The sequence below is a fragment of the Tachyglossus aculeatus genome, chromosome 1 (genome assembly GCF_015852505.1).
Source record: "Tachyglossus aculeatus isolate mTacAcu1 chromosome 1, mTacAcu1.pri, whole genome shotgun sequence".
NCBI classification, from domain to species: domain Eukaryota; kingdom Metazoa; phylum Chordata; class Mammalia; order Monotremata; family Tachyglossidae; genus Tachyglossus; species Tachyglossus aculeatus.
Genome location: NC_052066.1, coordinates 30,295,415 through 30,367,312, shown reverse-complemented (window position 1 = coordinate 30,367,312; position 71,898 = coordinate 30,295,415). Strand labels below are relative to the sequence as shown.

The following is a 71,898-nucleotide window of genomic DNA, read 5'->3' as shown; positions in this document are numbered from 1 at the left end:
CGTATTTATTGAGCGCTTACTGTGTGCAGGGCACTGTACTAAGCGCTTGGGAATTACAAGTCGGCAACATATAGAGACGGTCCCTACCCAACAGCAGGCTCACAGTCTAGAAGAAGGAGACAGAGAACAAAACAGAACATATTAACAAAATAAAATAGAATAAATATGTACAAATAAAATAGAGTAATAAATACGTACAAACATATATACATTCATTCATTCATTCATTCATTCAATCGTATTTATTGAGCTCTTATTGTGTGCAGAGCACTGTACTAAGCCCTTGGGAAGTACAAGTTGGCAGCATAGAGAGAGGGTCCCTACCCAACAGTGGGCTCACAGTCTAGAAGGGGGAGACAGAGAACAAAACATATTAACAAAATAAAATAAATAGAATAAATATGTCCAAAATAAATAGAGTAATAAATACATACAAACATAAATACATATACATATATACAGGTGATGATATACAGTCTAGAAGACAGAGAACAAAGCAAAACATATTAACAAAATAAAATAAATAGAATAAATATGTCCAAATAAAATAGAGTAATAAATACGTACAAACATATATACATATACATATATACAGGTGATGATATACATATATACATATATTGTCCCCAATCACCCCTCAGTGCCAAGGCCTCCCGGCTGGGCCTGGGATGACTCAGGTCTGGCCACCACCCCTAGCCAGTCCCGGCCCACCATGCGTGACCTTGGGAAACGCCTGGAGTCCGTTCTTCTGGTCTACCCCTTTCACTTTCACAGCTGTAAAACCTTGGGCCCTAACCCCGCTGCCACACAGTTCTCTTAAAAAGTCTATAGAAAAGACTACAGAAAAATCATTTGCTTTTCTCCCTCCCTCCTTTCTTTCTTCCACCCAAATCTAACAGCTGCTCCAAGCCACCTCCGACTCAGGAGTGCCTCTGTCCTATTCCACAAAGCGCCCAAACTAGTGACTTGAAGCTGTTGAAGTTACTTTCCTTTGGCTGCCTGTAGTGATGGCATTTATTAAGTGCTTACTATGTGCAAAGCACTGTTCTAAGTGCTGGGGAGATTACAGGGTGATCAGGTTGTCCCACGGGGGGCTCACAGTCTTCATCCCCATTTTACAGATGAGGGAACCGAGGCCCAGAGAAGTTAAATGACTTGCCCAAAGTCACATAGCTGACAATTAGCAGAGCAGAGATTTGAACCCATGACCTCTGACTCCAAAGCCCGTGCTCTTTCCACTAAGCCTCGCTGCTTCTCTTTCTTTTGGTCTTTCCCTCTGTCTCTCTTCCTCTACTCCTCTCTCTCTCCCCGCCCTTTTCCTCTCTGCTTGTATCTTCCTCTTTCTACACATTAATCAAACGAGATTATCATCACCACTATCATCATCATCCTTCTCCCCTGGATGGTATTTATTACACATTTACAACATGCCAAGTTACTTTCCTTTGGCTGCTTGTATCTTCCTCTTTCTACACATTAATCAAGCAAGATCATTATCACTATCATCATCGTCAGCCTTCTCCCCTGGATGGTATTTATTACACATTTACAACATGCCAAGGACTGTATTAAGCACTGCCACCAACTCTGACTCAGTTCCTGTTCCACCCTTTAAAAAGGAGGGATAAAAGGGGAGGAGGGGGCATTTTTCTTTGCCCCCAGTGCCGTTTTTGCAACATCCCCTTTTTCCCTCCCTCTCTTTCTCCTCCTTTGAAGCCCATTTTTCATTTCATTTAATCGTATTTATTAAGCACTTACTGTGTGCAGAGCACTGAACTAAGCGCTTGGAAACTCCAATTCAGGAACAAATAGAGACAATCCCTACCCAACAACGGGCTCACCACCTAGAATGGGGTAGACAGACATCAAAACAAGTAAACAGGCATCAGTAGCATCGATATAGATGAATAGAATTATAGACATATATACATCATTAATAATAATAAATAGAATTATAAATATGTACATGGATACACAGTGCTATGGGGTGGGGAAGGGGGTAGAGCAGAGGGAGGGAGTCAGGCGATGGGGGGGGAGGAAGAGCAGAGGAAAAGGGGGGCTCAGTCTGGGAAGGAGGAGGAGGTGAGCCTCCAGTGCCGTTTTTGCTCCATTCCTTCTTTTCCTCCCCCTCTTTCTCCTCCATCCATCCTTACCGGTCACTCCAGTAACTAGTCATGGTCATCCACCTCCTCCCTCCCAGCTCCGCTAGGCCCCACCTCCAACTTTCTGAACTACTTTGATCCCTTTCTCACATTCCTTCTCTTTCTCTGTTCCCAAATTGATCTTCAGGGACTTCAATATCCACGTGCATGTCCCTGACAAACTTTCCGCCGTTCTCTTCCTCTCATTCCTCAACCCTGCAGACCTCCTGCTCCACCCCACCTCACCCACTCACCAACCCGGACAAACAAATGATCACCGCACAACCTCCAACCTCTCCAACTCTGAAATCCTACTCTCCGACCACCGCCTCCTCTCCTGCCTTCTCACCCACCCCCTCTCCTCCACCCCCTGAAAATCTTCCCTGTTCCCCCCCAGAGACCTCCAATCTCTCCACCTTCTCCAGTTTTCAAGAGTCACCATGCTCCTTTTGGTCTCCCTATTCAACCTCCCGTCTCAACACGCAAATCCACATCGTCGACACCTCTCTCTCCACTGATCTCCCTTGCTTCCCCTTCCATACTTTGATCTCAAACCACCAACCTGCAGCCTTGGATTGCCTTCAAAGTATGCCTCCTCCATTCTTGTGTACTAGACGTGGAGCACGGCTGGCCGAAACCCCGACAGCAGGCTGACCTCGACCATCTCCAACTCACGCTCACCGGCTAGAACTCTGCCCTCCCATCTGGCTGGCAACAACATTTCTCCACCCTTGACTCATTCATTCATTCAATCATATTTATTAAGCGCTTACTATGTGCAGAGCATTGTACAATGTGTTTGGGAAGACTCTGATGCCCACTGTCTGTGCCAACTGTTTCTGACTTTTAACTCCTTCCATAAACCTCCCCGTCTCCTCCATCTCTTACTCCTTAATGAACTTGCTATCTATTTCATTGAGAAAATGGAAATCATCAACGTAAACAGTCCTTCTAGACTGTGAGCCCCTTGTTGAGTAGGGACCGTCTCTATATGTTGCCAACTTGTACTTCCCAAGCGCTTAGTACAGTGCTCTGCACACAGTAAGTGCTCAATAAATACGATTGGATGAATGAATGAATGAGTAAACTCCCTAAAATAACAGAATAATAATAATAATTGTGATATTTATGAAGTGCTCACTCTGTGCCAAGCACTCTACTAAGCTCTGGGGTAACTACAGGATGGTCATGTCCCACGTGGGGCTTATAGTCTAAGTCGGAGGGAGAACAGTTATTGAATCCCCATTTTAGAGATGAGTGAACAGAGGAACAGAGAAGTTAAGTGCCTCGCCCAAGGTCACACAGCAGGTAAAAACTTACCAGCACCTCTCTAGACCCATCATCGTCCTGCCCCCTCAACAACTCTCCCCATCCTTTCCAACAGTATGTCTAGAAGAAATCTCCTGTTACTCCTCCAAATCTAACCCCTCCATCTGCACCTTACAGAGCTCTCCCTCATCGCCATTTTCAACAGTTCCCTTTTTAGGGTTACTTTCCCATGGCTTTCAAACACGCCTACGTAACCCCACTCTAAAAAAATCCTCCCTTGACCCCACGGCTCCTACGATTCCCTTCCGTACTACTTGAACGAATTGTCTACGGCCACTGCCCCCACTTCCTCGCCTCCAATTCTCTGCTTGACGTCCTGAAATCTGCTTTCTGCTCCACTCAGACTACCCTCTCAGGTCACCAATAGATTCCTTCTTGCCAAATCCTTTACTCGGACCTAATTCTCCTAGACCCCTCTGCTGCCTTTGACATTATAGACCACCTTCTTCGTGGCTCAGTGGAAAGAGCCCGGGCTTTGGAGTCAGAGGTCTTGGGTTCAAATCCAATTGTCAGCTGTGTGACTTTGGGCAAGTCACTTCACTTCACTGTGCCTCAATTACCTCATCTGTAAAATGAGGACTAAGACTGTGGGCCCCCTGTGGGACAAGTTGATCACCTTGTAACCTCCCCAAGTGCTTAGAAAAGTGCTTTGCACATAGTAAGTGCTTAATAAATGCCATCATTATTAAATGCATAGTCTGACACAGACACTAACTTCTCCCAGTTCTCCTCCTAGCTCTCTGGCCACATCTTCTGTGTCTCTTTCATCAGCTCCTCCTCTGCCTCTCACCCCCTAACTGTGATGGTCACTTAAAGCTCAGCTTTGGGTCCCCTTCTATTCTCCATCTACACCCACTCCCTTGGAGAACTCATTCACTCTCGGAGCTTCACCTGCCATCTCTCTGCAGATGATTCTCACATCAATCTCTCCAGGCCTGACCTCTTTCTCCCTCTCCAGTCTCACATTTCCCCCTGGCTTTAGGGCATCTCTACTTGGATTCTTCTCAACGCTTCAAACTTAACATGCCCAAAGCAGAACCCCTCATTTTCCCACCCAAATCGTCTCCTCCCCTCAACTTCCCCAACACTGTAGACAATACTACCATACTAGCTGTCTCACAAGTCTTGGTATTATCCTTGACTCACGGTTCTCATTCAATCTGCCACTGATTCTTGTTGGTTCTATCTTCGCAGCATCTCCAGAATCTTCCCCCTCCTCTCCACCCAAACTGCTAGCACTCTGATTCAAGCTCTTGTTATATCCTTTCTCAGCGTGGCTCAGTGGAAAGAGCACGGCCAATGGAGTCAGAGGTCATGGGTTCAAATTCCTGCTCCGCCAATTGTCAGCAGTGTGACTTTGGGCAAGTCACTTCACTTCTCTGGGCCTCAGTGCCCTCATCTGTACAATGGGGATTAGGACTGTGAGCCCACGTGGGACAACCTGATCACCTTGTAACCTCCCCAGCACTTAGAACAGTGCTTTGCACATAGTAAGCGCTTAATAAATGCCATTATTATTATTACTACTGCATCAGCCTCCTCACTGATCTTCCTGCCTCCAGCCTCGCCCTCTCCAATCTATACATCATTTCGCTGTCCAGATACTTTTTCTAAAATGCCATTCTGCACGTGTCTTCTCACTCTTCAAAATCCTCTAATGGTGGCCCATCCCTCTCTTCTTCAAAGAGAAACTCTTGACCATTAACTTTAACGCATTCAGTCAGTTCCCCAAGCTTACCTAACCTCATTTGGCTCCTACTACAATGCAGCCCCCACACCTGTCTCAAACACCAACATATGTACTGTTCCCCAATCTCGTCTGTCTCTCCACCAACCTCTTACATACACCTTCCCTCCTGCCTGAAACTCTCTCCCTCTTCATATCCAAGACTCCCACTCTCCTTATCTTCAAAGCCTTCCTCAAATCATATTGTCTCCAGAAAATCTTTTCTGACTCACCTCTCTTCTCCCCACCATATGCTCTCTCCTTTCTGCATCATCTAGGCTCTTGGGACTGAATGCTCTAAGCATTTTGATACTCTCCCCACCCTGAGCCCCTCTGTGCTCATGTACAAGTCCAATAATAATTCATTCATTCATTCAATCGTATTTATTGAGCGCTCACTGTGTGCAGAGCACTGTACTAAGCGCTTGGGAAGTACAAGTTGGCAACATACAGAGACGGTCCCTACCCAACAGTGGGCTCAATAATTTTGGTATTAGTTAAGCGCTTACTCTGTGCCAGGCACTGTTTTAAGTACTGGGGTAGATACAAGGTAATCGGGTTGGACACAGTCCATGTTCCACCTATTTTATCCCCATTTTACAGATCATGGAACTGAGATATGGAGAAGTGAAGTGACTTGCCTAAGGTCACACAACAGACAGGTGGCGGAGCCGGGACTGGAATCCATGACTTTCCGACTCCCAGGGTCCGTGCTCTATCCATTAAACCATGCTGCTTCTCTGCTCCTTCTGTGATGAATTTTAAGGTCTATCTTCCCCACTAGATTGTAAGAATACTGAAGGCAGGGATCTTGTCTATAAATTATGTTGTATCATAGTCTCCCAAGACCTTAGTACAGTGCTCTGCACATAGAAGGAACAGCATGGCTAAGTGGAAAGAGCACAGGCTTGGGAGTCAGAGGGTGTGGGTTCTACCAGTTGGTTGCTGTGTGACCTTGGGCAAGTCACTTCACTTCTCTGTGCCTCAGTTCCCTCATCCGTAAAATGGGGATTAAGACTGTGAGCCCCAAGTGGGACAACCTGATGACCTTGTATCTACCCCAATGCTTAGAACAGCGCTTGGCACATAGAAAGCGCTTAACAAATATCATCATCATCATCATCAATAATTGATCAGAGAAGTGATTTGCCCAAGGTTCCACAGTGGGCAATTGGCAGCTCCAGGACTAATAGTAATAATAATAATGATGACATTCATTAAGCGCTTACTATCATCATCATCATCAATCGTATTTATTGAGCGCTTACTGTGTGCAGAGCACTGTACTAAGAGCTAGGGAAGTACAAGTTGGCAAGATATAGAGACAGTCCCTACCCAACAGTGGGCTCACAGTCTAAAAGGGGGAGACAGAGAACAAAACCAAACATACTAACACAATAAAATAAATAGAATAGATATGTACAAGTAAAATAAATAAATAAATAGAGTAATAAATATGTACAAACATATATACATATATACAGGTGCTGTGGGGAAGGGAAGGAGGTAAGATGGGGGGGATGGAGAGGGGGATGAGGGGGAGAGGAAAGTAAGCACTGGGGAGGTTACAAGATGATCAGGTCGTTCCACGGGGGGCTCACAGTCTTCATCCCCATTTTCCAGATGAGGTAACTGAGGCCCAAAGAAGTGAAGTGACCCGCCCAAAGCCACACAGCTGACAACTGGCAGAGCCGGCATTTGAACCCATGACCTCTGACTTTAACCGCTGATGCGGTAATCCAGATGGGCAGGATAAGTGTTAAGATAAATTCTTAGATTAATGTAATAGCAGTTTGGATGGAGAGGAAAGGGAAGATTTTAGCGATGTCGGGGAGGTGAAACAGGCGTGATTTAGTGGCAGATTGAATCTGTGGATGGAATGGAAGTGTTGAGTTGAGTCCTCCTACCATTTCTCCGTTTGGAGTCTTCCCTGATAGACTTGGTCCTCCATGTGGGACAAGAGGGAAGGGGGCTGGGAGCTTGCACCCGCTACTCACCCTCCTCACTCCGTCTCTGGAGACCGGCTCCCGGCAGGCACTGGGGTTGGGAGCCGGCACTTGCTCTTTTCCTTCTTAGCTCCCCATCCGAGGAATGGCTCCCGGGAGGCAGTGGGGCTGGAAGCTGCTCATTCTCCTTGCCCGTTTTCTGGAGGAGAGCTCCGAGGGAGGCTGTTGGAGGGGCAGCAGAGGCCCCGCTCATGACTCCAGGCCTGGTCAGCCCAACCTGAGGCCCCGTGGGCCGGAGGCTCTTAAGGAGAGTTGGGTCTGCCACTCTCCCAACCACAAAGAACTCAGGAGCCTGGAAGGCATGAGGCCTGGGTGTACAGAAGCAGCGTGGCTCAGTGGAAAGAGCATGGGCTTTGGAGTCAGACGTCATGGGTTCAAATCCCAGCTCTGCCAATTAATAATAATAGTAATAATTGCATTTATTAAGCGCTTACTATGGGCAAAGTGCTGTTCTAAGCGCTGGGGAGGTTACAAGGTGATCAGGTTGTCCCACGGGGGGCTCACAATCTTCATCCCCATTTTACAGATGAGGTAACTGAGGCACAGAGAAGTACCTCACCTCCCTTCTCTCCTTCTCCAGCCCAGCCCACACCCTCCACTCCTCTGCCGCTAATCTCCTCACCGTGCCTCATTCTCATTTGTCCCACCGTCGACCCCCAGCCCACGTCCTCCCCCGGGCCCGGAATGCCCTCCCTCTGCCCAGCTAGCTCTCTTCCTCCCTTCAAGGCCGTACTGAGAGCTCACCTCCTCCAGGAGGCCTTCCCAGACTGAGCCCCTTCCTTCCTCTCCCCCTCGTCCCCCTCTCCATTCCCCCCATCTTACCTCCTTCCCTTCCCCACAGCACCTGTATATATGTATATACGTTTGTACATATTTATTACTCTATTTATTTATTTATTTATTTTACTTGTATCTATCTATTCTATTTATTTTATTTTGTTAGTATGTTTGGTTTTGTTCTCTGTCTCCCCCTTCTAGACTGTGAGCCCACTGTTGGGTAGGGACTGACTCTATATGTTGCCAGCTTGTACTTCCCAAGCGCTTAGTACAGTGCTCTGCACACAGTAGGCGCTCAATAAATACGATTGATTGATTGATTGATTAAGTGACTTGCCCAAAGTCACACAGCTGACAGTTGGTGGAGTCGGGATTTGAACCTATGACCTCTGACTCCAAAGCCCGGGCTCTTTGCACTGAGCCACGCACTGGGGTGCAGTAAATGCTCAATGAATAGGATAGATTGATTGAGGAGGAGGAAGAGGAATAATAGCATTAATTAAGCCCTTATTGTGTGCAGAGCATTGTATTAAGAACACCAGGAAAAAGAACACCGGTGAGAATTAGACACGGATCCTGTCCTTAGTATCTATTGATCTCCCACTGGACGCAGTGCACTGTAGTAACCACTTAGGCCGTTCAAAACTTAGACATAACACCGACCCCGTGGCTCAGTGGAAAGAACCCGGACTTTGGAGTCAGTAGTCATGGGTTCAAATCCCGGCTCCACCAATTGTCAGCCGTGTGACTTTGGGCGAGTCACTTAACTTCTCTGGGCCTCAGTTACCTCATCTGTAAAATGGGGATGAAGACTGTGAGCCCCCCATGGGACAACTGATCACCTTGTAACCTCCCCAGCGCTTAGAACAGTGCTTTGTACATAGTAAGCACTTAATAAATGCCACCATTATTTTATTAGGGGAAACTGGCATAAAATATAGCGCAGCCCAAAAAAATCTCTGAATAGACAGCTGAATCAGTAGATATACAGAAGTTTCCCTTCATCCTTGACCTGTTCCTGACCCAATCACTGCTCCTCCTCACCATCACTGAAACCTGACTCTCCCCAGATGACTTGGTCTCCCCTGCTGCTCTGTCCAGAGGGAGATTCATCTTCACCCACTCCCCAAGACTCACTGGGAAACGGGGAGGAGTTGGGTTCCCAATGCCACTTTCACACCATTCCACCTCCCCCCACATCTCTCTCTCTCTCTTTCCCTTCCTTTGAAGCCTATATCATCCACCTCTACCACTCAGCCCGTACACTTCACTCCTGTGATGCTAACCTTCTCACTGCTTCATTTATTCAATGGTATTTATTGAGCACTTACTGTGTGCAGAGCACTGTACTAAGGGCTTGTTTCCCCCTCTCACCACCAACCGCTCACCCATGTCTTGCTTCTGGACTGGAATTCCCTCCCTCCCTCCTCAGATCCAACAGACAATTACTATTCCCCTACTTCAAAGCCTTACTGAACGCCCATCTCCTCCAAGAGGCTTTCCCTGACTAAGCCTTCCTGTCCTCTTCTCCAACTCCCTTCTGTGTCACCCCAGACTGAGCCCCCTCCTTCCTCTCCCCCTCCTCCCTCTCTCCATCCCCCCCTTACCTCCTTCCCCTCCCCACAGCACCTGTATATATGTATATATGTTTGTACATATTTATATTTATTTTATTTGTACATATTTATTCTATTTATTTTATTTTGTTAACATGTTTTGTTTTGTTGTCTGTCTCCCCCTTCTAGACTGTGAGCCCACTGTTGGGTAGGGACCGTCTCTGTATGTTGCCAACTTGGACTTCCCAAGCGCTTAGTACGCACACAGTAAGCGCTCAATAAATACGATTGAATGAATGAATGAACCCTGACTCGCTCCCTTTATTCATACCCCCATCCCCGCCCCATCCCCCTTCCCAGCCCCACAGCACTTCTGTCCATATCTGTAATTTATTTATTTATATTAATGTCTGTCTCCCCCTCTAGACTGTAAGCTCGTTGTGGGCAGGGAAAGTGTCTGTTTATGGCTATAGCATACTCTCCTAAGCTCATAGTACAGTGCTCTGTACCTAGTGAGCGCTCAATAAATATGATGGAGTGAATGAATGAATAAATACCACCCATTCCAGGTACTCGTCACGGTCATCTCCCACCCCCTAGGCCCCAGTTCCAACTTTTTGAACCATTTTGATCCCTTTCTCACATTCCTTCTCTCTTTCTCTACCTCTGTATCTATCCCTGGAGACTTCAATATCCACCAAGATGTTTCCGACGACTCTTCTGCCTCCCGCTTTCTATCGCTCCTCAACTCCAGCCCCGCTCACCCACTCACCATCTTGGACACACACTCTATCTCATCGCCTCTTGTCACCGTACAATCTCTACCCCCACCAACTCTGAAATCCCTTTATCTGACCATCTTCTCACCTGCCTTCTCTGCTGCTCACACATAATAATAATAATAATAGCATTTATTAAGTGCTTACTATGTGCAAAGCACTGTTCTAAGCCCTGGGGAGGTTACAAGGTGATCAGGTTGTCCCACGGGGGGCTCACAGTCTTCATCCCCATTTGACAGGTGAGGGAACTGAGGCCCAGAGAAGTGAAGTGACTTGCCCAAAGTCACACAGCTGATAGCTGGCGGAGCCGGGGTTTGAACCCATGACGTCTGACTCCAAAGCCCTTGCTCTTTCCACTGAGCCATGCTGCTTCTCATCACATCCTCCCCACAAATCTCTTCTGTTCCCCCCCAGAAACCTCCGCTCTTTGGACCCCATCCAATTTTCTCAAGTCACCGGGCCACATTTAGAGAAGCAGCGTGGCTCAGTGGAAACAGCCCGAGCCTGGGAGTTGGAGGTCATGGCTTCTAATCCTGGCTCCGCCACATGTCTGCTGTGTGATCTTGGGCAAGTCACTTAACTTCTCTGTGCCTCAGTTCCCTCATCTGTAAAATGGGGATTAAGACTGTGAGCCCCACGTGGAACAATCTGATCACCTCCTCCCAGTGCTTAGAACAGTGCTTCACAAATAGTAAGTGCTTAACAAATGCCGGCATTATTATTATTACCCAAACTACTTTCCCATGATGACCAAAATCATCATCATCATCATCATCAATCGTATTTATTGAGCGCTTACTATGTGCAGAGCACTGTACTAAGCGCTTGGGAAGTACAAATTGGCAACATATAGAGACAGTCCCTACCCAACAGTGGGCTCACAGTCTAAAAGGGGGAGACAGAGAACAAAACCAAACATACTAACAAAATAAAATAAATAGACTAGGTATGTACAAATAAAATAAATAAATAAATAAATAGAGTAATAAATATGTACAAACATATATACAAATGACGCCCTCAACACCACCCTCTCTACTGAACTCATTGCATTTGTTCCTCTATCCCTTCATCAATCTCATTCCGCTACAGTCCTGGATCACCTCCACAGTCCATCTCCTTCGTTCATTCATTCATTCAATCGTATTTATTGAGCACTTACTGTGTGCAGAGCACTGTACTAAGAGCTTGGGAAGTACAAGTTGGCAACACATCGCTCCTGTGCCCGAGCCACAGGGCACTGATGGCGGAAATCTAGACATCAGGCCCCCTTCGTCCACCTCAAGTTCATCCTTGCGTGCTTTAACTCTGCCCTCTCTTCCGACTGGTCAATTATTTCTCCATCCTTATTGACACACATGCCCATTGCCCTCTCCAGCTCCTCAAACCCCTAGTCCCCGCACCTCTCTCACCCCTAATGACCTGGCTGCCTACTTTACTGATTATCTGATATCTGCCCCAAGTGCTTAGTACAGTGCCTGGCACCTAATCAGCAGTTAACAGGAATAATGATAATTGTTGTCATCAGTAGAAGCAGCATGGCTCAGTGGAAAGAACCCTGGCTTTGGAGTCAGAGGTCATGGGTTCAAATCCCGGCTCGGCCAATTGTCAGCTGTGTGACTTTCGGCAAGTCACTTCACTTCTCTGGGCCTCAGTTACTTCATCTGTAAAATGGGAATGAAGACTGTGAGCCCCGCATAGGACAACCTGATATCCCCTTGTAACCTCCCCAGTGCTTAGAACAGTGCTTTGTACATAGTAAGCGCTTAATAAATGCCATCATTACTATTATTCATTCATTCATTCATTCAATCGTATTTATTGAGTGCTTACTGTGTGCAGAGCACTGGACTAAGAGCTTGGGAAGTACAAGTTGGCAACATATAGAGACGGTCCCTACCCAACAGTGGGCTCACAGTCTAGAAGGGGGAGACAGACAACAAAACAAAACATATTAACAAAATAAAATAAATAGAATATGCACAAGTAAAATAAATAAATAAATAGAATAATAAATGCATACAAATATATATACAGGTGCTGTGGGGAAGGGAAGGGGGTAAGGCGGGGGGGATGGAGAGGGGGAGGAGGGGGAGAGCAAGGAGGGGGCTCAGTCTGGGAAGGCCTCCTGGAGGAGGTGAGCTCTCAGTAGGGCCTTGAAGGGAGGAAGAGAGCTAGCTTGGTGGATGTGCGGGGGGAGGCATTCCAGGCCAGGGGGATGACGTGGGCCGGGGGCCGATGGCAGGACGGGCGAGAATGAGGCCTAATGGTGAGGAGATTAGCGGCAGAGGAGCGGAGGGTGCAGGTTACTGAGAAAATTGAAACTACCAGGTGTTATCTCCCTAAAGTCTCCCCTGCTCACCTTCAGCCTCTCCCTCCTCCTGCCCCTTCTTCAATTCTCTCATCCTTCCCAGCAGTACCTCAAGAGGAGATCTCTTGATTTCTCTCAAAATCCAACCCCCTCCACCTGTGCATCCCACCCCATCCCTTCTCACCTTCTCGCCCCCCCCCCCCCCACCGACCCTTCTTCCCTCCTTATCCAGCATCTTAAACTGTTTGCTCTGTGATGGCTTGTTCCCCACAGCTTTCAAACATGCCCGTGTCACCCCTATCCTAAAGTAACCCTCCCTGGACCCCACGGCTCCCTCCGGTTATCACCCCATCTCCCTCCTACCCTCCCTCTCCAACTCCTTGAGCGAGTTGTCTACACCCACCATCTCAAGTTCCTCTTCTCCCACTCTCTCTTCGACCTCCTCCAATCTGGCTTCCCTCCCCTTCGCTCCACAGAAATCACCCTCTCAAAGCTCACAAATGATCTCCTTCTTGCCAAATCCAGTGACCTCTGTTCCATCTTAATCTTCCTCGACCTCTCAGCTGCCTTCTTCAATGTCGACCACTCCTTCTCCTGGCAAAATTATCCAACTTTGGCTTCACTGACACCATCTTCTCCTGGCTCTCCTCTGGTCTCTCTGGCTGCTTATTCTCCATATCTTCCACAGGCTCCTCCACTCCCTCCCATCCCCTAAATGTGGGCAACTCTCAAAGTTCAGTTCTGAGTCCCCTTCTATTCTCCATGTATACCCATTCCCTTGGAGACCTCATTAGCTCACACGACTTCAAATACCACCTCTATGCAGATGATTCCCAAATCTACAACTCCAGCTCAGATCGCTCTCTCCCTCTCTGCAGTCTCACATTTCCTCCTGCCTCCAAGACTACTTGGATGACCTGATGTCACTTCAAACTGAAAATATCCAAAACAGAACTCCTTATCTTCCCACTCAAACCCTGTCCTCCCCGACTCTCCCATCACTGTAGACTTCCCAAGCGCTTAGTACAGAGCTCTGCACACAGTAAGTGCTCAATAAATACAATTGAATGAATAGTCGGCACCCCCAGCCTTCCTGTTTGTGAGACAGGATAACCTTATGATAACCTTGGCGTTATCTTTGACTCCTCTCTCTCTCATTTAACCCACATATTCAATCTACCGCTAAATCCCATCAGTTCAACAGTTCAGGAATAGTAGGAGAAGAGAGCAGCCTGGCCTAGTGGATAGAGCCCAGGCCTGGGAATCGGAAGGGCTCCTCCTTGTGTCTGCTGTGTGACTTTGGGCAAGTCATTTCACTTATTTCTGCCTCAGTTCCCTCATCTGTAAAATGGGGGTGAAGACTGGCAGCCCTATGTGGGACAGAGATGGTGCCCAACCTGATTAACTTGTATCTACTGCATCAACCTCCTCTCCGATCTCCCATCCTCCTGTCTCTCCCCCCTTCAATCCATACTTCACGCCACTGCCTGGATTGTCTCTGTGCAGAAACACTCTGGGCACGTTACTCCCTGCCTCAAAAATCTCCAGTGGCTACCAATCAACCTATGCAACAGGCAAAAACTCCTCACCCTGGGCTTCAAGGCTGTCCATCCCCTCGCCCCCTCCTACCTCACCTCCCTTCTCTCCTTCTCCAGCCCAGCCCGCACCCTCCGCTCCTCTGCTGCTAATCTCCTCACCATGCCTCGTTCTCGCCTGTCCTGCCGTCGACCCCCGGCCCACGTCACCCCCCTGGCCCGGTATGCCCTCCCTCCGCACATCCGCCAAGCTAGCTCTCTTCCTCCCTTCAAAGCCCTACTGAGAGCTCACCTCCTCCAGGAGGCCTTCCCAGACTGCAGACTGAGCCCCCTCCTTCCTCTCCTCTCCCCATCCCCCCCCCACCTTACCTCCTTCCCCTCGCCACAGCACCTGTATATATGTATATATGTTTGTACAGATTTATTACTCTATTTATTTTATTTGTACATATTTACTATTCATCAATCGTATTTATTGAGCGCTTACTGTGTGCAGAGCACTGTACTAAGTGCTTGGGAAGTACAAATTGGCAACATAATACTATTCTATTTATTTTATTTTGTTAATATGTTTTGTTTTGTTCTCTGTCTCCCCCTTCTAGACTGTGAGCCCACTGTTGGGTAGGGACCGTCTCTAGATGTTGCCAACTTGTACTTCCCAAGCGCTTAGTACAGTGCTCTGCATACCGTAAGCGCTCAATAAATACGATTGATTGATTGATTGATTGTACTTCCCAAGCACTTAGTACAGTGCTCTGCACACAGTAAGCGCTCAATAAATACGATTGAACGAATGACTGAATGAATCTACCCCAGCGATAAGTACAGTGCCTCACACATAGCAAGCATTTAACAAATATCATAAAAAAGAACAAACCCAATGGAAAGAGAGAGAGAGAGAGAGAGAGAGAGAGAGAGAGAGAGAGAGAGAGAGGAAGAGGAAGAGGGGAATTAGGTAAGGGGAGGCCAGAAAGCCCTGAGAACTGTGGGAGTTTATGCTTGATGTGGAGAGGGGACCAGGCCCACTCCAGGGCTCATCTTTGCCAAACTCAAGAATCCTCTGGGCCTGTTGCGATGGGAGCAATTTTCATTCATTCATTCATTCATTCATTCATTCAATCGTATTTATTGAGCGCTCACTGTGTGCAGAGCACTGTACTAAGCGCTTGGGAAGCACAAGTTGTCAACATATTTTCCCTACTTTTCCTTGTTTGAGGGTTCTCAAACAGGACCTCTGACCCCTGACTCAGGCCTGTAAAAAAAATTACCTCAGCTAACCCTTCTCCCTACTGGGCCCTCACCTCTGAACAGAGTCAATGACCGCCAGGCCGCTAGGCAGGCACTTGGGTGGGGAATGGGGGGGTTGGGTTCAACTAAGGAGTGAGGAAAAATGGGAAGAGGGTGAAGCCAATAACTAAATTAGCCTGAACAGTTCAAATTCCTCTTGCCTGTGAACTCTGAGCTCGGGAGCCCTGTCTCAGGGGAGGAACAGAAAGGGAGAAAGACAAAGAGTGTTAGAGGGACAGAGGAGAGAGGGAGAGACAGGAGAGAAGAGAGCGGGAGAAAGAGAGAGGAGAGGAGAGAGGGATAGAGAAAAGGAGAGAGGGAGAGAAAGGTGAAGAGAGGGTAGAGAGAGAGGAGAGAGAAGAGAAGAGACAAGGGGAGAAGCAAGGGGAGATAGGAATAAAAAGCGAGCAAGAGAAGGAGACTGGGACAGAGAGAGATAGGGAGAAAGGAGAGGGAGGCAGGGGGGAAGAGAAAGGGATAGTGAGGGATCCAGAGAAGGAGAAAGGAGAAAAGTGAAAAGGAGAGGGAAGGAGGAGAGAAGGAGAAAGGGCAGAGGGGAAGGGAAGGATTGAAAGGGGCATTGGGAAAGAGTGAGAGGGAGAGAAGGGGAGAGAGAGAAGTAGAGAGGGAAGAAGGAAGGGAGAGGGAGGGAGAAAGGAAGAGAAAGGGAGAGAGGGAGGGAGGGAGGAGAGAGTGGGATAGTGAAAGGGAAAGAGAAAAAGATAGAGAGAGGGAGGGAAGGAGGGAGGGAGAGAGAGGGAGAAAGAAGGAGAACGGTAGAGAGAGAGAGAAACAGAGAGAGATCAAGCCAGTTACCAGCTGAAGGCTTTGACCACTGCCCCAGGCAGAAATCAACTAGAGAATGGCGGCCGCTGTATCTGAGAGCCAGGCAGACCCCAGGTAAGTGAGAATCCACTTCCCCAGCCAGCCAGCTTCCAGGACAGCCAGGGAGGACTGCCCTGGCCTTGCTCCATCCTCTCAGCTACCCATCCCTGCCTGCCTATCTGACTGGATACCTTCTGGGCGACAGTCCAGGCCTCCAGAATCCAGGATTGATTCAGGCAGGATGTGGGCCAGGGGTCAGCGGCCAGACCGGTGAGATGGAGGCACCGTAAGGAGGTTAGCACAGTGGAGCGGAGTGTATGGGCTAGGCTGTAGAAAGGGAAAAGAGAGGTGAGGTAGGAGGGGGTGAGGTGATGGACTGCTTTAAAGCCAGTAGTGAGGAGTTTTTGTTTGACACGGAGGTGGACGGACAACCACTGGAGATTTTTGAGGAGAGGGTTACATGTCCTGAATGTTTCTGTAGGAAGATGATTCAGGTAGTGGAGTGAAGCATCGCTATCCTGTTGGTTCAATCCCTCATCCTGTCCTGACTGGATTACTGCATCAGCCCCCTCTCTGATCTCCCATCCTCCTGTCTTTCCCAACTTCAGTCTATACTTCATGCCGCTGCCAGGACCATCTTTGTGCAGAAATGCTCTGGGCATGTTACTCCCCTCCTCAAAAATCTCCAGTGGCTACCAGTCAACCTACGCATCAGGCAAAAACTCCTCACCCTGGGCTTCAAGGCTGTCCATCCCCTCATCCCCTCCTACCTCACCTCCCTTCTGTCCTTTTCCAGCCCAGCCCGCACCCTCCGCTCCTCTGCCGCTGCTCACCTCCTCACCGTGCCTCATTCTCGCCCATCCCACCATCAACCCCCGGCCCACGTCCTCCCCACATCCGCCAAGTTAGCTCTCTTCCAACTTAGCTTACTTCCCAAGCGCTTAGTACAGTGCTCTGCACACAGTAAGCGCTCAATAAATATGATTGATTCCTCCCTTCAAAGCCCTACTGAGAGCTCACCTCCTCCAGAAGGCCTTCTCAGACTGAGCCCCCTCCTTCCTCTCCCTCTCCCCATCCCCCCTGCCCTACCTCCTTCCCCTCCCCACAGCCCCTGTATATATGTTTGTACAGATTTATTACTCGATTTATTTTACTTGTACATATTTGCTACTCTATTTTATTTCGTTAATATGTCTTGTTTTACTGTCTGTCTCCCCCTTCTAGACTGTGAGCCCGCTGTCGGGTAGGCACCGTCTCTATACGTTGCCGACTTGTACTTCCCAAGGCTTAGTACAGTGCTCTGCACGCAGGAAACGCTCAATAAATACCATTGAATGAATGAATGACTGGAGTGGGACGTCAGGAGGTCAGCAAGGAGGAGGAGGCAGTAATCTAGGCGAGATAGGATGAGACTCTGGATTAATGTGATATAGTTGAATAGGTCTGTGAGCAGGCTGGTCAGGTGTGTCACTTTGGTTTGCTTTCAACTCAGCCGGGCACGGTGTAAATTCATTCAATCGTATTTATTGAGCGCTTACTGTGTGCAGAGCTAATCCTGATGGACTTGGAGAAGCCGCAGTGGATAGAGGACCAGAAGGCCCCGGGTTCTAATCCCAGATCTTCAACTTGTCCGCGGTGTGACCTTGGGCAAGTCATATATGTTGCCAACTTGTACTATATGTTGCCAAACTTGTACTTCCCAAGCGCTTAGTACAGTGCTCTGCACACAGTAAGCGCTCAATCAATACGATTGATGATTGATGATTTCACTTCTGTGCCTCAGCTACCTCATCTGGAAAACGGAGAGCAAGACTGCGAGCCCCACGTGGGACGTGGACTGTGTCCAACCTGATTAGCTTGTATCTCCTCCAGGGCTTAGTGCAGTGCCTGGTATAATAGTAAGCACTTAACAGATACCAGAAAAGAAAGAAAGAAAAAAAGAAATGGAAGAAATGGAACTCAGTCCCAGACCCATGCAGACACACTCAGGGTTCCCACGTCCCCCGGGGGAAGATAAGGCACAGGAGGAAACTGGAGGCAGGGGAGGCTCTGTGGGCAGAAAATAATAATAATAATAATAATAATAATAATAATAATAAAGGTATTTGTTTAGCACTTACTATGTGCCAAGCACTGTTCTAAGCACTGGGGTAGATACAAGGTAATCAGGTAAGGTAAAATACAAGCAGTGTGGCTCAGTGGAAAGAGCCCGGGCTTTGGAGTCAGAGGTCATGGGTTCAAATCCCGGCTCCGCCACTTGTCAGCTGGGTGACTTCGGGCAAGTCACTTATCCTCTCTGTGCTTCAGTGACCTCATCTGTAAAATGGGGATGAAGACTGTGAGCCCCCCTTGGGACAATCTGATCACCTTGTAACCTCCCCAGCGCTTAGAACAGTGCTTTGCACATAGTAAGTGCTTAATGAATGCCATTATTATTATTATTACAAGGTAAGTGCTTAGTGCAGTGCTCTGCACACAGTAAGTGCTCAATAAATATGATTGAATGAATGAATCAATCAATCGTATTTATTGAGCGCTTACTGTGTGCAGAGCACTGTACTAAGCGCTTGGGAAGTACAAGTCAGCAACACATAGAGACAGTCCCTACCCAACAGCGGGCTCACAGTCTAGAAGGGGGAGACAGAGAACAAAACCAAACATACTAACAAAATAAAATAAATAGAATAGATATGTACAAGTAAGATAAATAGAGTAATAAGTATGTACAAACATATATACATATATACAGGTGCTGTGGGGAAGGGAAGGAGGTAAGATGGGGGGATGGAGAGGGGGACGAGGGGGAGAGGAAGGAAGGGGCTCAGTCTGGGAAGGCCTCCTGGAGGAGGTGAGCTCTCAGTAGGGCCTTGAATAAATGAATCAGGGTGTCCCACGTGGGGCTCCAGACTTAATCCCCATTTTACAGATGAGGTAACTGAGGCCCAGAGAAGTGAAGTGACTTGCCCGAAGTCACACAGCTGGCTAGTGGTGGAGTCGGGATTAGAACCCACCACCTCTGACTCCCAAGCCCGGGCTCTTTCCACTGAGCCACGCTGTTATCTCTGTCATAGCCCCTTGTGCCAGGGCAGTCCAACAGATGTAGCAGGGACAGAAGCTCAGGCTTATTTCAGGGCCACTGGCCAAAGTGCCTGGGAGGAAGGTTTGGCTCAGTCAACCCGCATGCTAATAATAATAATAATAATAATAATAATAATAATAATAATAGCATTTATTAAGCGCTTACTATGTGCAAAGCACTGTTCTAAGCGCTGGAGAAGTTACAAGGTGATCAGGTTGCCCCTCGGGGGGCTCACAGTCTTAATTCCCATTTTACAGATGAGGTAACTGAGGAACAGAGAAGTGAAGTGACTTGCCCAAAGTCACACAGCTGACAAGTGGCAGAGCCAGGATATGAACCCGTGACCTCTGACTCCAAAGCCTGGGCTCTTTCCACTGAGCCACGCTGCTTCTAATGATAATAATTATAGTTGTTAAGTGCTTACTAAGTACAAGGCAGTGTACTAAGCACTCCCTTTAATAATAATAACAATAATAATGATGGCATTTATTAAGCACTTACTATGTGCAAAGCAGTATTCTAAGCGCTGGGGAGGTTACAAGGTTATCAGGTTGTCCCATAGGGGGCTCACAGTCCTCATCCCCATTTTACAGATGAGGTAACTGAGGCCCAGAGAAGTGAAGTGACTTGCCCAAAGTCACACAGCTGACAATTGGCGGAGCCGGGATTTGAACCCATGACCTCTGACTCCAAAGCCAGGGCTCATTCCACTGAATCACGCTGCTTCCCTTTAAGACTGTGAACTCATTGTGGGCAGGGATTATCACTGTTTATTGTTGTACTGTACTCTTCTAAGTGCTTAGTACAGTATTAGTACAGAGAAGCAGCATGGCTTAGTGGAAAGAGCACAGGCTTGGGAGTCAGAGGTGGTGAGTTCTAATCCCGGCTCCAACACTTATCAGCTGTGTGACTTTGGGCAAGTCACTTCACTTTTCTGTGCCTCAGTTACTTCATCTGTAAAATGGGGATTAAGACTATGAGCCCCACATGGGACAACCTGATTATCTTGTACCTACCCCAGTGCTTGGAATGGTGCTTGGCACATAGTAAACGCTTAACAAATACCACAATTATTATTAATACATATGATCGAATGAATGAATACCAGAAAATTGGATTGGACACAGTCCCTGTCCCCCTTGGGACAACCTGATCACCTTGTAACCTCCCCAGCACTTAGAACAGTGCTTTGCACATAGTAAGTGCTTAATAAATGTCATTATTATTATTATTATTATTAAATGGGGCTCACAGTCTTTTAATACCCATTTGACAGGTGAGATAACTGAGGCCCAGAGAAGTGAAGTAACTTGCCCAAGATCACACAGCAGATGAGAAGCAGCATGGCTCAGTGGAAAGAGCATGGGCTTTGGAGTCAGAGGTCATGGGTTCAAATCCTGGCTCTGCCAATTGCCAGCTGTGTGACTTTGGGCAAGTCACTTCACTTCTCTGGGCCTCAGTTCCCTCATCTGTAAAATGGGGATTAAGACTGTGAGCCCCCCGTGGGACAACCTGCTCGCCTTGTAACTTCCCCAGTGCTTAGAACAGTGCTTTGTAGATAGTAAGCGCTTAATAAATGCCATCATTATTATTATTATTATTAAATGGGGCTCACAGTCTTTTAATCCCCATTTGACAGGTGAGGTAACTGAGGCCCAGAGAAGTGAAGTAACTTGCCCAAGATCACACAGCAGACGAGAAGCAGCATGGCTCAGTGGAAAGAGCACAGGCTTTGGAGTCAGAGGTCATGGGTTCAAATCCCTGCTCCGCCAATTGCCAGCTGTGTGACTTTGGGCAAGTCATTTCACTTCCCTGTGCCTCAGTTCCCTCATCTGTAAAATGGGGATGAAGACTGTGAGCCCCCAGTGGGACAACCTGCTCACCTTGTAACCTTGTAACCCATAGTAAGCAGGGAAACAGTGTGGCTCATTGGAAAGAGCACGGGCTTTGGAGTCAGAGGTCATGGGTTCGAGTCCCGACTCCACCACATGTCTGCTGTGTGACCTTGGGCAAGTCACTTAACTTCTCTGAGCCTCAGTTCCCTCATCTGTAAAATGGGGATGAAGACTGTGAGCCCCACATGGGACAACCTGATCACCTTGTATCCCCCCCAGCGCTTAGAACAGTGCTCTGCACATAGTAAACGCTTAACAAATGCTATTATTATTATTATTAATAATAAATGACATTATTATTATTATTATTATTAAATAGGGCTCACCGTCTTTTAATCCCCATTTGACAGGTGAGGTAACTGAGGCCCAGGGAAGTGAAGTAACTTGCCCAAGATCACACAGCAGATGAGAAGCAGTGTGGCTCAGTGGAAAGAGCCCAGGCTTTGGAGTCAGAGGTCATGGGTTCAAATCCCAGCTCTGCCAATTGCCAGCTGTGTGAGTTTGGGTAAGTCACTTCACTTCTCTGTGCCTCAGTTCCCTCATCTGTAAAATGGGGATGAAGCCTGTGACAATAGCTGACAACTGGCGGAGCCGGGATTTGAACCCGTGACCTCTGACTCCAAAGAAAACTGGGTGAAATTGTGGGAGAGGGCCACGTGGACTCGATGGAAGAGGTCTGAGTTAGGCAGTCAATTTGATTTATTGAGCACTTGCTGCGTGCAGAGCACTGTACTAAGTGCTTGGGAGAGTACAGTCGAACAATAAGCAGACACATTCCCTGCCCACAACAAGCTTATAGTCTAGAGGGTTGAGGTCCAAACGCGGGACTCCCAAAAGTTTTTTCATCGCCAACAGCAAGGGTGCCGAGTTTCTACTGTGCGGGCGGAAAGCACCGAACTAGGGGCATGGGGAACACACAGAATAATAATAACAATAATTCTGGTATTTATTATGCCCTTACTATGTGCCACGCAATGTACTAAGTGCTGGGGTGGATACAAACAAATTGGGTTGGACACAGTCCCTGCCCTACACGGGGCTCAAAGTCTCAATCCCCGTTTTACAGATGAGGAAACTGAGGCACAGAGACATGGAGTGACTTGCCCTAGATCACACAGCAGTCAAGTGGAGAAGCTGGGATTAGAATCCGCAACCTTCTCACTCCCAGGCCCAAGCTCTATCCACTACATCATGTGAAAGGCCCTGCCTCTGTCCCAGAGGACCTTAATCAATCAATAATATTTACTGAGGGCCTATTGTATATATATGTATATATGTTTGTACGTATTTATTACTCTATTCATTTATTTATTTTATTTGTACATATTTATGCTATTTATTTTATTTTGTTAATATGTTTTGTTTTGTTCTCTGTCTCCCCCTTCTAGACTGTGAGCCCGCTGTTGGGTAGGGACCGTCTCTATATGTTGCCAACTTGTACTTCCCAAGCGCTTAGTACAGTGCTCCACACACAGTAAGCGCTCAGTAAATAAGATTGAATGAATGAATGAATGAATATTGTGTGCAAAGCAATGTACGAAATGCTGGGGAGAGTACAACAGAATCAATGATCTTTCAATCTAGTGAGGGAGGGGAAACAGACTCTTAAATAAATTAGAGGGAGGAGGAAGTAATAGATTTTCCCTCTATTATATTATTATATTATATTATATTATATTGTATTGTATTATATTGTATTGTATTATATTACATTATATTCTATTTTATATTATATTATATTATATTATATTATATTATGCTATACTATATTATCCTATACTATATTATGTTATATTTTATATTATATTATAATATTATATTATTTCCCTCTATGTCTAAGCTTTTCCAGCTGTCTACATAATTGTTACGAAGAAACTGCTCTGGTGGCACTGAAGTGCTGAAATGACAGCATGAGGGACATCCATCCATTCCACCCTACCTCCTTCCCCTCCCCATAGCACCTGTATATAATAATAATAATAATAATAATAATGACATTTGTTAAGCAAAGCACTGTTCTAAGCACTGGGGACGATACAAGGTGATCAGGTTGTCCCATGTGGGGCTCACAGTCTTCATCCCCATTTTACAGATGAGGTAATGGAGGCATAGAGAAGTTATATGTTTCTACAGATTTATCACTCTATTTTACTTGTACTTATTTACTATTCTATTTATTTTGTGAATAATGTGCATCTAGCTTTAATTCCATTTGTTCTGACTACTTGACACCTGTCCACATGTTTTGTTTTGTTGTCTGTCTCCCCCTTCTAGACTGTGAGCACGTTGTTTGGTAGGGACTGTCTCTATATGTTGCCGACTTGTACTTTCCAAGCACTTAGTACAGTGCTCTGCACACAGTAAGCGCTCAATAAATACAATTGAATGAATGAATAAGGTGGATAGAGATTAATTCGGGAAGGCTTCCTGGCAGAGATGTCACTTCAGAAGGTATTTAAAGATGGGGAGAGCAGATGTCTGTCAGATGAGAAGCAGCGTGGCTCAGTGGAAAGAGCCCAGGCTTTGGAGTCAGAGGTCATGGGTTCAAATGTCGGCTCCGCCAATTGTCAGCTGTGTGACTTTGGGCAAGTCACTTCTCTGGGCCTCAGTTACCTCATCTGTAAAATGGGGATGAAGATGGTAAGCCCCTCGTGGGACAACCTGATCACCTTGTCACCTCCCCAGCACTTAGAACAGTGCTTTGCACATAGTAAGCACTTAACAAATACCATCATTATTATTATTCTCTGGGCCTCAGTTCCCTTATCTGTAAAATGGGGATGAAGATGGTGAGCCCCCCGTGGGGCAACCTGATCACCTTGTCACCTCCCCAGTGCTTAGAACAGTGCTTTGCACATAGTAAGCACTTAACAAATACCATCATTATTATTATTCTCTGGGCCTCAGTTACCTCATCTGTAAAATGGGGATTAAGACTGTGAGCCCCCCGTGGGACAACCTGATCACACTGTAACCTCCCCAGCACTTAGAACAGTGCTTTGCACATAGTAAGTGCTTAATAAATGCCATTATTATTATTATGTGAAGGAGGAGAGATTTCCAAGCAGGAGGAAGGGGGTGAGATTACCTGGAGAGGAATGACGAGTGGGAGCTTGGTTGGGCTCTTTGACACTCACCCCTGTCCCTCAGCACTTAATAAATGTTATTATTATTATTATTATTATTATTATTATTATTATTATCATTATGTGAAGGAGGAGGGATTTCCAAGTGGGAGGAAGGGTGTGAGATTAGCCTGAGAGGAATGATGAGTGGGACCTGGGGTGGACTCTTTGACACTCACCCCTGTCCCTCAGCATTTACAGAAATATCCTGATTCTCTACTATTTCCCCTATCTGCAACTGGTTTTAATCAATCAATCAATCAATCAATCGTATTTATTGAGCACTTACTGTGTGCAGAGCACTGTACTAAATGCTTGGGAAGTACAAGTTGGCAAAATATAGAGACGGTCCCTACCCAACAGTAGGCTAATGTCTATCTCTCCCATGTAGACTGTAAGCTCCTTCATCATCATTAATGATATTTACTGAGCACTGACAGTGTGCAGAGCGCTGTACTCAGTGCTTGGGAGAGTATAAGCAATCAGAAGCAGCGTGGCCAAGTGGAAAGAGCCTGGGCTTGGGAGTCTGAGGCCGTGGGTTCTAATCCCGGCTCCGCCACTTGTCTGCTGTGTGATCTTGGGCAAGCCACTTCACTTCTCTGTGCCTCAGTTACCTCATCTGTAAAATGGGGATTAAGATTGTGAGCCCCATGTGGGACAACCTGATTACCTGTATCTATAATAATAATAATTTTGGTATTTGTTAAGTAGTTACTATATACAAAGCGCTGTTCTAAGTGCTGGACACTGAGCCCCTTCCTTCCTCTCCCCCTCATCCCCCTCTCCATCCCCCCGTCTTACCTCCTTCCCTTCCCCACAGCACCTGTATATTTGTATATATGTTTGTACATATTTATTACTCTATTTATTTATTTTACTTGTACATATCTATTCTATTCGTTTTATTTTGTTAGTATGTTTTGTTTTGTTCTCTGTCTCCCCCTTCTAGACTGTGAGCCCACTGTTGGGTAGGGACTGTCTCTATATGTTGCCAACTTGTACTTCCCAAGCGCTTAGTAGAGTGCTCTGCACACAGTAAGCACTCAATAAATACAATTGATTGATTGTTCTAAGCGCTGGAGCGCTGTTCAAAGCCCAGCACTTAGAACAGTGCTTGGCACATAGTAAGTTCTTTAAAAATACTGTAATTCAATCGTATTTATTGAGCGCTTACTGTGTGCATTATTATCATTATCACTGTTATTATAAAACAATGCAGTTGGCTGACATGTTCCCTTCATTCCTTCATTCAATCGTATTTATTGAGCGCTTACTGTGTGCAGAGCACTGTACTAAGCACTTAGGAAGTGCAAGTTGGCAACATATAGTGATGGCCCCTACCGAACAGTGGGCTCTAGAAGGGGGAGACACAGTCTAGAAGGGGGAGACATACCCTCAGATCCACACAGAGACCCTCTCAGACCCACTGAGAGAGCGACAAAACCCAGAGGGACCCCTCAGACAGTCGCCGACGGAGGCAGAAGACCCTGAAGTCCCCAGGCCCCCCTCCCCGGCAGCCCCCCTCACTGCCCACGACGAGCTTACAGTCTAGGGGGGAGATAGACATTAATATATTGATTTATATTAATATTAATATATTAATATTAATATTAATATGCCGATGAGGTCACCGAAGTCCAGGGAAGTGAAGTGACTTGCCCGAGGTCACACAGCAGGCAAGCAGCAGAGCTAGGGTTAGAAACTTGGTCCTTCTGACTCTCAGGCCTGTGCTCTATCCACTAAAGCACGCGGCCAGGGATTCCTCGGCTTTCCCAAAAGAGGGAAAACCTACCCGGCACCTAGTTCATCGGGATTGGTAGGGGGCTGAGCCGTTCTGAGCCACCCCACCTGGATCTGAACCCTCTTCCCGTTCGCCCCCGGAATCCTCCAGGTTTCCAGCCGAGGTCCTGGAATTGATGAGGGCCAACTACACCATTCCAGAGGCCTGTTTTTCCATCCCCCCGACGGCCTCCCAGCTCCTGAAACGTGAGTCGGAGTCGCCCGCCTCACCTCCCGAGGGGCGCTTGGGAGGGAGTTGAGGTGGAGTGACGGGGCGGGGATAATAATAATAGTAATAATAATAGCATTTATTAAAGCGCTTGCTATGTGCAAAGCACTGTTCTAAGCCCCGGGGAGGTTACAAGGTGATCAGGTTGTCCCACAGGGGGCTCACAGTCTTAATCCACATTTTACAGATGATGATCATCATCATCAATCGTATTTATTGAGCGCTTACTATGTGCAGAGCACTGTACTAAGCGCTTGGGAAGTACAAATTGGCAACATATAGAGACGGTCCCTACCCAGCAGTGGGCTCACAGTCTAAAAGATGATGTAACCGAGGCCCAGAGAAGGGAAGTGACTTCATCATCATCATCAATCGTGTTTATTGAGCGCTTACTATGTGCAGAGCACTGTACTAAGCGCTTGGGAAGTACAAATTGGCAACATATAGAGACAGTCCCTACCCAGCAGTGGGCTCACAGTCTAAAAGATGATGTAACCGAGGCCCAGAGAAGGGAAGTGACTTCATCATCATCATCAATCGTATTTATTGAGCGCTTACTATGTGCAGAGCACTGTACTAAGCGCTTGGGAAGTACAAATTACTTGCTCAATTACTTGCTCAAATTACTTTGACTTGCTCAAAGTCACACGGCCGACAAGTGGCGGAGCTGGGATTTGAATCAATCAATCAATCAATCGTATTGATTGAGCGCTTACTGTGTGCAGAGCACTGTCCTAGGCGCTTAAGGGGGTGTGGGGTATGGGATGATGGGGGAAGAATTGCTTCTCCGGAGGGGAATTCAGTGAGGTGGAAGGGCTTGGGGGGAACCGGGGAGGCGGTCGGGCCTTCGGAAAGGGCCGATGGGCTGGGTGGTCCCCTTGTCCAGAGCTGAGCGCCGTGGAGCTGGCCATCACGGTGCTGCTCACCCTGCTCACCTTGGGCTCCATCGTCATCTACGTGGAGGACGCCGCTTACCTTCGCCGCAACATCCGCTGCCCCATTAAGCGTCGGACGCTGCTCTGGAAGAGCTCCGCTCCCACGGTGACAGGAGGGGACCGGTGGGGAGGGGAGGGGGACATGACATTCTGGGAATCTGAGGGACCACAGGGTCCGTCCCCGGGCCCCCAGCCCCTGGCTCCTTTGCCTCCGGGATGAGCCAAGACCAGAGCCTGGGATGGGGAGTCAGAGGATACTACTACTAATAATAATAGCATGTATTAAGCGCTTACTATGTGCAAAGCACTGTTCTAAGCACTGGGGAGGTTACACGGTGATCAGCTTGCCCACATGGGGCTCACAGTCTTAATCCCTATTTTCCAGATGAGGTAACTGAGGCCGGGAAAAGTGGAGTGACTTGCCCAAAGTCGCACAGCTGACAAGTGGTGGAGCCGGGATTTGAACCCATGACCTCTGACTCCAAAGCCCAGGCTCTTTCCACTGAGCCACGCTGCTTCTCACAAGCATGAGGATGTGGGTTCTAATTCCGGCTTGGCCACTTGTCTGCTGTGTGACCTCGGGCAAGTCACTTCACTTCCCTAGGCCTCATTCATTCATTCAATCATATTTATTGAGCACTTAAGCGCTTACTAAGCGCTTGGGAAGTACAAGTTGGCACCATATAGAGACAGTCCCTACCCGACAACGGGCTCAGTTACATCATCTGTAAAATGGGGATGAAGACTGTGAGCCCCACGTGGGACAACCTGATTACCTTGTATCTACCCAGGGCTTAGAACAGTGCTTGGCACAGAGTAAGCGCTTAACAAATATTATTATTATTATTCATTCATTCAATCATTTATTGAGCACTTACTGTGTGCAGAGCACTGTACTAAGCGCTTGGGAAGTACAAGTTGGTACCATATAGAGACGGTCCCTACCCGACAACGGGCTCAGTTACGTCATCTGTAAAATGGGGATGAAGACTGTGAGCCCCATGTGGGACAACCTGATTACCTTGTATCTACCCAGGGTTTAGAACAGTGCTTGGCACAGAGTAAGCGCTTAACAAATATTATTATCATCATTCATTCAATCATATTTATTGAGCACTTACTGTGTGCACAGCACTGGACTAAGCACTCGGGAAGTACAAGTTGGCAACATATAGAGACGGTCCCTACCCAACAATGGGCTCAGTTACGTCATCTATAAAATGGGGATTAAGACTGTGAGCCCCACGTGGGACAATCTGATTACCTTGTATCTACCCAGGGCTTAGAACAATGCTTGGCACAGAGTAAGCGCTTAACAAATATTATTATCATTATTATTATTATTATTATTATTATTAGTGCAGTCGGGCCTAATGGAAGTCAAAAGGACCAGAGTTCTAATCCTGGCTCCGCCACTTGTCTACTGTGTGACCTTGGGCAAGTCACTTCACTTCTCTGGGCCTCAGCTACCTCATCTGTCAAACAGGGATAAAGACTGTGAGCCCCAGCTAGGAGAGGGACTGTGTCCAACCTGATTTGCTTATATCTCCCCCAGCGCTCAGTACAGGGCCTGGCACATAGTAAGCACTTCAACAAACACTGCAATTATTATTTTTGGGTCTCCAATGGCCAAACTAGGCCGGGAAGCCAACCGGTGGACAGAAGAGGGTGGGCAGCGAGTCACCTCCGAGCAGCCCCTCCAGATGACCGGCTCTTCTGGATAATAATAATAATAATAATGATGGCATTTATTAAGCGCTTACTATGTGCAAAGCACTGTTCTAAACGCTGGGGAGGTTACAAGGTGATCAGGTTGTCCCACGGGGGGCTCACAGGGGCTTGATGACCAACCCCCGCAGCCAACGGGCTGTACATATTTACTATTCTATTTATTTTGTTACTGATGTGCATTTTAGCTCTAATTCTATTTGTTCTGACGACTTGACACCCGTCTACATGGTTCGTTTTGTTGTCCGTCTCCCCCTTCAATCAATCAATCAATCAATTGTATTTATTGAGCGCTTACTGTGTGCAGAGCACTGTACTAAGCGCTTGGGAAGTCCAAGTTGGCAACATCTAGAGACGGTCCCTACCCAACAGTGGGCTCACAGTCTAAAAGGGGGAGGCAGGGAACAAAACCAAACATACTAACGAAATAAAATAAATAGAATAGATATGTACAAGTAAAATAAATAAATAAATAGAGTAATAACATATTTATGGGGGGATGGAGAGGGGGATGAGGGGCAGAGGAAGGAAGGGGCTTCTAGACTGTGAGCCCACTGTTGGGTAGGGACCGTCTCTATATGTTGCCAACTTGGACTTCCCAAGCGCTTAGTACAGTGCTCTGCTCACAGTAAGCGCTCAATAGATACAACTGAATGTATGAACGAATCAATATTGCATTTTTGTCCCACAGGTGGTCTCCGTTTTCTCCTGCTTCGGGCTCTGGGTCCCCCGGTCCCTGATGATGGTGGATATGGCCATCACTGCGTAAGTGCCGCTCTCCGGGACCCGGCCTGCTCCACTCCCCACCCCCTACCTCAGTTTCCCTTCTACAACTCCTCTCCACTCAGGGACTTCATGATAACAATAATAATGGCATTTATTAAGCGCTTACTATGTGCAAAGCACTGTTCTAAGCAGTGGGGAGGTTACAAGGTGATCAGGTTGCCCCACGGGGGGCTCACAGTCTTAATCCCCATTTTCCAGATGAGGGAACTGAGGCCCAGAGAAGTGAAGTGACTTGCCCAAAGTCACACAGCTGACAAGTGACGGAGTGGGAATTTGAACCCGTGACCTCTGACTCCAAAACCCGGGCTCTTTCCACTGAGCCACGCTGCTTCTTTATGGATGCCTTCAGGAGAATGCCCCATGGGGAAATCTGAGGCCAGAAAGCAGTCAGGATCTTAAATTAGACTGTAATAATATAGTACGTATTACATATAATATATTGTACTCGCCTGAGGGCTTAGTACAGTGTTCTGCACACACTAAGCACTCAATAAATATAATTGATTGATTGAACAGGACCCAGGAATGTGGGGGCTTGCTGGTTTTCCCCGATTCCACTTCAAGAATCTTTCTCCCCTCCTGTTCCCTAATGCTTACTATGTGTTAAGCGCTGTACTAAACGCTGGGGGAGATACAAGTGCTTGAAAAGTACAAGTCGGCAACAGATAGAGACAATCCCTACCCAAAAACGGGCGCTCAGTCTTTTCTTTATGGTATTCTAGACTGTGAGCCCACTGTTGGGTAGGAACCATCTCTATATGTTGCCAACTTGTACTTCCCAAGCGCTTAGTACAGTGCTCTGCACACAGTAAGCCCTCAATAAATTTGATTGAATGAATGAATGAATGGTATTTGTTAGGCACCTACTATGTGCCAGGCACTGTCCTAAGCGCTGGGGTCGATACAAGCTAATCAGGTTGGACACAGGCCCTGTCCCTCCTGGGGCTCACGGTCTTCACCCCTGCTTTACAGATAAGGAAACTGAGGCACGGAGGATTGAAGCGACTTGCTCAAAGTTCCACGGCAGACAAGTGGCGGAGCTGGGATGAGAACTCCTGTCCTGATCACCTTGTATCCCCCCCCAGCGCTTAGAACAGTGCTTCGCACATAGTAAGCGCTTAACAAATACCATTATTATTATACAAGATAATCGGTTGGGACACACTCCCTATTCCACACTGGGCTGACTCTAAGCTCGCTGTGGGCAGGGAATGTGTCTACCCATTGTTAAATCGTACTCTCCAAGTGCTCAGTACAGTGCTCGCCACACAGTGAGCACTCAATCAGTACGATTAATTGATTGATTGATTTTAGCCCCATTTATCAGATGAGAAAACCGAAGCCCGGGGAAATAAGGTGACTTGCCCAAGGTCACCCAATAGGCGTGTGGTGGATTCCGCTGGGAAGATGGTTCCCTTCCCTCTTCTTAGTACAGTGCTTTGGAGCAGAACAAGTACCATGATTATTCCCCCGCTCTCCACCCACGCTCTCTCTCCTGGCTAAACGGGCATCTTTTCATTCATTTAATTGTATTTACTGAGCGCTTACTGTGTGCAGAGGCATCTTTTCATTCATTCATTCATTCATTCATTCAATGGTATTTATTGAGCGCTTACTGTGTGCAGAGCACTGGACTAAGCGCTTGGGAAGTACAAGTCGGCAACCTATAGAGACAGTCCCTACCCAACAGTGGGCTCACAGTCTAGAAGAGGGAGACAGAGAACAAAACATATTAACAAAATAAAATAGAATAAATATGTACAAATAAAATAAATAAATAGAGTAATAAATACGGACAAACATATATTCATATATACAGGTGCTGTGGGGAGGGGAAGGAGGTAAGGTGAGGGGGATGGAGAGGGGGAGGAGGGGGAGAACTTCAATCTCTATTCCTGAGTCAGTCAATTGCATTTATTAAGCGTTTACTGTGTGCAGAGCTCTGTACTAAGCGCTTGGGTGAGTACAAGGACAGAGAAGCAGTGTGGCTCAGTGGAAAGAGCCCGGGCTTTGGAGTCAGAGGTCATGGGTTTAAATCCTGGCTCCGCCACTTGTCAGCTTTGTGACTATGGGCAAGTCACTTAACTTCTCTGGGCCTCAGTGACCTCATCTGGAAAATGGGGATGAAGACTGTGAGCCCCCCGTGGGATGACCCGATCATCTTGTAACCTCCCCAGTGCTTAGAACAGTGCTTTGCACATAGTAAATGCTTAATAATAATAATAATAATAATAATAATGGCATTTGTTAATGTCATAATAATAATAATAATAATAATGGTAACATTTATTAAGCACTTACTATGTGAAAAGCACTGTTCTAAGCACTGGGGAGGTTACAAGGCGATCAGGTTGTCCCACGGGGGGCTCACAGTCTTAATCCCCATTTTACAGATGAGGGAACTGAGGCCCAGAGAAGTGAAGTGACTTGCCCAAAGTCATACAGCTGGCAATTGGCGGAGAAGCAGCGTGGCGCAGTGGAAAGAGCTCGGGCTTTGGAGTCAGAGGTCATGGGTTCAAATCCCTGCTCCACCAACTGTCAGTTGTGTGACTTTGGGCAAGTCACTTCATTTCTCGGGGCTTCAGTTACCGCATCTGTAAAATGGTGATTAAGACTGTGAGCCCCCCCACGGGACAACCTGATCACCTTGTAACCTCCCCAGTGCTTAGTACAGTGCTTTGCACATAGTAAGTGCTTAATAAATGCCATCATTATTGTTATTATAGTAAGTGCTTAATAAAATGCCATCATTATTATTCCAATAGAACAATATAACAGACAGTTCCCTGACTACAGTGAGCCGCTTTCCTCAGCGAAGCAGCGTGGCTCAGTGGAAAAAGCCCGGGCTTTGCAGTCAGAGGTCATGGGTTTGAATCCTGACTCCACCACTTGTCTGCTGTGTGACCTTGGGCAAGTCCCTTCACTTCTCTGAGCCCGTTACCTCATCTGTAAAATGGGGATTAAGACTGTGAGCCCCATGTGGGACAACCTGATCATCTTGTAACCTTCCCAGCGCTTAGAACAGTGCTTTGCACATAGTAAGCGCTTAATAAATGCCATCATTATTATTGTTATTATAGTAAGTGCTTCATAAAATGCCATCATTATTATTCCAGTAGAACAATATAACAGACAGTTCCCTGACTACAGTGGGCCGCTTTCCTCAGCGAAGCAGTGTGGCTCAGTGGAAAGAGCCCAGGCTTTGGAGTCAGAGGTCATGGGTTCAAATCCTAACCTCCACTTGTCTGCTGTGTGACCTTGGGCAAGTCCCTTCACTTCTCTGAGCCCGTTACCTCATCTGTAAAATGGGGATTAAGACTGTGAGCCCCACGTGGGACAACCTGATCACCTTGTAACCTCCCCAGCGCTTAGAACAGTGCTTTGAACATGGTAAGCGCTTAATAAATGCCATCATTATTATTGTTATTATAGTAAGTGCTTCTTAAAATGCCATCATTATTATTCCAGTAGAACAATATAACAGACAGTTCCCTGAGTACAGTGAGCCGCTTTCCTCAGCGAAGCAGCGTGGCTCAGTGGAAAGAGCAGTCAGAGGTCATGGGTTTGAATCCTGACTCCGCCACTTGTCTGTTGTGTGACCTTGGGCAAGTCCCTTCACTTCTCTGAGCCCGTTACCTCATCTGTAAAATGGGGATTAAGACTGTGAGCCTCACGTGGGACAACCTGATCACCTTGTAACCTCCCCAGCGCTTAGAACAGTGCTTTGCACATAGTAAGCGCTTAATAAATGCCATCATTATTATTGTTATTATAGTAAGTGCTTCATAAAACGCCATCATTATTATTCCAATAGAACAATATAACAGACAGTTCCCTGTCCACAGTGAGCCGCTTTCTTCTGGGCCTTCTCCGGAGCCTTTCACCATGTATCCCCCCAGTGCTTAGAACAGTGCTTTGCACATAGTAAGCGCTTAATAAATGCCATCATGATTATTGTTATTATAGTAAGTGCTTCATAAAATGCCATCATTATTATTCCAGTAGAACAATATAACAGACAGTTCCCTGACTACAGTGAGCCGCTTTCTTCTGGGCCTTCTCTGGAGCCTTCTTCGGCCTCTTCCCCCTTTTTAGACTGTGAGCCCACTGTTGGGTAGGGACCGTCTCTAGATGTTGCCAACTTGTACTTCCCAAGCGCTTAGTCCAGTGCTCTGCACACAGTAAGCGCTCAATAAATACGATTGCTGATTGATTGATTCGGCCTGCGGCGGGGGAGGAAGGCGCTTCCCACCCCCCTGACCTCCCCCCGGGGCTCTCCCGCCAGCTATTACTCCATCTGCTTCTACCTGCTGATGCTGGTCATGGTGGAAGGCTTTGGAGGAAAGAAGGCGACCCTGAAAGCGCTGAAGGACACACCGATGGTGGTCAACACGGGGCCTTGTTGCTGCTGTTGCCCCTGCTGCCCTTCCTTCACCATGACGAAGTAAGGCTGCCCGCCGGGAAGGGAGAGGGCCCGCACGGTGGCAAGGCTCCATGTCACTCGCCCACCCGCCGTCTCTCCCGCCCGTCCTCAGGAGGAGGCTGCGGCTGCTGATGCTGGGCCCCTTCCAGTACGCCTTCCTCAAGATGGTCTGCGTCCTGGCGGGCCTGCTGCTGATGCCCGACGGCATCTACAACCCCGCCGACGTGAGCCGCCGGGCCCGAGGGCCCCACGTCCCGGGGACTCCTCCTCCTCCACGTCCCGGGGACCCAGTGGGGGCCAACAGAGGGGAGCGGGAGAGACAGTCCAGCTGCCGTCGGTCGTGGGAATGGGTTGGAAAAGAAGAGCCAACACTGGAAGGCCAAGGAGGCCGGCAGAGCCAGGGATGGAGGGGGGGGGGAGGACCAGAGGGGTCCAAACTTGTCCCTCCCCATCACCAGCTCCCCCTCCTTTGCGGCCCCCAGATCTCCGCAGCCAGCGCGGCCCTCTGGATCAACACCTTCTTGGGCGTGTCCACTTTATTAGCCCTCTGGAGCCTGGCCATCGTTTTCCGCCAGGCCAAGGACCGCTTGGGAGGGCAGAACATCAAGGCCAAGTTCTCCCTGTTCCAGGTGATTCCAGCTACAGTACCTCTAATAATAATAGGTTGCCAATTTGTACTTCCCAAGCGCTCAGTACAGTGCCCTGCACACAGTAAGTGCTCAATAAATACGACTGATGATGACGATGATGAATAACGATAATAGCATTTGCTAAGCTCTGTGACTTTGGGCAAGTCACTTCACTTCTCTGGGCCTCAGTGACCTCATCTGGAAAAGGGGGGTGAAGACTGGGAGCCCCAAGTGGGACAACCTGATCACCTTGTAACCTCCCCAGCACTTAGAACAGTGCCATCATTATTATTACTGTTTTCCAAGTGCTGTACTAAGCACCTGGGTAGATAAATGCATGCTAATCAGTTCCTCAGGCTACCTGGAATAATAATAATAATAATAATACTGGCATTTATTAAGCACTTACTACGTGCAAAGCACTGTTCTAAGTGCTGGGAAGGTCTCCCCCTCCTCCCCCTCTCCATCCCCCCAACCTTACCTCCTTCCCCTCCCCACAGCAACTGTAAATATGTATATATGTTTGTATGTATTTATTACTCTATGTATTTATTTTATTTGTACATATATATTCTATTTTATTTTGTTAATATATTTTGCTTTGTTCTCTGCCTCCCCCTTCTAGACTGTGAGCCCACTGTTGGGTAGGGACTGTCTCTATATGTTGCCAACTTGTACTTCCCGAGGGCTTAGTCCAGTGCTCTGCACACAGTAAGCACTCAATAAATACGATTGATTGATTGTTCTCTGTCTCCCCCTTCTAGCCTGTGAGCCCACTGTTGGGTAGGGACCGTCTCTAAATGTTGCCAACTTGCACTTCCCAAGCGCTTAGTCCAGTGCTCTGCACACAGTAAGCGCTCAATAAATACGATGGAATGAATGAATGAAAGGTTGTCCCACGGGGGGCTCACAGTCTTAATCCCCATTTTACAGATGAGGTAAACTGAGGCCCAGAGAAGTGAAGTGACTTGCCCAAAGTCACACGGCTGACAAGTGGCGGAGCCGGGATTTGAACCCATGACCTCTGACTCCAAAGCCCGGGCTCTTTCCCCTGAGCCAAGCTGCTTCTCTAGAGAATAGCCCCTAGCCACCAGACAGGTGGGGGGATTGGGATGGGAGAGACACCTTAGATCTGGTAAAAGGAGGAGGGGAGAGGGCCCAGGGAGGAAGTTGGAATCAGGAAATGAAGGAGCAGAGAGATTTAGCCAATCAATCGATCCATAAATCATATAAATTAAGCACTTACTGTGTGCAGAGCACTGTACTAAACGCTTGGGAGAATATGGAGAGACGTGGCTCTGTGGATAGAGCATGAACCTGGAGTCAATAGGATCTGGGTCCTAATCCCAGGTCCGCCACATCTGCTGGGTGAACTTGGGCAAGTCACTTCACCTCTCTGTGCCTCAGTTACCTCATCTGCAAAATGGGGATAAGACTGTGAGCTCCATGTGGAACAGAGGGACTGTGTCCGATCTGATTAACTTATAAATAATAATGATGGTATTTACTCATTCATTCATTCATTCAATCGTATTTATTGAGCGCTTACTGTGTGCAGAGCCCTGTACTAAGCGCTTGGGAAGTACAAGTCGGCAACATATAGATCTTGCCCTCACCCCTCTGTCCGGGTCCGCCCTCCCCCTTCACATTCAGTCAATCGTATTTAATACGATTAAACACGACACATATGACAGACCATCAATCTCCCCACCTTAAGCGCTTACTATGTGCCAAGCACTGTTCTAAGCGCTGGGGTAGATACAAGGCAATCAGGCTGTCCCACTTGGGGCTCACAGTCTCAATCCCCATTTTACAGATGAGATCACTGAGGCCCAGAGAAGTGAAGTGGCTTGCCCGAGGTCATGCAGCAGACAAGTGGCGGAGCCAGGATTAGAACCCACGACCTTCTGACTTCAAGGCCACGCTGCTTCTCACAACAAGTTGTGGGATAAACTTGTATTTACCCCCAGCGTTTAGAACAGTGCTTGGCACACGGTGAGCGCTTAAGTGCCGTAATTATTTATTACAATAGAGTTGGTAGACACGTTCCTCGCCCACAATTGAAGCTTTATGATGGCCAGAGGGTGGATTCTAGCCAGACCAACAGTCTGGGGCCTCTCCAGGCCTTCCCTTCTAGACTGTGAGCCCACTGTTGGGTAGGGACCGTCTCTATATGTTGCCAACTTGTTCTTCCCAAGCGCTTAGTACAGTGCTCTGCACCCAGTAAGCGCTCAATAAATACGATTGAATGAATGAATGAATCTAGAAAACTGCAGCTGGAAGACAAACGATAAGATTAGGCTGGCGAGGCAGGCCGGAGCTCAACTCTCGATTGATCAGAAATTTTCCATCGGGTGGATTTTCCATCGAGCCGTTGGGCAGCGTGGCTCAGTGGAAAAAGCCCAGGCTTTGGAGTCGGAGGTCAGGGGTTCAAATCCCGGCTCCGCCACTCGTCAGCTGTGTGACTTCGGGCAAGTCACTTCACTTCTCTGGGCCTCAGTGACCTCATGTGGAAAATGGGGATTAAGACTGTGAGCCTCCGGTGGGACAACCTAGTCACCTTGTAACCGCCCCAGCGCTTAGAACAGCGCTTTGCAAATAGTAAGCGCTTAATAAATGCCATTATTATTATTATTAAGTGGCTCCCTGGCACCTTCAAAGGAACAACCACAGTCTAAGCCAGGGCATTTCGCTCTTGCTGCAAGGTTTGGTGGCACAGGAGGTAACAGTTGGGTCAAATGAGGTCTTAGGGGCTAATAATCGGGATGTTTCCGCTCTTCAGACTCTCCCCGGCTTGGGAGAATATGGAGAAACGTGGGTCAGTGGATAGAGCGTGAGCCTGGAGTCAATAGGATCTGGACATTTCCATTCCTCAGACTCTTCCCGGCCGTCTGTGGATTCCTGAGAGTTGTGGGCTCTTTCCCCAATCTCTCATTTTCATTCATTCATTCATTCATTCAATCGTATTTACTGAGCGCTTACTGTGTGCAGAGCACTGTAGAGAAGCAGCGTGGCTCAGTGGAAAGAGCCCGGGCTTTGGAGTCAGAGGTCATGGGTTCAAATCCCACCCCCGCCACTTGTCAGCTGTGTGACTTTGGGCAAGTCACAACTTCTCTGTGCCTCCGTTACCTCATCTGTAAAATGGGAATGAAGACTGCGAGCCCCCCCGTGGGACAACCTGATCACCTTGTAACCTCCCCAGCGCTTAGAACAGTGCTTTGCACATAGTAGGCACTTAATAAATGCCATTATTATTATTATTATTATTACTAAGCGCTTGGGAAGTATGAATTGGCAACATATAGAGACGGTCCCTACCCAACAGCGGGCTCACAGTCTAGAAGGGGGAGACAGACAACAAAACAAAACATATTTCAGTAGAAATCAGTAGAATAAATATGTACAAGTAAAATAGAGTAATAAATATGTACAAACATATATACACTTATACATACATACACTTCTGCTTCCCCTTACAGATCGTCCTCATCCTCACCGCCCTGCAGCCCTCCATCTTCTCGGTGCTGGCCAGCACTGGATCGATTGCCTGTTCGCCCCCTTTCTCCGCCATAATCAGGTGTCGGGGTGAGTGAATATCTGAATTTGTACATATCTATTCTATTTATTTTATTTTGTTAGTATGTTTGGTTTTGTTGTCTGTCTCCCCCTTCTAGACTGTGAGCCCACTGTGGGGGAGGGACTGTCTCTATACGTTGCCAACTTGTACTTCCCAAGTGCTTAGTACAGTGTTCTGCACACAGTAAGCGCTCAATAAATACGATTGATTGATTGATTGATTGAATATCCAGTTGGGGGGAAGGGGCCGGTCAGCTAAGCCATCAAACGTGGCCAGTATCAATCAATCCTCGGGCCCAGCCCAGGGGTGATCTGGAAAGAAGTCAGTCAATCGTATTTATTGAGCACCTACTATGTGCAGCGCCCAGGGTGGGGCAGGGACTTTGTATAACCTGATTACCTTGTATCTCCCCCAGCGCTTAGTACAGTGCCTGGCACACAGTAAGCGCTTTAAATACCACAATTATTACCATTATTAAGTGCTTGGGAGAGTACAATATAACAATAGACGGACATATCTCCATCCCCCCCATCTTACCTCCTTCCCTTCCCCACAGCACCTGTATATATGTTTGTACATATTTATTACTCTATTTATTTTACTTGTACATATCTATTCTATTTATTTTATTTTGTTAGTACGTTTGGTTTTGTTCTCTGTCTCCCCCTTTTAGACTGTGAGCCCACTGTTGGGTTGGGACTGTCTCTATATGTTGCCAGCTTGTACTTCCCAAGCGCTTAGTACAGTGCTCTGCACACAGCAAGCGCTCAATAAATACGATTGATGATATCCCCTGTCCACGACGAGCTCACAGTCTAGAGACTGTACAGTACTGTACAGTAATGGAAAGCAGCGTGGCTCAGTGGAAAGAACACGGGCTTTGGAGTCGGAGGTCATGGGTTCAAATCCCAGCTCCGCCAATTGTCAGCTGGGTGACTTTGGGCAAGTCACTTCACTTCTCTGGGCCTCAGTTCCCTCATCTGTAAAAATGGGGATTAAGACTGTGAGCCTCCCTGTGGGACAACCTGATCACCTTTTAACCTCCCCAGCGCTTAGAACGGTGCTTTGCACATAGTCAGCGCTTAATAAATGCCGTCATTATTATTATTATTAGAGGGGGAAGATGTTCACGATCCTCGCTGTGGCTGACCTGCTGCTGCTTAAGACGCCCTCCCACCGTCCCGGGATGGGCGGCAGGTCTTAGCCTCCTTCGGGTAGGAAAGAAGAGCCTCCGCCAGGACGATGGAGATATCGGGGGGCTGACTGCGTTCCTGTGAGCTCCTCGACCGTCCCCTCCATTCATTCATTCATTCATTCAAATTTCTTGAGCGCTTACTGTGTGCAGAGCACTGTACTAAGCGCTTGGGAAGTCCAAGTTGGCAACATATAGAGACGGTCCCTACCCAACAGCGGGCTCGCAGGGCTCTGTCGCAAGCGAGGTGCCATCCAGGGCCCACTTCCAAAGTGGGTCCAACCACACTGTTGCCCTGCCTGCTGAGAGGAGAGGGGAGAGGTCATCCTCTGGTCTGAGCCGGTGATCCCAGGGAGGGAGGGAAGGAGGGAGGAAGGCTCGGCCTCCAAAACAGAGCCTCTACTCCGGTAGGCCTGCCCTGCCCCTGGTTCTCTGCATGACCCATGTTCCATCCCTCCCTGTGCTGCAGTGATGAACTGCCACCTGCTCATCATGGAGACCTTCCTGGTAACCGTGGTCACCCACATGTATTACCGCCATCAGGATTCATTCAATCGTATTTACTGAGCGCTTACTGTGTGCAGAGCACTGTACTAAGCGCTTGGGAAGTCCAAGTTGGCAACATATAGAGACGGTCCCTACCCAACAGCGGGCTCGCAGGGCTCTGTCGCAAGCGAGGTGCCATCCAGGGCCCACTTCCAAAGTGGGTCCAACCACACTGTTGCCCTGCCTGCTGAGAGGAGAGGGGAGAGGTCATCCTCTGGTCTGAGCCGGTGATCCCAGGGAGGGAGGGAAGGAGGGAGGAAGGCTCGGCCTCCAAAACAGAGCCTCTACTCCGGTAGGCCTGCCCTGCCCCTGGTTCTCTGCATGACCCATGTTCCATCCCTCCCTGTGCTGCAGTGATGAACTGCCACCCGCTCATCATGGAGACCTTCCTGGTAACCGTGGTCACCCACATGTATTACCGCCATCAGGATTCATTCAATCGTATTTACTGAGCGCTTACTGTGTGCAGAGCACTGTACTAAGCGCTTGGGAAGTCCAAGTTGGCAACATATAGAGACGGTCCCTACCCAACAGCGGGCTCGCAGGGCTCTGTCGCAAGCGAGGTGCCATCCAGGGCCCACTTCCAAAGTGGGTCCAACCACGCTGTTGCCCTGCCTGCTGAGAGGAGAGGGGAGAGGTCATCTTCTGGTCTAAGCCAGTGATCCCAGGGAGGGAGGAAGGCAGGCCTCCAAAACAGAGCCGCCACTCCGGTAGGCCTGCCCTGCCCCTGGTTCTCTGCACGACCCATGTTCCATCCCTCCCTGTGCTGCAGTGATGAACTGCCACCTGCTCATCATGGAGACCTTCCTGGTAACCGTGGTCACCCGGATGTATTACCGCCATCGGGATGACAAGGCCGGGTACGAACCCTTCCCCTCTCCGCCGGCCGGCTCGGACGCCCAGGCCTGAGGGATGGGGGCCGGCCCCGAGGACTCCCCGCCGGCCCTCCCGGATCCGCCTCGCACTTGCCCGTTGACGACGGCACAAGCCCGCGCGGGTCGCCGCTGGTTCCGAGGGTGGCACCGGGCCGCCTGCCCCGGACTGCGATGCCCTTGTGAGGAATAACTGATATCTGAGCCTTGGGACCACGGGAACTATCGGGACGCCCGCGCCCAACAGCTGGCCGCCCAGCCCTAGTGTCACCACCACCAGTCAGCCAGTTATTTGTATTTGCCAATTGTATTTATTGAGCGCTCACTGTGTGCAGAGAATAAAAATAATAATAATAATGATGGCATTTATTAAGCACTCACTATGTGCACAGTTCTAAGCGCTGGGGAGTTACGACGCTTGGGAGAGTAACGATGGTACCTGTTAAGCGCTTACTATGGGCAAGGCACTGCTCTAAGTGCTGGGGGGGGGGGGATACAAGGTGATCAGGTTGTCCCACGTGGGGCTCACAGTCAATCCCCATTTTACATATGAGGGAACTGAGGCACAGAGAAGTGACTTGCCCAAAGGTTGTCCCACGTGGGGCTCACAGTCAATCCCCATTTTACATATGAGGGAACTGAGGCACAGAGAAGTGAAGTGACTTGCCCAAAGTCACACAGCTGACAGGGGGTGGAGCCGGGATTTGAACCCATGACCTCTGACTCCAAAGCCCGGGCTCTTTCCGCTGAGCCACGCTCAGCGTGAGTAGGATTTAACAATCTAACAGACACATCCCCTACCCACAACGAGCTTACAGTCTAGAGGGGGCGTCTAGACCACTCCGGGAAGAGGCGGGGCAAGGGACGGCAGTAGCGGGGAAGGCCCGGGAGAGGCCGTGGGTCAACTGGGAAGCAGCGTGGCTCAGGGGAAAGCGTACGGACTTTGGAGTCAGAGGTCATGGGTTCAAATCCTTATTGACACCCATGCCCATCACCCCCGCCAGCTCTTCCGTACATTCAACTCCCTTCTCAGGCCCCCGGTTCCTCCCCCTCCTCCTTCCCTCACCCCCAACGATCTGGCCTCCTACTTCATTAACAAAATTAAATCCATCAGGTCCGACCTCCCCAAAGTCTCTTCCCCCCTTTCTCCAACCCCCCGGCTCTCAACACTCTCTGCTACTCTCCCATCCTTCCCAGCGGTATCCTCAGAGGAACTCTCCTCCCTCCTCTCAAGTGCTACTCCGGCCACCTGTGCTTCTGACCCCATTCCCTCTCATCTTATGAAATCTCTCGCTCCATCCCTTCTCCCCTCCTTAACTTCCATCTTCAACCGCTCACTCTCCACTGGTTCCTTCCATCTTCAACCGCTCACTCTCCACTGGTTCCTTCCCCTCTGCCTTCAAACATGCCCATGTCTCTCCCATCCTAAAAAAACCCTCTCTTGACCCCACCTCACCTTCTAGTTATCGTCCCATATCCCTCCTACCATTCCTTTCCAAACTCCTTGAACGAGTTGTCTACACGCGCTGCCTAGAATTCCTCAACAACAACTCTCTCCTCGACCCCCTCCAGTCTGGCTTCCGTCCCCTTCATTCCACGGAAACTGCGCTCTCAAAGGTCACCAATGACCTCCTGCTTGCCAAATCCAACGGCTCCTACTCTGTCCTAATCCTCCTCGACCTCTCAGCTGCCTTTGACACTGTGGACCACCCCCTTCTCCTCAGCACGTTATCTGACCTTAGCTTCACAGACTCCGTCCTCTCCTGGTTCTCCTCTTATCTCTCCGGCCGTTTATTCTCAGTCTCTTTTGCGGGCTCCTCCTCCTCCCCCTCCCATCCCCTTACTGTGGGGGTTCCCCAAGGTTCAGTGCTTGGTCCCCTTCTGTTCTCAATCTACACTCACTCCCTTGGTGACCTCATTCGCTCCCACGTCTTCAACTATCATCTCTACACTGATGACACCCAGATCTCCATCTCTGCCCCTGCTCTCTCCCCCTCCCTCCAGGCTCGCATCTCCTCCTGCCTTCAGGACATCTCCATCTGGATGTCTGCCCGCCACCTAAAGCTCAACATGTCGAAGACTGAGCTCCTTGTCTTCCCTCCCAAACCTTGTCCTCTCCCTGACTTTCCCATCTCTGTTGATGGCACTACCATCCTTCCTGTCTCCCAGGCCCGCAACCTTGGTGTCATCCTCGACTCCGCTCTCTCATTCACCCCTCACATCCAAGCCGTCACCAAAACCTGCCGGTCTCAGCTCCGCAACATTGCCAAGATCCGCCCTTTCCTCTCCATCCCAACCGCTACCCTGCTCGTTCAAGCTCTCATCCTATCCCGCCTGGACTACTGCACCAGCCTTCTCTCTGATCTCCCATCCTCGTGTCTCTCTCCACTTCAATCCATACTTCATGCTGCTGCCCGGATTATCTTTGTCCAGAAATGCTCTGGACATATTACTCCCCTCCTCAAAAACCTCCAATGGCTACCGATCAATCTGCGCATCAGGCAGAAACTCCTCACCCTGGGCTTCAAGGCTGTCCATCCCCTCGCCCCCTCCTACCTCACCTCCCTTCTCTCCTTCTACTGCCCAGCCCGCACCCTCCGCTCCTCCGCCGCTAATCTCCTCACCCACCGTACCTCGCTCTCGCCTGTCCCGCCATCGACCCCCGGCCCACGTCATCCCCCGGGCCTGGAATGCCCTCCCTCTGCCCCTCCGCCAAGCTAGCTCTCTTCCTCCCTTCAAGGCCCTGCTGAGAGCTCACCTCCTCCAGCAGGCCTTCCCAGACTGAGCCCCTTCTTTCCTCTCCCCCTCGTCCCCCTCTCCATCCCCCCGTCTTACCTCCTTCCCTTCCCCACAGCACCTGTATATATGTATATATGGTTGTACATATTTATTACTCTATTTATTTATTTATTTATTTATTTTACTTGTACATTTCTATCCTACTTATTTTATTTTGTTGGTATGTTTGGTTCTGTTCTCTGTCTCCCCCTTTTAGACTGTGAGCCCACTGTTGGGCAGGGACTGTCTCTATGTGATGCCAATTTGTACTTCCCAAGCGCTTAGTACAGTGCTCTGCACATAGTAAGCGCTCAATAAATACGATTGATTGATTGATTGATATATATGCCCCAGTGCTTAGTACAGTGCTTGGCATGTTAACAATCAAATCATTAATCAATCGTATTAACTGAGCACTTACTGTGTACCAAGCAATGTACTAAGCTCTTGGGAGAGTTATTTATTTTACTTGTACATATCTATTCTATTTATTTTATTTTGTTAGTATGTGTGGTTTTGTTCTCTGTCTCCCCCTTTTAGACTGTGAGCCCACTGTTGGGTAGGGACTGTCTCTATATGTTGCCAACTTGTACTTCCCAAGCGCTTAGTACAGTGCTCTGCACACAGTAAGCGCTCAATAAATATGATTGATGATGATGATGATGATGAAATCCCGGCTCTGCCACTTGTCCGCTGTGTGACTTTGGGCAAGTCACTTCACTTCTCTGGGCCTCAGTTCCCTCATCTGGAAAATGGGGATGAAGACTGTGAGCCCCCTGTGGGACAACCTGATCACCTTGTATCCCCCCAGCACTTAGAACAGTGCCTTGCACATAGTATGCGCTTAATAAATGCCATTATTATTATTATTATTATTAACTGAGCCATCTCCGCAAGAACCCTGCTCCACGAACGATACCATTTAGCCTCGCAAATGAGGATGGGGCTCCTCATACTCCCCAGGCGCTTGGTACAGTGCTCTGCACACAGTAAGCGCTCAACAAATACGCCTGAATGAATGAATGAATGAATGAATGAATGAATGAATGGCCTCCCACAGCCTGGTCTGTGGGGATCCAAGGCCATAGCTGGTTCCTCAATTACCTTCCCTGTTGTCTGTAACCATCTGGAAAGTTCCCACCAAGCACTAGAAGCAGCGTGGCTCGGTGGAAAGAGCCCAGGCTTTGGAGTCAGAGGTCATGGGTTCAAATCCCGGCTCCACTAATTGTCAGCTGTGTGACTTTGGGCAAGTCACTTCACTTCTCATCTGTTACCTGAGTTACCTCATCTGTAAAATGGGGATTAAGACTGTGAGCCCCCCGTGGGACAACCTGACCACCCTGTAACCTCCCCAGCGCTTAGAACAGTGCTTTGCACATAGTAAGCGCTAAATAAATGCCATCATCATTACCAACTCTGTTGTAATGTGCCAGAGCCTGGGCCTGGGATGCAGAAGGACGTGGGTTCTAATTCCAGGTTTGCCACTTGGCTGTTGTGTGACCATGGGCAAGTGACTTTATTTCTCTGTGTCTCAATTCCCTCACCTGTAAAATGGGGATTATTATTAAAATAATAATAATGGTATTTGTTAAGTGCTTACTATGTGCCAAGCACTGCTCTAAGCACTAGGATAGATACAAGGTAATAATTATAATAAGTATGGCATTTATTAAGCGCTTACTATGTGCCAAGCACTGCTCTAAGCAGTAGGGTAGATACGGGGTAATAATAACAATAACTATGGCATTTATTAAGCGCTTACTATGTGCCAAGCACTGTTCTAAGCACTAGGGTAGATACAAGGTAATGATAATAATAAGTATGGCATTTATTAAGCGCTTACTATGTTCTAAGCCCTGGGGTAGATACAAGGTACTCAGGTTATAATAATAATAATAATTACGGTATTTGTTAAGTACTTACTATGTGCAAAGCGCTGTTCTAAGCGCTGGGGGGATACAAGGTGATCAGGTTGTCCCACATGGGGCTCACAGTCTTAATCCCCATTTTTTTACAGACGAGGGAACTGAGGCACAGCGAAGTGAAGTGACTTGCCCAAAGTCACACAGCTGACAATTGGCGGAGCCGGGAGTTGAACCCACGACCTCTGACTCCAAAGCCCGTGCTCTTTCCACTGAGCCACGCTCCTTCCCAAGGTTTTCCCACTTGGGGCTCACAGTCTTAATCCCCATTTTACAGATGAGGTCATTGAGGCACAGAGCAGTCAGGTGACTAGTCCAAGGCCACACAGCAGGCACGTGGGGAGGTCGGGATTCGAACCCACGTCTTCCGACTCCCAAGCCCGGGCTCTTGCCACTGAGCCACGCTGCTTCTCTACTGTGAGCCCTATGGGGGACAGGAACTGTGGTCAACCTGATTAGCTTGTGTCTACCCTAGTGCTTAAAGTAATGCTTGACACAGGGTAAGCGCTTAACAAATACCACAGTGCTAGACCCACGGTAGGCACCCAATAGATACCATCGATCGACCGATTGATTTCCCACAGACCCGGGCGGGATGCCCGCCTTCGGGCCGTGGGTGGTCCCGGCCCCGGGTGCAGGTTGCTAGCGGGCCGCCACGTCAGGGAATGGCCGGAGACGAGCCGGGATCAATCCATCAATCGTATTTATTGAGCGCTTACTGTGTGCAGAGCACTGTACTAAGCGCTTGGGAAGTCCAAGTTGGCAACATATAGAGACAGTCCCTATCCAACAGTGGGCTCACAGTCTAAAGAGAAGAAGAGAAGCAGCGTGGCTCAGTGGAAAGAGCCCAGGCTTTGGAGTCAGAGGTCGTGGGTTCAAATCCCCGGCTCCGCCACTTGTCAGCAGTGTGACTTTGGGCAAGTCACTTCACTTCTCTGTGCCTCAGTTCCCTCATCTGTAAAATGAGGATTAGGACTGTGAGCCCCACGTGGGACGACTTAATCACCTTGTATCCTCCCCAGCGCTTGGAACGGTGCTTTGCACATAGTAAGCACTTAACAAATGCCATCATTAAAATGGGAACGGCAGGCCTGAGCACAGCTGGACGGTCCCAATCCATCCAGGAAGGGGGCTCTGCCCGACTCTCGGGACCAGGCTGAAGATCTTCCCCAACTCCGACCCCCAGAACGAGTCGCGAGCAAGGAAGAGACCGGGACGCGGATGGGAGCCGGGGAGGGAAGCCCCGGAGCTCTGATGCGGTTGGACGCCCAGACAGACGCCGGGTAAAATCACTTGGTATTTATTTGGCTAAGTGACAAAAGCCAAAACAGCTCTGAACGAACAAACCGATCAACAGGCGGACAGGAACTTTTGACACCGAACACCAAAGGGAGGACCCGCAGACAAAATGGCACAAGTGATGAGTTGGATGGTCACCCGAGGTCCGGCCGTCCCCTCCCTCCTACCCCATCCTAGGGGCTAAACCCAGAAGCAGAAAGCAAACCGGATCCGGCTCGAGGGTTCTCTACTGCCAAAGCTTCCAGGAATCAGGAGGGAAGGGAATGCCGGGGGCAGGTAGCCCCTTTTCCAGCCTCGCAAGGGCAGGCTGGGACTTTTATTCTCTTCTCCCCGCCCAGAAAATCAACACCAGATTTTGAGATCTCGGCACCTGGATCACCCATTGGTGGAAACGAGACCATTACCAATACTCTACTCCCCAGACCCACGCTCCATTTAGTCGTTTGGAAAAAACAGCAGCTCAGACCCCTTCTGCAGCCAACACCAATCCATCCTCCCCTGAAAGGAGAACTAATACCACCATTTGGTTACAACTCTGAAAAATATAGTCTTTTAGAAATACTCCTTTTGGTGAGATTAAAAAAATGATTAGTTATATATATAGATATATATATATATAAAACACTGTCAAATGTCTCTCCCGCCCAGCCCCACACCCAGAGAGACTCCCCACATTAGTGTATGCCTGACCAAGTTCTCAAAAGCTACGGATTATGGGGGCGCAGGATAGAACCGTGAAGAGGAAACCCAGAACTCGACAAAGCAGATTCGGAGAGGTCGTGGATGATGGTTACTGGGGGTGTCGGGTTCCCCGAAAGAGCAAATGCCCGGATCGATGGGGGTCCAGGGGAATACCGTGATGGGCCCTGACAGGAGAGGTGCCCAGGGGCTCTACTACACCGGGCCACCCCCAGTTGCCTTCCAGCTGGCAGCAGGAAAGAGCTTTGGTGGGGGAGGAATGGCTTGGAAACAAAGTACTGGCAGAGGTAATGCTGATGGGGAAAGGGACCTCTTATGTGAGTGAGGCCTTGGCAGACATTTCCTCCCTTTGCTATTTTCGCTTCCCTCTCTGACCTATCTGGTTTTCTGGATCCAGTTAGCCCAGGCAGCTGAGTAGGAGAACCAAGCCGTTTCTCCCCCAACTCCCGAGAGCTCTAGCCTCTAGCCTGTCTGTCCTGCCGGGTCGGGCCCGGGGACGTTTCCCAGCGAGGGAACATGGAGGCAGAGGTTGGGCCTCCTCTCCATTCTCCTGTTGGCCGAGAAGCAGTGGGAGATTCCCCTGCTGGGGCTGGAGTCCGTCCCTCCCACGGAAGACATCACCGCTTCGGCTGACCGTCTCACTACTCTCCCTTTATCTCACCCTCTCTGAGCCCTCTTTGGCCGACTCCCAAAGGGATCGATGGGGCTACGCGCTTCCTCCTCCCTCTCCCACCCTACGCTAGGGCCCGAGACCTGCATCGCAGTCACTCCTCCGGCTCCCTCCGACCTCATTCCCCCGGGGGCCGATGGCTATGGTCCCCCAATGCCCCCCGACACCATCCTTCTCGGGGTGCCCCGTTAGAACGCCCAGCCCTGAATCACGGACTCCAGGGAAACGCCCGGTGTCTGTCAGACGTCCCAACTCCGACCCCACCGGGAAACAGACCGGTGGCGGGAGAGAGGAAAATGTGAGACGGGTGACAGAGGAGGTGCTGGGAAGTGGGCTGGCCCTCCCAAGATGCAGACTTGTCCTCCAAGTCCCAGGAGCGCCGTTGAGGTTTCTTCACTGGGAAGTGGCACGCTCCAAGGACAGGACAGATTTTGGATGGGCCGCCCGGCCGGACGCTGTCCCACGGGGCCGGGACTCGGCAGAGGAGAAGGGACAATTGGGTAGGGTCACCTCCACGTCCCTTCCCACCTCTGAAAACACTCCTTCTAGAGAAACAAAAGCCTGCACTCCTGGGGGAGACCGTCATACAGGTAGGACAGAGGTGGCCCAGGACTGGGCCGCCCACTGGGGCTGAAAGGCGAGCGAGGCCATCGAGCCAAAGGAGGAGCCGACCCGGGAAAGCGAGGCAGAGAGGGCCTATGAAGTTCCAGGCCGCCGTCGGCTCTACGCGCGGCTCCTCGGTGCGCTCCCTGGGCAGCCCGGGGATCTGGAACAGTCCTGCCACGTGAGGATGTTTTCCCTCTCGTGACATCGATTGGCTGTCTGGGGGAAGGTTTGGGACAGATGTGCTTAGGGAAGAAACCCTTTAGCTGGAGGGTGGAGGGCACATATCCAACCTCACCAGGGAGATGGAGTGCAACTTTGGGGTTTCATAGCTGAAAACACTGCAACTGTCCTTCACCAGAGAGGTATTTTGGGGCAGACGCCTAGTTGGGAAAGGGCCTTTCAACGGGCCCACTCAAGGCTCGACAGCACTGCTCAGGAACCACAGAAGCAGAGCGTAAAGTGGATGGGCACCTGGAGCATGGCTCAAAGCCGGGGCATTCCTCGCCCCAGAGATTTTTTAAGACAGGAGGCTGTCGCGCTGGGTACCTGGCAGAGTAGGGTAGGGGGCACACAGAGAGATCTGCAACGATCGTGGTGAGCAAGTGACAACTGAACCCCGGCTCCTGTGAGGGGAACAAGCATTAGAGACATTAAAACTCTGGAGAGGCAGAGACCCCCCCAAAATGAGCAGATTCCTGGGAGAGCCGAACTCAAGAAAATACTAGAATTCCGGGAGGATGTATCCCCTTTTTGCCTCAGCAGTCTGAGCCGTGTTGTGATCGTTTCCCGTAAAACCTGGCAACCCGGAGGCCAGAACGTGCTCAGAAACTTCCCTCCGGTGTGGAAGAAGGGAAGAGGAGGGAAGGGGGAGATGGGGTGAGGAGCCTCTTCAGAGGGGAGTGTTCAAATTAAGCCCCGGAACTAAACTCTGGTTACTGATTTTAGCTAAATTTAGTTAGCCGAGCAGCCATACAAGGATATTCTCTGCAAAGCCGCCAAAGTCGCAAAGCCGCGCTCTTAAAGGCCGGGATCCCCTTCTCAAAGGTTACCTGTCCTCGCGGCAGCAGGAGACAACACCCCCACCCGCCTTCCGCCTCACCCCAGAGGCCTGGATGGCTAGGCGATGCAGTTGAATTTTCTGAGCGAACGGCATCATCCAGAGAGACCGCGTCTGGAGCTTTGTGGAGCTTTGGACTTCCCAAGGACGGCCTCTACCTTGACTCTCCCCAACTCGCTCAGTGGGATGAAGGGGAGAGAGAAAAGAGGAAGCAGGGAGTGTGGTGGGGGGAGGGAGAGACAGAGAGAGAGAGAGGGAGGGAGAGAGAGATATGGCCCTTTTCCCAGGACTGCCTGTCACCCCCCTAGCCCCGGGGCCCCGAATGGTGAGAAATGTACTGCCGGGGAAAGCATTTAGGGAGTCCATCTTCAGCCGGCTCTGCCCTCGATTTAAAAGAAGAAGAGAAAGAGATAAAGTGATAGAAAAGCTCTCTCTCTCCCTCCCCAACCTACTCACCAAGCCTCATCCCTGCCCAACTCCCAAGGAGAGGGAAGACTTGGAGCCTTAAGGGCACAACGGAACCACTTTCACGGGGCAAGAAGAAAAGCTCCGCCGCCCCTCCCCGCTTCTCCCCTCCCGGGCATGGGAACAGAATCCTAGGATCGCTGGGTTTAAAATATATATATATATATATATATATACATATCTTTTTTTAAATGACTAAAAATTTTCTCCCCGTAGACTATCTGAACAGAAACGGTGAAACCATGTCCTTTCGAGGCAGGGGCAGGGGTTAGAAAATTAACTTTTAAGGCAAAGGCCCCTTCTCTCTCCCAGGAGGTGGATCCTGGAGGACCTTCCTCTCCTCGGCCGCACGCGCCCGGCTTTCCCCCCGGTCCACCCTTCTTCCCTCCCGTGTTGAAGGTCGGGATTTCCGGCTCGTGGCTCCGAAAGAGCTCCCCGGGGCGGGCCAGCGGGGCCGGCGGCTTAGTCCTCTTCGTCCTCGCTTATGTCGCAGGCGGCGGCCTTGCGCCGCGACAGGCTGGCCGGGGAGGAGGGCGGGGAGGCCTTGGCCGAGAAGGGCCAGCGGAAGGACGGAGACGGGGAGCGTTCGTGCGTGGGGCTGCTGCTGGGGCTCTGTTTGGGGCTGATGGCTTGCAGCATCCGGCCTTTCCCCTCTTTCAGCATGTGCTTCTGGAGAGGGACGGGAGGAGACGGGAGGGAAGTTAGACCGCACCGGGGCTCGGGCCAAACGGACCGCGGGGAGCGGGCTATGGAGGTGGGGAGCGGAGGGTGAAAATCCGGCTAGCCTACACCCTGGATCCAAGGCAGGGAGATTCCACGCCGACAAACGGCTCTCTGCTCCCGAGAGGGCTTTTTTTAATGGAATTTACTGATAATAATAACAATAATTAATAATTATGGTATTTGTTAAGCGCTTACTACGTGCCGAGCACTTTTCTAAACACTGGGGTAGATACAATAATAATAATGGCATTTATTAAGTGCTTACTGTGTGCAAAGCACTGTTCTAAGCGCTGGGGAGGTTACAAGGTGATCAGGTTGTCCCACAGGGGGCTCACAGTCTTCATCCCCATTTCACAGATGAGGGAACTGAGGCCCAGAGAAGTTAAGCGACTTGCCCAAAGTCACACAGCTGACAAGTGGAAGAGCCGGGATTTGGACCCATGACCTCTGACTCCAAAGTCCGGGCTCTTTCCACTGAGCCACGCTGCTTCTCTAATAATAATAATAATAATAATAATGATGGTATTTGTTAAGCGCTTATTAGGTGCAAAGCACCGTTCTAAGCACTGGGGAGGCTACAAGGTGATCAGGTTGTCTCACAGGGGGCTCACAATTTTAATCTGCATTTTATAGATGAGGTAACTGAGGCCCAGAGAAGTTAAGTGACTTGCCCAAAGTCACACAGTTGACAATTGGCGGAGCCGGGATTTGAACTCATGACCACTGACTCCAAAGCCTGGGCTCTTTCCACTGAGCCATGCTGCTTCTCTAAGCACTGGGCACTTACTATGTGCCAGGCACTGTATTAAGCACTAGAGTAGATATAAGACAGCTGGGTTGGACACAGTCCATGACTGTGAGCCCATTGTTGCTGAATTGTACTTTCCAAGTGCTTAGTACAATGCTCTGCACACATTAAGCGCTCAGTACGATTGAAGGAATAATAATAATAATAACTGTATATATGTATATATTTGTACATATTTATTACTCTATATATTTTACTAGTACATATTTATTCCATTTATTTTATTTTGCTAATATGTTTCGTTTTGTTGTCTGTCTCCCCCTTCTAGACTGTTAGCCCGCTGTTGGGTAGGGGCCGTCTCTATGTGTTGCTGACTTGTACTTCCCAAGCGCTTAGTACAGTGCTCTGCACACAGTAAGCGCTCAATAAATACAATTGAATGAATGAATGAATGAACTGTGGTATTTGTAAAGCACTTACTATGAGCCAGACACTTTTCTAAGGACTGGGGTGGATACAGGCAAATTGTGTTGGACACAGTCCCCGTGCCACATAACGCTCACAAGAAGCAGCGTGGCTCAGTGGAAAGAGCCCGGGCTTTGGAGTCAGAGGTCATGGGTTCGAATTCCGGCTCTGCCGATTGTCAGCTGGGTGACTTTCGGCAAGTCACTTCACTTCTCTGGGCCTCAGTTCCCTCATCTGTAAAATGGGGATGAAGACTGTGAGCTTCCTGTGGGACAACCTGATCACCTTGTAACCTCCCCTGCGCTTAGACAGTGCTTTGCACATAGTAAGCGCTTAACAAATGCCATTATTATCATTATTATTAAGCCCCATCTTACAGATGAAGTAACTCGGGTCCAGAGAAGTGAAGTGATTTGCCCAAGGTCACACAGCAGATAAGTGGAGGAGCCGGAACTAGAACTCAGGTCCTCCTAACTCTCAGGCCCCATGTTCTCTAGCCATTAAGCCACTCTGCATTTCAAGAGATGCTTCCACCTTCCCCCTGGATCCAGCTTCCAGGAACTGGAAGGGAAAGCCAGACCCTCCGCTCTCCGGCCTCTGGGTGGGAAAGTGCCTCAAGTTGTTTTTTTTTTTTTTTAATGGCATTTATTAAGTGCTTACTATGTGCAAAGCACTGTTCTAAGCGCTGGGGAGGTTACAAGGTGACCAGGTTGTCCCACGTAGGGCATCACCCCTGATGGAGTGCTGTCTAGCCCAATCTCCGGGTTCTCCGACGAAGGACAACCCCCGCCGCCCTTGGACCGCCAAAGCAGGCAGGGAAATACCTCCTGATGCCTCCCTCAAATCTCTCATCCTCTCCCCGCGTACCGAACGTGGAGGTTCCCATGACCGGGGCAAACTCTAGGGAGACGTAGCAGAAGGGGATATTTTAAAAAATGTACGGCTTCAGCTCAGCCCCGCTTATGCTGCAGAGAAGCAGCGTGGCTCAGTGGAAAGAGCCCGGGCTTTGGAGTCAGAGGTCAGGGGTTCAAATCCCGGCTCTGCCAATTGTCAGCTGTGTGACTTTGGGCAAGTCACTTCACTTCTAATCCCGGCTCTGCCAATTGTCAGCTGTGTGACTTTGGGCAAGTCACTTAATCAATCAATCAATCGTATTTATTGAGCGCTTACTGTGTGCACAGCGCTGTACCACTTAACTTCTCTGTGCCTCAGTTCCCTCATCTGTAAAATGGGAATTAAGACTGTGAGCCCGCCGTGGGACAACCTGGTCACCTTGTAACCTCCCCAATGCTTAGAACAGTGCTTTGCACATAGTAAGTGCTTAATAAATGCCATTAACAAAAAAAAAAGTTGGGTGATTACGGAGGAGATGGTGTCTCTGGGGCCCTCTTGCTCAAGGATCCTGTGTTTCTTCCAACCATTTCCCGGCAGCTGGAGCCCACTATTGGGTAGGGACTGTCTCTATATGTTGCCAAATTGTACTTCCCAAGCGCTTAGTACAGTGCTCTGCACACAGTAAGCGCTCAATAAATATGATTGATGATGACGATGATGACTTACCAGTGCACCCTCCGGCCCAAACATCTCCAAAAAGTTTCCGATGAACTCTCGGGATTTCTCCTCCCACTTCTGGATGAGGTCGATGCTCTTCTCCTCCACCTTCTGCACAAACTCCTTGGACTTCTCCTCCACATCCTTGACTTTCTTCTTCACCTTGTCTACCCGCTCCTGCAAATGGTATTTCTTCTCCTGGAGAAGAAAAGGACTCGTGAGAAAGGCTAGGAGGGGGAGGAGGCTTTCTCAAGGGCACAGGTCACCTTCTCCCTCCTGCTCACTTTTTCCGCATCATTTATTTAGATTAATGTCTGTCTCTCCCCTTCTAACCTGTAAGCTCGTTGTAGGCAGGGACTGTGTCTACAAACTCTGTGGTACTGTCTTCTCCCAAGCATTCAATACAGCACTCTGCACATGGTAAGCGCTCAATAAATACCACTGATGGACTGATTAAATTCCTGCTTGTCATCCCGACTGGATCACTGCCTCCTTGAGGGTCTCATCTGGAGGCACTTAATAGATACTTTTAAAAAAATTACTATTAGTACCAATAATAACAATTCATTCATTCATTCAATCGTATTTATTGAGCGCTTACTGTGTGCAGAGCACTGTACTAAGCGCTTGGGAAGTACAAGTTGGCAACATATGCTAGTTGTTAGCAATAACAAATAACAATGATGTTATTTGTTAAGTGCTTACTATGTGCCATGTACTGTACTAAGCGCGGAGGTGGATACAGTCCCTGTCCCATGTGGGGCTCACAGTCTCAATACCCATTTTACAGATGAGGTGATTGAGGCCCAGAGAAGTGAAGCTACTTATCCAATCAATCAATCAATCAATCATATTTATTGAGTGCTTACTGTGTGCAGAGAACTGTACTAAGAGCTTGGGAAGTACAAGTTGGCAACATATATAGAGACGGTCCCTACCCAACAGTGGGCTCACAGTCTAGAAGGGGGAGACAGAGAACAAAACAAAACATACTAACAAAATAAAATAAATAGAATAGATATGTACAAGTAAAATAAATAGAGTAATAAATCCGTACCACCATATATACATATATACAGGTGCTGTGGGGAAGGGAAGGAGGTAAGGCGGGGGGGGATGGAGAGGGGGAGGAGGAGGAGGGGGCTCAGTCTGGGAAGGCCACCTGGAGGAGGTGAGCTTGATGATCCAAGGTCATCAAGCGCTTAGAACAGTGCTTTGCACATAGTAAGCGCTTAATAAAATGCCATCATTATTATTCTTATACAGCAGACAAGTTGCAGAACTGGGATTAGAACCCATGACCTTCTGACTCTCAAGGCCGTGCTCAATCCACTATGCCAAGCTGCTTCTCATGCAGGGTATCTGTAGTAGGGTATTTGTTAAGCACTTACTATGCGTCAAGCACTTTTCTAAGCGCTGGGATGGATATAAGTTAATTGGGTCGGATATGATCCCACAAGGGTTCCCAGACTAAGTAGGAGGGAGAACAGGCACTGACTGATTAATTGATACCAGACTCTCCCTATCCTCTGAAAATGGATCATCATCAATCATATTTATTGAGCGCTTACTATGTGCAGAGCACTGTACTAAGCGCTTGGGAAGTACAAATTGGCAACATATAGAGACAGTCCCTACCCAACAGTGGGTTCACAGTCTAAAAGATGTGTTGGTGTTTTCCAGCCTCCTTCCCTCTTCCCTCTCTTTTTTATCTTCAGTGACCGATAAGGAATCCCCTGAAAGGCTCTGTGTGTTGGCTGGCTGCACACAGCTGACTGGAGAAGCAGCGTGGCTCAGTGGAAAGAGCCCGGGCTTTGAAGTCAGAAGTCATGGGTTCAAATCCCGGCTCCGCCAACTGTCAGCTGTGTGCCTTTGGGCAAGTCACTTCACTTCTCTGGGCCTCAGTTACCTCATCTGTAAAATGGGGATTAAAATGTGAGCCCCCATGGGCCAACCTGATCACCTTGTAACCTCCCCAGCGCTTAGAACAGTGCTTTGCACATAGTAAGCGCTTAACAAATACCACCATTATTATTATTATTATCTGCCTGCAAAGCTCACTGTGGGCAGGGAATGTGTCCGTTATATTGTTCTACTGTACTCTCCCAAGCGCTTAGGACACTGCTCTGCCCACAGTAAGTGCTCGATAAATATGAGCTTACAGTCTTATTCCCAGGTTCTTGTCAAAACAACGAGGGGAGAGAAGATTCATTCATTCAATCGTATTTATTGAACGCTTACTGTGTGCGTGTTATATTGTTCTACTGTACTCTCCCCAGCGCTTAGGACTCTGCTCTGCCCACAGTAAGTGCTCGATAAATATGAGCTTACAGTCTTACTGCCAGGCTCTTGTCAAAACAACGAGGGGAGAGGAGATTCATTCATTCAGTTGTATTTATTGAGCGCTTACCATGTGCAGAGCACTGTACTAAGCGCTTGGGAAGTCCAATTTGGCAATATATAGAGACGGTCCCTACCCAACAGCGGGCTCACAGTCTAGAAGGGGATGGACCGAGAACGCTAAAAATTGTTCACCTCACACTAAAGGACCGCCCCGGAGGCTGCCATTTATCTGAGGGGGAGGATGGGGGCGTAGAGAAGCAGCGTGGACTAGTTCATTCATTCATTCAATCGTATTTATTGAGCGCTTACTGTGTGCAGAGCACTGGACAAAGCGCTTGGGAAGTACAAGTGGCAACATACAGAGATGGTCCCTACCCAACAGTGGGCTCACAGTCTTGAAGGGGGAGACAGACAACAAAAGAAAACAAAATAAATAGATAAATATGTACAAGTAAAATAAATAGAGTAATAAATATGTACAAACATATATACATATATACAGGTGCTGTGGGGAGGGGAAGGAAGTAAGGCGGGGGGGATGGGGAGGGGGAGGTGGGGGAGAGGAAGGAGGGGGCTCAATCTGGGAAGGCCTCCTGGAGGAGGTGAGCTCTCAATAGGGCTTTGATAAGACCACGGGCTTAGGGGTCAGAGGACATGGATTCCAATCCCGGCTCTGCCACTTGTCAGCTGGGTGACCTTGGGCAAGTCACTTAACTTCTCTGTGCCTCAGTTACCTCATCTGTAAAATGGGGATGAAGACTTTGAGACCCACATGGGACAGTCTGTATGTTTGTACAGATTTATTCCTCTATTTATTTATTTATTTTACCTGTACATATCTATTCTATTTATTTTATTTTGTTAGTATGTTTGGTTTTGTCTCCCCCTTTTAGACTGTGAGCCCACTGTTGGGTAGGGACTGTCTCTATATGTTGCCAATTTGTACTTCCCAAGCGCTTAGTACAGTGCTCTGCACACAGTAAGCGCTCAATAAATACGACTGATGATGATGATGACAGTCTGATTACCTTGTAACTACCCCAGAGCTTAGAACAGTGCTTGGCACATAGTAAGCGCTTAACCAAATGCTATCATTATTATTAACAAATACCATCACTATTATCATTATTATTAGAGAGGGTGTTGCCGGTTTTAGATGGAGAGGAGGGAGCCAGTCGCCGGTCCACTTGTATGGTGCCAACTCACAAAGGGGCTTCATTTCCTGGCCCACGTCCTACCTCTGGCCTGGAATGCCCTCCCTCCTCACATCCGCCAAACTAGCTCTCTTCCCCTTTTCAAAACCCTACTGAGAGCTCACCTCCTCCAGGAGGCCTTCTCAGATTGAGCCCCCTTTTCCTCTACTCCTCCTCCCCTTCCCCATCACCGCTACTCCCTCCTTCTGCTCTACCCCATTCCCTGCCCCACAGCACTTGTGCATATCTGTACATATTTATTACTCTATTTATTTGATTAATGATGTGCATGAGCCTACTGTTGGGTAGGGACTGTCTCTATGTTGCCAATTTGTACTTCCCAAGCGCTTAGTACAGTGCTCTGCACACAGTAAGCACTCAATAAATACGATTGATGATGATACATCCATAATTCTATTTATCTATTTGTGATACTATTGACACCTGTCTACTTATTTTGATGTCTGTCTCCCCGTTCTAGACTGTGAGCCCGTTGGTGGGTAGGGATTGTCTCTGTTGCCAAATTGTACTTTCATTCATTCATTCAATCATATTTATTGAGCGCTTACTGTGTGCATAGCACTGTACTAAGTGCTTGGGAAATACAAGTTGGCAACATCTAGAGACGGTCCCTACCCAACAGCGGGCTCACAGTCTAGAAGGGGGAGACAGAGAACAAAACAAAATGTGTAGACAGGTGTCAAAATCATCAGAACAAATAGAATTATCATGGCTCAGTGGAAAGAGCACGGGCTTGGGAGTCAGAGGTCATGGGTTTGAATCCCGGCTCGGCCACTTGTCAGCTGTGTGAATTTGGGCAAGTCACTTAACTTCTCTGGGCCTGTGACCTCATCTGTAAAATGGGGATTAAGACTATGACCCCATGTGGGACAATTTGATCACCTTATATCCTCCCCAGCACTTAGAACATAATAAGTGCTTAAAAATGCCATTATTATTATTATTATTATCATTAACAAAATAAATAGTAAATATGTACAAGTAAAATTAATAGAGTAATAGATCTGTACAAATATATATATACAAGTGCTATGGGGAGGGGAAGGAGGTAGGGTGAGGGGGATGGGGAGGAGGAGAGGAAAAAGGGGGCTCAGTCTGGGAAAAGGGGGCTCAGGTGCTTAGTATAGTGCTCTGCACACAGTAAGAGCTCAGTAAATATGATTGATTGAATTCATTCATTCAATCGTATTTATTGAGCGCTTATTGTGCAGAGCACTGTACTAAGCGCTTGGGAAGTCCAAGTTGGCAACATCTAGAGACGGTCCCTACCCAACAGCGGGCTCACAGTCTAGAAGGGGGTGACAGAGAACAAAACAAAACACAGTAACCAAATAAAATAAATAGAATCAATATGTACAAATAAAATAGAGTAATGAATCCGTACAAACATATATACATATATACAGGTGCTGTGGGGAGGGGAAGGAGGTAAGGCGGGGGGGATGGGGAGGGGTAGGAAAGGGTCAGAGATGGGGGGAGCCGGGGGAGGCCTGCTGGCCCCGTGGAACTCACGTTGATGAAGCTGACGTTCAGCTCCTTGGCTGTATAGCCTCGCTGCAAGTTGCGCCGGGCGTACACGTCGTAGTCCCGCACGATGCGCGTGATGATGTCTGACGTGGAGATGCCCTCCGTCCTCTGGGTCGGGGCGAACATGCCTAACCCGCCGAGGGCGGCGGAGGAGAGGGAGACGCTCATTCACTCATTCAATTCATTCAGTCGGGCTTATTGGGCGCTTACTGTGTGCAGAGCACTGGACTAAGTGCTTGGGAAGTACAAGTTGGTGACATCTAGAGACGGTCCCTACCCGACAGCGGGCTCACAGTCTAGAAGGGGGAGACGGACAACAAAACGAAACGTATAAACCAAATAAAATAAATAGAATAAATATGTACAAGTAAAATAAACAGGGTAATAAATATGTACAAACATATATACAGGTGCTGTGGGGAGGGGAAGGAGGTAAGGCTGGGGGGATGGGGAGGGGGAGGAGGGGAAGACAGCGGCATCACGAGACGGGAGGTCTGCCCAGGCAGGGGAAGAGGGGAGCAGTCCCACCCAAAGACGGGCCAGCGGGACCCCCGGGACCAGCTGGGATGCCAACTGGTAAGGGGAGATCAAGGCCGGAAGGCGCTGCCCCTGGCAGGAGAAGGGACCGGGGAATCTGCCGCAGGGAAAGGAGAGACTTGGGAGTCCTCTCAGGGAAGCAGCTGGGAGTCTGGGGAATTCGGGAAGGGTGAAAGACCAGGCTGAGGGATAAAAACATGGAGAGGGGAGTCAGTCCTCCAAATGCAGTCTGAAAACAGGAGCAAAGTGTGAGGGGGAAGAGGCCCGGAACTACCGAGACAAGAACGCTACACCGCAGGAGTCGGGGCGAGGCCTGATTTCTATCCCAGCTTCCCCCACTAACTTATTGTGGGTCCCGGGGCAAGCCGCTAAATCTCCCTGAGCCGAGGGAAAAGAAGCCATGACATCATCCACTCTCTTGACCCCTAGAGCCGCTCGGTCAGCGACTCTCGGACTCACCCGCTTCTTTGATGTGTTTGTACACATCATCGCTTCCGGCAGAAGAATACGGGATGTCATCATGGGCCACAAAATCAATCTGGAAATGGGGGACGAATAATTACGAATCCCGGAAAATTACCCTCTGGGAAGAACCGCCGCGGAGGCTGACGTGGCCTTAAGAGGGGATGGCGAGCAAAGGCCGGGAGCCAAGCTGACTCACTTTGGTTTTTTCCCCCCCTTATCTCTCTTCGCCGGCCACAAACCTCCAATCGTCTGCCCAACAGCGACGCTCGGGGGGAGGAGGAGGGTTGGAGGGGAAGGAGGACAACTAGCTGGACTCACCCTCAGCCAGGTTTCTACTTGGAGGGACCCCTAAGGAAATCAGACTGAAACAGAGACAGACAGATGCTGTGCCTCAGGCCAGGGGCCTGCGGTCTGAGCGCCCTTCAAAGCCTCATTGAAGGCACATCTCCTCCAAGAGGCCTTCCCTGACTTAACTCCTCCTTTCCTCTTCTCCCTCTCCTTTCTGCTTCACCCTGATTTGCTCCCTCTATTCACGCCCCCTCTCCTGTCCCACAGCACTTCGATACATATTTATAACTTTTTTATATTCATATCTGTCTTCCTCTCTGGACTGTCAGTTCATTGTGGGCAGGTAATGTGTGGGCTGTATTGTTATACTGTACTCTCCCAAGAGGTTAGTAGAGTGCTCTGCACACAGTAAGCACTCAATAAATACGACTGACTGACTGAGCCAACAGACACCCCAATGAGGAGGATGCCTTAAGGCTGACTGGCTATCCATTCAGGGCCACGTTAAAGGTCTTTCAATCAATCAATCAATCGTAATTATTGAGGGCTTACTTTGTTTAGAGCATTGGACTAAATGATTGCGACAGTACAACAGAATTAGAGGACATATTCCCTACCCATAACGAGCTTACAGTCTAGAGGGGGCTTACGGTCTTCTGAATCTCTGCTTTTTCCTTGTCTGGTCTCTGAGTTTTGGTGTGAATGCCCTTTTCTGAATTCGCGTCTCTTTGTCGATCTCTCCGTGGGTCCGTTACTCTGCAGGTCTCTGCTTTTCCCTCTGCCGTCTCCATCCCTGGGAGTCTCATCTGGTTTCGGCCAGATGCGGCTCAGCCCCACTCCCTCCTCTATGCTTCCGATGATCCCGCTTCCCTGAGCCTTGTTTTCCCTTCGACACCTTCCAAGGAAACCCCATGACATGGAAATAGAAGAGGAAAGAAAGAGTTCTCACCCCGGGTGAGTAATAATGAAATGGACAAACAAAAAACCTCTACCCTCCTCTCCATTTCCTTACCGGGTCAAAACATATCGAACAGAGGAGAGTTCAAAGGCACTCCAATGCTGCTTTAAGGGCATTCACTGACCCCCTGGTCATGGAGTAGACTGTAAGCTCAATGTGGGCAGGGAAGGGGTCTGTCAGATCCGAACAGAAGAGAGTTCAAAGGCACTCCGATGCTGCCATAAGGGCATTCACTGACCCCCTGTTCCTGGAGTAGACTGTAAGTTCAACGTGGGCAGGGAAGGGGTCTATCAGATCCGTGATACCGTACTCTCCCAAGCACTCAGTATAGTGTTCTGCACTCAGGAGGTGCTCAATAAATACGACTGATTAACCGGAGGGCAGCATTCTCATCCTCTACGCTTGCTACCGGGAGGCACTCGCCATTGGCCGTATTTCATCAATCGTATTTATTGAGCCCTTACTGTGTGCAGAGTACTGTAGTAAGTGCTTAGTATTTGTTCTACTGACGCTACGGCTGAACACTTGGAGAGAAAATTCCTTGTGTTTGGCTCATCAGGCCCTAGTCACCTCCGAGACCCTCGGGGGGCCCGTAAATCGTCCACGAACCGGCCGCGGGAGTCCTCGGCATCCCGGGCACAGCCGGATGGGCCCGGCCACCCTAGCCCCTCTCCGGCCTCCTGAGATCCGGGGGGAAGGACGGGGAGCGAGGCGGGGGGGCCGCCGGCGGCTCTCACCCGGTGTTCGGTCAGGAACTCGGGTGTCAGGGTCCACGGGGCGTTCCTCACCACCTCGTCCACGTAGCGGCAATGCTGAACCGCGTCGTAGCGCTCGCTCTCGTTCATCACCGTGAAGCCCTTCAAGTTGTGCGTCAGCTCGTCACTGCAAACTAAGCCCACGGGCCCCGGGTCGGCTGAGGCGGCCCCGGCCCGGCCCCGGCCGCCTCCAGACCCTCCTTCCCCTCGCTGCTCTGGGGCCTCTGCCGGATCCAGCCCGGCCCAGAGATTCCAGGCGACCCAATCAATCAATCAATCAATCAATCGTATTTATTGAGCGCTTACTGTGTGCAGAGCACGGGACTAAGCGCTTGGGAAGTCCAAGCTGGCAACATATAGAGACAGTCCCTACCCAACAGTGGGCTCACAGTCTAAAAGGGGGAGACAGAGAACAAAACCAAACATGCTAACAAAATAAATAGAGTAATAAATCCGTACAAGTTGGCAACATATAGAGACAGTCCCTACCCAACAGTGCAGTCTAAAAGGGGGAGACAGAGAACAAAACCGAACATACTAACAAAATAAAATAAATAGAATAGATATGTACAAGTAAAATAAATAAATAGAGTAATAAATCTGTACAAGTTGGCAACATATAGAGACAGTCCCTACCCAACAGTGGGCTCACGGTCTAAAAGGGGGAGACAGACAACAAAACCAAACATGCTAACAAAATAAAATAAATAGAATAGATAGGTACAAGTAAAATAAATAAATAGAGTAATAAATCTGTACAAATATATATACATATATACAGGTGCTGTGGGGAAGGGAAGGAGGTAAGATGGGGGGGATGGAGAGGGGGGCGAGGGGGAGAGGAAGGAAGAGGCTCAGTGTGGGAAGACCTCCTGGAGGAGGTGAGCTCTCAGTAGGGCCTTGAAGGGAGGAAGAGAGCAAGCTTGGCGGATGGGCAGACGGAGGGCATTCCAGGCCTGGGGGATGACAAGGGCCGGGGGTCGACCCAAGGGCGCAATCGCCGGCAGGCGAGTCCCGGGGTTGGGTGAGGAGAGGGTGGCCATACCAGGACACCCAGAGGGCCTAGGCAAAGGTGGCAATCCTGCTAGGGTGGCAGCAGGGTGGTTTAGAGGGAGTCAGAAGGACCTGGGTTCTAATCTCTCCCCCTTCTAGACTGTGAGCCCACTGTTCGGTAGGAACCGTCTCTCTATGTTGCCAACTTGTACTTCCCAAGCGCTTAGTCCAGTGCTCTGCACACAGTAAGCGCTCAATAAATACGACTGAATGATTGAATGAAATCCCATTTCTGCCATTTGCCTGCTGTGTGAGCTTGGGCAGGTTGCCTAACTTCTCTGGGTTTCAGTTACCCCTCCTCAAAAATGGGGGTAAATACCAGTTCTCCCTCCCTCTTAGACTGTGAGCTCAGAGTGCGACAGGGACGGTGTCCAATCTGATTGCCTTGTATAACCCTAGTGGCTAGAGAAGCAGTGTGGCTCAGTGGATAGAGTATGGGCTTGGGAGTCTGCAGTCATGGGTTCGAATTCCGGCTCCGCCACTTGTCAGCTGTGTGACTTTGGGCAAGTCGCTTCACTTCCCTGGGCCTCAGTTCCCTCATCTGTAAAATGCGGATGAAGACTGTGAGCCCCCGTGAGACAACCTGATCACCTTGTAACCTCCCCAGTGCTTAGAACAGTGCTTTGCACATAGTAAGTGCTTAATAAGTGTCATCATTATTATTATTATTATAGAAGCAGTGTGGCTCAGTGGATACAGTATGGGCTTGGGAGTCTGAGGTCATGGGCTTGAATCCCGCCTCCGCCACTTGTCAGCTGTGTGACTTTGGGCAAGTTGCTTCACTTCTCTGGGCCTCAGTTGCCTCATCTGTAAAATGGGGATGAAGACTGTGAGCCCCCGTGGGACAACCTGATCACCTTGTCACCTCCCCAGTGCTTAGAACAGTGCTTTGCACACAGTAAGCGCTTAATAAATGTCATCACTATTATTATTATTATTATTATAAAAGCAGTGAGGCTCAGTGGATAGAGTATGGGCTTGGGAGTCTGAGGTCATGGGCTCGAATCCCGCCTCCACCACTTGTCAGCTGTGTGACTTTGGGCAAGTCGCTTCACTTCTCTGGGCCTCAGTTGCCTCATCTGGAAAATGGGGATTAAGACGGTGAGCCCCCCGTGGGGCAACCTGATCACCTTGTATTCCCCCCACAGCGCTTACAGAACAGTGCTTTGCACATAGTAAGCGCTTAACAAAGCACTTTTAGACTGTGAGCCCACTCTTTTAGACTGTGCGCCCACTGTTGGGTAGGGACTGTCTCTATATGTTGCCAACTTGTACTTCCCAAGCGCTTCGTACAGTGCTCTGCACACAGTAAGCGCTCAATAAATACGATTGATTGATTGATAAACAAATAATAATATTAATAATAATAATAATAATAATGGCGTTTATTAAGCGCTTACTATGTGCAACGCACTGTTCTAAGCGCTGGGGGGGATACAACGTGATCAGGTTGTCCCACGTGGAGCTCACAGTCAATCCCCATTTTACAGAGGAGGGAACTGAGGCTCAGAGAAGTTAAGTGACTTGTCCAAGGTCACCCAGCAGACATGTGGTGGAGCCGGGATTCGAACCCATGACCTCTGACTCCAAAGCCCGTGCTCTTTCCACTGAACCACGCTGCTTCTCTATTTATTATGATGATGACGATGATGGCATTTATTAAGCGCTTACTATGTGCAAAGCACTGTTCTAAGCGCTAGCACGGTGCTTGGCACATATGCAAAGCATTTACCAGACAGCACAATTACTATCATTACTACATGAACCTGCATCCTCCAGGCACGTGGCATCATCAATCATCATCAATCGTATTTATTGAGCGCTTACTATGTGCAGAGCACTGTACTAAGCGCTTGGGAAGTACAAATTGGCAACACATAGAGACAGTCCCTACCCAACAGTGGGCTCACAGTCACCTGGCCCTAAGCCCCACCGCACTTACGTCCGTAGCCATCGTTTAGGTATAGTCACGTCCATGTCCCCGTCTAGACTGTAAGCTCACTGTGGCCAAAGAACGTTTCTACTCACTCCGTTGCCTTGTACTCTCCCAAGCGCTTAGTACAGTGTTCTGCACACAGCAGGATGGCCTACTGGATAGAGCACAGCTCTTGGAGTCATTAGGACATTAGTACAGTGCTAAGCGCTTTTAGTACACTGCACTGCACACAGTAAGCGCTCAATAAATACGATTGATTGATTGATTAGGACCCGCTGACCCATCCCAGCTCCTCCACTTTCATTCATTCAATTGCACTTACTGAGCGCTGACTGTGTGCAGAGCACTGTACTAAGCACTTGGGAAGCGCTTACGGAAGCAGCGTGGCTCAGTGGAAAAGAGACCGGGCTTTGGGGTCAGAGGTCATGGGTTCAAATCCCAGCTCCGCCAACTGTCAGCTGTGTGACTTTGGGCAAGTCACTTCACTTCTCTGGGCCTCAGTTCCCTCATCTGGAAAGTGGGGATGAAGACTGTGAGCCCTATTAATTTATCTTACTTGTGCATATCTATTCTATTTATTTTATTAGTATGTTTGGTTTTGTTCTCTGTCTCCCCCTTCTAGACCGTGAGCCCGCTGTTGGGTAGGGACTGTCTCTATGTGTTGCCGACTTGTACTTCCCAAGCACTTAGTACAGTGCTCTGCACACAGTAAGCGCTCAATAAATACGATTGATTGATTGATTGATTGACAATCTGATTATTCTGTAACCTCCCCAGTGCTGACAACAGTGCTTTGCACATAGTAAGTGCTTAATAAATGCCATTATTATTATTATTATTATTACAAGTCGGCAACATAGAGAGACGGTCCCTACCCAACAACGGGCTCACAGTCTAGAAGGGGGAGACCTTGAGAAAGTCACTTCACTTCTCTGGGCCTCAGTTACCCATTAATATTTATTATTATTATTATTATTATTGCTAAGACATATTTCTTCTCCGTTGAGTAAAACGTGGCATGTGGAGGGCAGGGAGGCTGTATGTAGTGCCCAGGCTGGCCTAGGTAACATTCATACATTCAAAGAATTTTCATCAACCACCCAAACAAGCCATCCGTACTCAGTTTCCCTGGGACTGAGACCATCTTTCAAGCAGCGTGGCTCAGTGGAAAGAGTACGAGCTTTGGGGCCGGGGTAATGGGTTCAAATCCTGGCTCTGCCGCTTGTCAGCTGTGTGACTTTGGGCAGGTCACTTAACTTCTCCGGGCCTCAGTTCCCTCATCTGTAAAATGGGGATTAAGACTGTGAGCCCTCTGTGGGACAACCTCATCACCTTGTAACTTCCCCAGCGCTTAGAACAGTGCTTTGCACATAGTAAGCGCTTAACAAATGCCATCATTAATTAATTAATTAATTACCCCATCTGCAAAATGGGGATTAAGACTCTGAGCACTAAGTGGGGCAGAGACTGTGCACAACCCAATTATCTTGCATCTACACCAGCACCTAATAGTGCTCAGCAAATACCACAATTATTATTATTAAGTACCATGGATTGATTGGTCTGCCTCTGCAGAATGTAAGCTCCTTGTGGGCAGGGACCCCATCTACCAACGCTGTTGAGGGATTGTCTCTATCTGTTGCCGAGTTGTACTTTCCAAGGGCTCAGTACAGTGCTCTGCACAAGGGAAACGCTCAATAAATACAACTGAATCAATGAATTCATTCAATTGTATTTATTGAGCGCTTACTGCGTATGAATTGGTTGATTACTACTCCGGTCAGCTTATTATAACGCCTCCACAACATGGCATTTTCCTGATCGTTCCTTCTGGGATTGATGCTAACCCTGTTGTATTGTACTCTTCCCAGCACTCGGTACGGCGCCCTGTGCATAGTAAGCGCTCAGTAAGTACCACCGATCGACGGATCCTTTCCTCGGTCCCGGGATTTTTCCCAGGGTCCACGAGCCCTGGCTCTGGGGTGGGCGGGACAGGTCCGCGGCTCCCAACACGGAAACCCTTGGCTAAAAAACAACCCGAGGTGTTCCCTGGCTCCCGTTACTGGGAAAGGGATCTCCTCTTCATTCATTCATTCAATCGTATTTATTGAGCGCTTACTGTGTGCGGAGCACCGTACTGAGCGCTTGGGAAGTACAAGTCGGCAACATATAGAGACGGTCCCTACCCAACAACGGGCTCACAGTCTAGAAGGGGGAGACGGCCGACAAAACACGTAGACAGGGGTCAAAATCGTCAGAACAAATAGAATTAAAGCTAAACGCACATCATTAACAAAATAAAAAGAATAGAAATTATGTACTAAACGTTTTCCAATGGCTGTTAACACTGTCCAACTATTTCCTAACATAGTGCTCTTCCTAAACCTGGGGCTCCGCTGCTCTGCAAACCCGTTGATTCATCGGGGTATCTAATTAATTAATGATGGCATTTGTTAAGCGCTTTCGATGTGCCAAGCACTGTTCGAGGCGCTGGGGGGAATACAAGGCAATCAGGCTGTCCCACGTGGGGCTCAAAGTCTTAATCCCCATTTTCCAGATGAGGGAACTGAGGCCCAGAGAAGTGAAGTGACTTGCCCAAAGTCACCCAGCTGACAAGTGGCGGAGCGGCATTAGAACCCATGCCCTGTGACTCTCAATCAATCAGTCAATCAATCAATCATATTTATTGAGCGCTTACTGTGTGCAGAGCACTGTACTAAGCGCTAAGGGGTCTTTCGTCTGAGCCACGCTGCTTCTCCGGCACTCTACCAAGCGCTGGGAAAGATACACGGGGCTCGCAATCTAAGTAGGGGCGAGAACAAGCACTGAATAAACGTTTTCCCGATTCATTCATTCAGTCGTATTTATTGAGCGCTTACTGTGTGCAGAGCACTGGACTAAGCGCTTGGGAACATATAGAGACGGTCCCTACCCAACAGTGGGCTCACAGTCTAGAAGGGATGAGGGAACTGGAGCCAGAGAAGTCAAATGACTTGCCCAAGCTCACCCTGTGGGTGACAAGTAGCACGGTGGAGTGGACAGAACTCGGGCCTGGGGGTCGGAAGGTAATGGGTTCTAATTCTGGCTCCACCACAATCGTGGTATTTGCGAAGCGCTTACTATGTGCCAGGCCTTGTACTAAGCGCTGGGGTGGATACAAGCAAAGAGGGTTGGGCGCATCTGCTGTGTGGCCTTGGGCAAGTCCCTTCACTTCTCTGGGCCTCAGTTAACTCCTCTGTAAAATGGGGATCAATCAATCAATCAATCAATTGTATTTATTGAGCGCTTACTGTGTGCGGAGCACTGTACTAAGCGCTTGGGAAGTACAAGTTGGCAACATCTAGAGACAGTCCCTACCCAACAGCAGGCTCACAGTCTGGAAGGGGAAGACAGACAACAAAACCAAACATACTGACAAAATAAAATAAATAGAATAGATATGTATAAGTAAGATAAATAAATAGAGTAATAAATATGTACAAACTCCATGGAGATCGAGAATGTGAGTCTCACGTGGGACAGGGACTGTGTCCAACCCAATTTGCTGGTATCCAACCCGGTGTCTAGAACATTCCCTGGCACTTAGTAAGTGCTCCCCTCCTCACAGCACTTGTATATCAATCAATCAATCAATCGTATTTATGGAGCGCTTACTGTGTGCAGAGCACTGTACTAAGCGCTTGGGAAGTACAAGTTGGCAACATATAGAGACAATCCCTACCCAACAGTGGGCTCACAGTCTAGAAGGGGGAGACAGAGAACAAAACCAAGCATATTAACAAAATAAAATAAATAGAATAGATATGTACAAGTAAAATAAATAAATAGAGTAATAAATACGTACAAACATATATACAGGTGCTGTGGGGAAGGGAAAGAGGTAAGATGGTGGGGATGGAGAACAAAACCAAACATATAAACAAAATAAAATAAATGGAATAGATATGTACAAGTAAAATAAATAGAGTAATAAATATGTACAAGCATATATACAGGTGCTGTGGGGAAGGGAAGGAGGTAAGATGGTGGGGATGGAGAACAAAACCAAACATATTAACAAAATAAAATAAATGGAATAGATATGGACAAGTAAAATAAATAAATAAATAGAGTAATAAATACGTACAAACATATATACAGGTGCTGTGGGGAAGGGAAGGAGGTAAGATGGTGGGGATGGAGAACAAAACCAAACATATTAACAAAATAAAATAAATGGAATAGATATGTACAAGTAAAATAAATAGAGTAATAAATATGTACAAACATATATACAGGTGCTGTGGGGAAGGGAAGGAGGTAAGACGGTGGGGATGGAGAGGGGGACGAGGGGGAGAGGAAGGAGGGATCATTATTATTGTTATTATTATTATTATTATCCCCCCAACCGTCGGCTCGGCCTGAGATTTTCCTTACCTCCCACGATGAGGTACGTGTTTGGGAAAAGATTCTTCGCTTGCATCAGAGCCCGGGCGTGTCCGGAGTGGAACAGGTCGAATATTCCGTCGGCATAGACCCTCACGGGCCGTTCAACTACACAGCGAGAGAGAGAATTGGGCAGGTTCAGTCGGCCGCAGTAAAGGATTCCCGGACTTGCCCGCGCCAAAGCACCGAGCCGAGGCGGCTCCGAAATTCACTGGAGTCGGCGTCGGTCGGTGCGTGGCGGTGACTGTCCTCTCCTCGCACCTTCCACCTGGATTTTGGGCTTCCCGGGAGAGGAGAAATGCATCATCATCATCATCATCATCAATCGTATTTATTGAGCGCTTACTGTGTGCAGAGCACTGTACTAAGCGCTTGGGAAGTACAAGTTGGTAACATATAGAGACAGTCCCTACCCAGCAGTGGGCTCACATCATCATCAATCGTATTTATTGAGCGCTTACTGTGTGCAGAGCACTGTACTAAGCGCTTGGGAAGTACAAGTTGGCAACATATAGAGACAGTCCCTACCCAGCAGTGGGCTCACAGTCTAAAAGGGGGAGACAGAGAACAAAACCAAACATACTAACAAAATAAAATAAATAGAATAGATATGTACAAGTAAAATAAATAAATGGAGTAATAAATATGTACAAACATATATACATATATACAGGTGCTGTGGGGAAGGGAAGGAGGTGAGATGGGGGGGTGGAGAGGGGGACGAGGGGGAGAGGAATGAAAGGGCTCAGTCTGGGAAGGCCTCCTGGAGGAGGTGAGCTCTCAGTAGGGCCTTGAAGGGAGGAAGAGAGCAAGCTTGGCGGATGGGCAGAGGGAGGCCATTCCAGGCCCGGGGGATGACGTGGGCCGGGGGTCGATGGCGGGACAGGCGAGAACGAGGTACGGTGAGGAGATTAGTGGCGGAGGAGCGGAGGGTGCGGGCTGGGCTGGAGAAGGAGAGAAGGGAGGGGAGGTTGGAGGGGGCGAGGGGATGGACAGCCTTGAAGCCCAGGGTGAGGAGTTTCTGCCTGATGTGCAGATTGACTGGTAGCCACTGGAGATTTTTGAGGAGGGGAGTAATATGCCCAGAGCGTTTCTGGACAAAGATAATCTGGGCAGCAGCATGAAGTATGGATTGAAGTGGAGAGAGATACGAGGATGGGAGATCAGACAGAAGGCTGGTGCAGTAGTCCAGACGGGATAGGATGAGAGCTTGAACGAGCAGGGTAGCGGTTGGGATGGAGAGGAAAGGGCGGATCTTGGCAATGTTGCGGAGCTGAGACCGGATCATCCTTGGGGCCCCAGAGGGATGCCCCGGCGTCGGCTCCCGGGAACGAGGCGGGAAAAGAAAGGGCTGGGCCCTTGGCGAGCCCACACCAGTCACGCAGACAGACGACCAAGGTTACCCCGAACATTCATTCATTCAATCGTATTTATTGAGCACTTACTATGGGCGGAGCACTGTACTAAGCGCTTGGGAAGTACAAATCGGCAACAGACAGAGACAGTCCCTACCCAACAGCGGGCTCACAGTCTAGGAGGGGGAGACAGACAAGAAAACGAAACAAGTAGACAGGCGTCAATAGTGGAACACTATCGTCCACACGCTTGACCGCCCGACGGACCAAATGGATCAATCGGTGCTATTTACTGAGCAATCAATCAATCAATCGTATTTATTGAGCACTTACTGTGTGCAGAGCACTGTACTAAGCGCTTGGGAAGTACAAGTTGGCAACACATAGAGACGGTCCCTACCCAACAGTGGGCTCACAGTCTAGAAGGGGGAGCACTTACTGTGTGCACTAAAGAGCTTAGTGGAAAGAGTGCGGGCTTCGGAGTCAGAGGTCGTGGGATCTAATCCCGGCTCCGCCGCTTGTCAGCTGTGTGACTTTGGGCAAGTCACTTCACTTCTCTGGGCCTCAGTTACCTCATCTGGAAAATGGGGATTAAGACTGTGAGCCCCCCGTGGGACAACCTGATCACCTTGTAACCTCCCCAGCGCTTAGAACAGTGCTTCGCATATAGTAAGCGCTTAATTAATGCCATCATTATTATTATCTGTTAAATGGGATTAAGACTGTGAGCCCCATGTGGGACAACCTGATCACTTTGTATCCCCCCCAGCACTTAGAACAGTGCTTTGCACATAGTAAGCGCTTAACAAATGCCAACATTATTATTATTATTATTATTCTCTGGGCCTCAGTTACCTCATCTGTAGAATGGGGATTGAGACTGTGGGCCCCACGTGGGACAACCTGGTTATCTTGTATCTATCCCAGCGCTTAGAATGGTGCTTGATACATAGTAAGCGCTTAACAAATACCAGCATCATCATCATTACAAC

The 71,898-nt window shown here is 48.8% G+C and overlaps 2 protein-coding genes across 2 annotated transcripts in view; one reads left to right on the top strand and one right to left on the bottom strand.

Annotated features, from left to right (window-relative positions):
* The first annotated feature begins 16,259 nt into the window (after positions 1-16,259).
* On the top strand, positions 16,260-41,396 carry SLC51A (solute carrier family 51 subunit alpha). Its single transcript, XM_038749843.1, has 9 exons — positions 16,260-16,347; positions 26,263-26,357; positions 27,266-27,420; positions 29,734-29,807; positions 34,114-34,272; positions 34,364-34,475; positions 34,734-34,880; positions 38,360-38,465; positions 40,968-41,396. The coding sequence occupies exons 1-9, from the start codon at positions 16,310-16,312 to the stop codon at positions 41,102-41,104; spliced, it is 1,023 nt and encodes a 340-aa protein (XP_038605771.1). The 5' UTR covers positions 16,260-16,309; the 3' UTR covers positions 41,105-41,396.
* A 9,378-nt stretch (positions 41,397-50,774) lies between these two features.
* PCYT1A (phosphate cytidylyltransferase 1, choline, alpha) overlaps positions 50,775-71,898 on the bottom strand; it is an 87,034-nt gene continuing 65,910 nt past the window's right edge. The window contains exons 4-9 of the mRNA XM_038746563.1: positions 69,543-69,659; positions 62,120-62,271; positions 60,131-60,209; positions 59,120-59,262; positions 54,060-54,248; positions 50,775-51,232 (exon numbers count right to left, since the gene is read on the bottom strand). Of these exons, the coding sequence (XP_038602491.1) occupies positions 51,026-51,232; positions 54,060-54,248; positions 59,120-59,262; positions 60,131-60,209; positions 62,120-62,271; positions 69,543-69,659 (887 nt within the window). The 3' untranslated portion in view covers positions 50,775-51,025. The remainder of the gene's footprint in view (positions 51,233-54,059; positions 54,249-59,119; positions 59,263-60,130; positions 60,210-62,119; positions 62,272-69,542; positions 69,660-71,898) is intronic.

Excerpts from the sequence above, each read along its gene's own strand:
- SLC51A (XM_038749843.1), top strand. The coding sequence starts at position 16,310 with ATGGCGGCCGCTGTATCTGAGAGCCAGGCAGACCCCAG. Across the intron at positions 29,808-34,113 it reads GTGGATATGGCCATCACTGC|CTATTACTCCATCTGCTTCT; the intron begins GTAAGTGCCGCT and ends CTCTCCCGCCAG. Across the intron at positions 38,466-40,967 it reads CGCCATAATCAGGTGTCGGG|TGATGAACTGCCACCTGCTC; the intron begins GTGAGTGAATAT and ends CCTGTGCTGCAG.